General features: G+C 37.9%; 1 protein-coding gene and 2 pseudogenes across 1 annotated transcript; all 3 read left to right on the top strand.

Moving 5' to 3' along the window:
• Positions 1-38,364: 38,364 nt before the first annotated feature.
• Positions 38,365-61,674, top strand: LOC143587288 (uncharacterized). The gene is made up of 6 exons (XM_077068614.1): positions 38,365-38,442; positions 38,612-38,665; positions 40,244-40,735; positions 60,436-60,628; positions 60,729-60,811; positions 61,345-61,674. The coding sequence occupies exons 1-6, from the start codon at positions 38,365-38,367 to the stop codon at positions 61,672-61,674; spliced, it is 1,230 nt and encodes a 409-aa protein (XP_076924729.1).
• A 1,051-nt stretch (positions 61,675-62,725) lies between these two features.
• LOC143587287 (3-beta-hydroxylase pseudogene) lies at positions 62,726-63,283 on the top strand (annotated as a pseudogene).
• A 103-nt stretch (positions 63,284-63,386) lies between these two features.
• Positions 63,387-64,986, top strand: LOC143587286 (3-beta-hydroxylase pseudogene; annotated as a pseudogene).
• The last annotated feature ends 7,103 nt before the right edge of the window (positions 64,987-72,089 follow it).

The raw sequence follows: 72,089 nt of genomic DNA, 5'->3' as shown, positions 1-72,089 counted from the left end.
GACCCTGCTTCAATGTTTCAAATGCATTGATTGCACCTATGGGTAATCTGACTACCAAGAATCAGCAGCAGATTCCTATTATTGAAGAATCTGTTAAACTCAATTCTGATACTCCAAAATCATTTGTTGGTGTTAGCACAAGCAATCAAGGAAACCAGCAGAGATTCAATGTGCAGCTGATTGATGATACTGATTCTGCCTCTATGGCAAGTGGGAATGTTCCTCACACTAGTGGTGGACATGGTCAAAGCAGTGATACACAGGCTTTGCTTTCAATGTTCACTGAATCATATAATGCATTTGTTGCAAAGAACTTAATTCACACAAGTGTAGTGCAAGACGATCTTGAGAAGATAGATGCTGATGATTTGGAGGACATGGATTTGAAGTCGTAAGCTGCCATGTTAGCTTTGAGAAGTAAGAGGTTGTATAATAGAACTGGTAGATCTCTGGTTTCTGGTCCTAATGAAAGGATTGGATTTGATAAGTCAAAGGCAATCTGCTACAATTGCCAACAGCCAGGACATTTTGCAAGAGAATACAACCTGCCAAGGAACTATCAGATGAATTAATTCCAGAATCAACAGCCAAGAGGTCAGCAACAATACCAGCAAAATCAACAAAGAAACAACAACCAAAACTTCAATAACAACCAAAAATTCAACAACATCTTCAATCCCAACAACAACTACAATCCCAACTTCAACAACTTTCAGCCTCAAATGAATAATCTTAATCAAAGTATGCAACAGAATCAAGGTTTTCAAATGAACAACAATCAAAACCTTCAAGCAGTTCAACATGTTCCAAACAACACTGTTCCAGCCAACTAAAACCAAGTCAGAAATCAAGAAAATGTTGCTGTAACAACACAGCATGAAGGTAATTTTGATTGGAGCAATCATGAAGAAGACATTGCAGATGATATCAAGAGGGCAAATGTAGCATTCATGGCCATAATAGAGAAAGAAACTGGATCAACTTCTCAGGTACATTCTGCTCCTACTATTGATTTAACTGAAGTTATCAATGATTTGAAAATGAAGGTAAGCAAGCTAGAAAGTGAGTGTTTTAAGAAACAAAGTCTCATCAATGCATATGAAGCTAGTGAACTGATAAGTGAAGAAATGATCAAAAGTTTGGAAGATGACTGCATGAACAGTTACAGAGCTCAGAAAAGATTTACAACTGAGATTGATGGGTTCAAGAAAATGATTATAGAAGAAAAGGTACTGAACACAAAACTGCAAACTGAAAATGAATTCTTGAAGAACTTGGTATCCACTGGAAACATCTGTGGAATTCTGAATCAAGTCAAGAAAGAAGACAAATACAAAGCAATACCACCACCATTCAACAACAACTTTATGCCAAAAGTTGATAAAGAGAAAAGAAATGCATATCTACAACAATTCAAAGTTGTCTTTCAAGACAAAGAAGAACTTGTGGATTTGTATAAGAATGTTGAGGTGAGTGAAGAAGGAGAATTTGTTGTGAGGAAAGAGTTGAAAGAAGAAAAGTCAATTGGAGTTCAAGTCTCTGAAGATGACCTTGAGTCAAATGATTTGAATCAAGATGACTTGAGTGATTTAAGTGGTCAAATTACTGAGGAGAAATTAAAGCTGCTGAAAGAGGAAGAAGATTCAAGAAACCAGAATCCATTGACAAACTTCCAAAGTATCCACCTGTCACATCAAGAATAAAGAAAGAAAATGAAATAACCAAGAGAGGACATGTGTCGTTTGATATCTGTGAAGGATCAAAACCAAGTTATAATGCAGTGAGACCTCCAAGCAAAGCTCTATTGGAAAGAATTAAACAGAATAAAAAGGTGAAAGAAGTTGAAACAGTTGCATTTGAAAATTTTATTCCTGTTTACCCTATTTTCTCAAATGTTGAAGACTTTGACATTGGAGAAGTAGAAACAATGGAGGAATATGAAAAGAGGAAATCAAGACAAAGGGAAAGCATAGAGGAAGAACCATTGAGCTTAAGAGAAATTGTTTTGTTAAAGGGAAAGTGGAAATAAGTAACATAAGGATGGCTGAATTTGTTCCCTTCTCAATTGATTTTGACAGTTTAAAATCTAAGAAGACCATTGGAGTCAATGAGCCAAGACCAAGTGAAAGGTTCAAGAAACCAAAAGAACATGAAATATTCAAAGGAAAGGTTTGGTGCAAGAAGTGTGATGAGTATGGGCATCATACAGACTCATGTAATGAAAGACTCAAATTCAAGCCTTTTCATGTCCCAGATGAAACAAAGTATAGACATGACTTTGTGGCTTACAAAATGAAGTATGAAAAATACTTGGGTATGGGAAAGGTTTGTGAAGAGGAAGTACTAGATAATAAGAGCCAAGGGCATTCACTGAAAGCAAAGAAACATGTGAACAAACCTGTTAACATGGGTAAATCTACAGTGAAGCATGTAAAAACTGTTAAGAAAGGCTCTCAACCCTTGAGAACAATCCCAAAAGGGGATACTCAATCTGTCAAATTTGATAGTTCTCAAGGATCATCAAGCAGTGAGAAGACAAGAAAAGATGCATATCCTAGAAAGAAACCAACAGAACTCACTGGTGATGAGAAATTTATGTTAAAGCATGGATTTGAACCACAAGTTTTCTTTGGAAACCTAAAACAGAAACAAAGGTTGAGCAAGTTACTGATGTGAGAGATTACTGTGAAAAGAAGGATTATGTGATAAAGGAGTGTGACACTGACTCTACTGAGCATCAGAACTCAACCTCACTAGTTAAAACCCCAAGAGAGTGTGGTTATGAAACAGATAATTCAGATAATCTAGAAATCACTCATGAAGATCCTGAACCAACAACACTCACTTCCCAAGCTGTGTCTGAAACTGAATCTGATGAGCTGCAAGTTGATAAGGCTTGCACTTCATCACTCAACCAACAAATTTTCTTTGTATGTGCAGGAACAGTCCACTCCTCTAAATGACATATGGTACATGGATAGTGTTTGTTCTAGGCACATGACTTGTGACAAGAGATCTTTTGGCAACTATGAAGAAAAGTTTGAAGGTCCAGTAGCTTTTGGTAGTGATGAAAATGGTGGAAAGATTGTAGGGAAAGGAATCTTGACAAATGGAAAGGTTTCATTTGACAATGTGTTTCACGTTGAAGGTCGTCAGTATAATCTACTAAGTATATCACAAATGTGTGATAAGGGATACATAATCAGTTTTGATGATTCACACTGTTTCATTCTAAAACCTAAATTTGTGATTCCACCTGAAATGATTATGATGATGGCACCAAGAAATGGTAACTTGTATGGATTGAATATGAAAGAAGCTATTTCAAGAGGAGGTGCATGTTTTGTTTCCAAAGCCACTGAAAATGAGTCAAAATTGTGGCATAGGAAACTGTGTCATGTGAACTTGAAGAACATGAATAGACTTTTTAAAGGTGAGCATGTCATAGGCTTACCTACAAGAGAGTTCAAATTGGAAAATCATTGTAGTTCATGCCAAAAAGGAAAATAACACAAATCTACTCATAAGCCAAAACTCATCAACTCAATTGATCAACCACTTGAATTACTTCACATGGATCTCTTTGGTCCTGTGAGTGTACCAAGTATAGGGAAGAAAAGATATTGTCTTGTGATCATTGATGACTATTCAAGATATACTTGGGTTTATTTCCTAAGTACCAAGGATGAGACAGCAGAGTTGATTAAAGGTTGTGTAACACTGATTGAGAACAAGTTGAATAAGAAAGTTAAAATGATGAGAAGTGACAATGGTACTGAGTTCAAGAATGGAGTTATGCAAGAATTTTGTGTAGAGAAAGGAATACTACAACAATTCTCAGCTCCTAGAACTCCTGAACAAAATGGTGTTGCAGAAAGAAGAAATAGAACCTTGATTGAAGCTGCAAGAACCATGTTAGCTGATGCAAATTTACCTGTCACTTTTTGGGCTGAAGCCATAAATACAACCTGCTATGTTCAGAACAGGGTACTTGTTAACAAAAGGCATAACAAAACTCCATATGAAATATTTCACAATAGAAAGCCTTACATTAAGTTTTTCAAGCCCTTTGGATGCAAATGTTTTCTTCTGAACACAAGGGACTATTTGAACAAGTTTCAAACAAAATCCCTAGACTGTTTCTTTGTTGGATATTCTACACACTCAAAAGCTTACAGAGTATATGTGAAAGACCATTTGAGTGTTGTAGAATCATCTGACATCATCTTTAATGAGAATCAATTCAATACAGTTGATGGTGTAACATGGCTGTTTGATCATGAAAAGTTAATAAGGTCTTTCAAGATTTATCCTGAAGACTTTAATGAATCTTTCTACAAGACCAGTGAAATTGAAGAGAAAAAGAAGAAATCACTGGACTTGGAAGAATTATGGAAAAAGGTTGCTAGAAAAGAAAAGGAGTATACTTTTGTGAAGAATTCCTCATGTGATATTGGTGAACCTGATCAAGAAAACAATCACAATTTTGAACATGATCATACTGAGAACAATCAAGACAATCAAGATGTACAGAATGATCAAGTTCAGAATGAGGGTGACACAAGAAACCAAGCAAGTGGAGAAGAAGCTGCATCTACAGCAAGATTTCAAGATCTATTTCAAAGATTGAACTTAGAAAACAATGGTGCATCTACTTCAGGCCAACATAATGATGAAGCACCAGAATTTCATGATGCAGAAACTGATTTGATCATTGTAGAACCAGATCTCAATGAAACAAATCTTTACACAAATTTGTCTACAGATGTGATTGTACAAACTCCTTATGTGGAAAAGAATCATCCTTCTGAAAACATCATTGGAGATTTGCATGAAAGAATTACAAGAAGTCATTCTGAAATTGCAAACATCTGTCTTTACTCCTGCTTTCTATCCCAAATAGAGCCAAAGAACATTGCTCAAGCACTGAAAGACAATAGTTGGGTGGAAGCAATGCAAGAGGAACTGACACAGTTTAGAGACCTACATGTGTAGGATCTTGTTGATAGACCAAGAGACATATATGCAATTGGAACAAAATAGGTTTTTAGAAACAAAAGGGATGAGAGGGGTTTGGTGATTAAGAATAAAGCTAGACTTGTAGCACTGGAATGTCTTCAAGAAGAAGGAATAGACTTTGAGGAAGTTTTTGCTCCTGTTGCAAGACTTGAAGCTATCAGGATTTTTCTTGCATATGCTGCCTCAAAGAACATTAAAGTGTTCCAGCTGGATGTTAAGTCTGCATTTCTAAATGGAAAGATTGATGAAGAGGTGTATGTAGATCAACCTCCAGGTTTTGAGGATCCAATGTATCCAAACAGGGTGTATAAGCTAAACAAAGCTCTTTATGGATTGCATCAGGCTCCTAGAGCATGGTATGATGAGCTGTCAAATCATCTTCTTGAAAATGGTTTTACCAGAGGGGCCATTGACAAGACACTCTTCTACAAAAGAAAGGGATCAGACTTACTACTGTTACAAGTATATGTTGATGATATCATCTTTGGTTCAACCAATGAACATATGTGTTTGGAGTTTGAAGAGGTGATGAAATCCAAATACAGCATGAGCTCTATGGGAGAAATGAACTTCTTTCTAGGATTGCAAGTTCAACAGAAAGATGAAGGGATTTTCATTCACCAAAATAAATATGTACAAGACATCTTGAACTAGTTCAACTGTCATGAATACAAAACTGCTTCAACTCCAATGGACACCAAAGAAAAGATGATTGCAGATGAAAAGGGGAGCCTGTAGATGAACATGAATATAGAGCCAAAATTGGATCCCTGATGTATCTGACTGCAACAAGACCAGATATCATGTTTGCTGTATGTGTGTGTGCAAGATTCCAATCAAGTCCAAAAGTCTCCCACATGAATGCTGTTAAAAGAATATTCAGATACTTGAAGGGAAGACCAGACTTAGGAATTTGGTATCTAAAGAACCAAGCTTTTGATCTGATTGCATATACAGACAGTGACTATGATGGCTGTAACATGAGCAGAAAGTCAACCTTAGGAGGATGTCAGTTTTTGGGTGAAAGGCTAGTGTCATGGCAATGCAAGAAGCAGACTACAATATCAATCTCCACTGCAGAAGCTAAATATGTTGCTGCATCTGCCTGCTGTGCACAAGTTCTATGGATTCAAAATCAGATGCTGGACTATGGTTTGAATTTTCTGAACACCCTATTCTTATTGACAATACTGCTGCATACTTTACTGTTAAAAATCCTGTTCAACATTCTAAAACTAAGCACATTGAAATCAGACATCACTTCATTAGAGATTGCAGTGAAAACGGTTTGATTGAAATGCAAAGAGTTGATACAAGTGACAATTTGGCTGACCTATTCACCAAACCACTTGATAGAACCAAGTTCAACTTTCTTTTGAAAGCCCTGGAAATGATCAACTCTGATGAAATCTGATTAAGGATGTGTGCTTGATTGTGTACCTCAATGTGCTAACTGATTACTTTATTTAGAGGTTTCACAAATTGAATGTTGTATGAATATGCTTGAGTATGATTCTGATTATGCTACTGAATGTGTTAACTGTTATGTGCCTTAACTGATCAAGTGTGCAAAGTTTTAATATAACTGTTTGGTTGATATGTTTGCATGTTTATCAGTTGATGTGCATTTTGTGATGTTAGGATAAGTGTTCTTGATACGATCTACTTGTTTGAACAAGCTTTTCTGACATCATTGCTTAATTGCTTGAATATGTGCTTTATCTGATCTTCTGATTATTAAGATAGGTTAGAATTTGATTGTTAGTACTGTCTACTTGTCTTGATGATATCATGTTTGATTAAGATTTGATTATGTGCTGCAACTGTTTATGTCAAAATATGTTTTATGTCAAAATTAAGTGATAAAAATGAAATTTTCTAATGAATTTTGCATAAATACTTTATTTTGATCAAAACATGAGCAAGTTGTTAATAGTGTAGAGATATGATAAGATTATTCAGTTCAAGCTTTAAAGAAGCTTAAAAGGAAGGATTTTTTTTTAAGAAAAGACTCAAGTAGTTATTTTTGCTGAAAATTATGTCATCTGCCCAGTTGGAAGGACATGCACTTGTGTATGTTTGGTCATAGAATCTCTACAGATTCAAAGGATAGCCATTGACTTGCAAACTGAATGCATTTGGGGCAATTATGACTTGTTTCTTATTCATTCACTTAAAACTATGTCAATAGCTCTGACTTTGAAAGGACATACATTCACATGTATGTTTGGTCCTGCTGACCACTACTGGTCAAACAGGATAGCCATTTACATGCCAATAAAGAGATATTGGGGTGATTGAATATTAAACTGTTTTTATATGGGAAATGATAGTACATTGACTACTTAGCCAATCATATGGAATTAATAGGCTAAAAGGACCATAGTATAGTCATTAACATGTATGGTTGCTTTCCCATAATGATGTAAAATCTAAGGTGATATAAACATAATGAATATGCTAATCTTTATGTGGAGATACATAGTTGTCTTTGCATGTCTCAAGATAAATCTCTCCAAATGATAGACAGAAAAGTGATTACCCAGTCATACACAAGCCTGTTGTTATTTGGTCAACCAAAAAAAATGAAACATCTTTAAATATGACAAAGAACATGTGTTAGAAAATTTAAGAAAATATCAAAAACAAGGGGAAGAATGAATAAATCAACCAAAAGTTGATAAGTGTTTTAAATATTTTATCAAACAAGAGGGTTACAACTAAGAACTACAAAGATGTTGACATAATCTGTCTCATCTTGAATGAAAGGCTTGTTAACAAACAGTAAGTCCAATGTTCAACCTCTATATATGTTTGAAAATCAAAAATACAAAAAGATCCAATAAGTTCTGTCATACAAAAACAAGTTTTTGACCAAATACAGGAGGTTGGAGTCAAATTGGGATGATCTGGGGAAAGCCAAATAAGCTTTGAGAAGAGATATGAGGCATCATAGCACAGTGTTGACCATTAATGCATTATGCTTAAATTGAACCTTAATCATATCACCAAAGAGATGAAATTCATGCTAAGTTTATACCTGCTGTTAACCTATCTATGTTGTCATAATAATGCTGAGAGTGAAGTATTGAGAAAGCTACTTAGTCAATATGATCCCTTTCTTGAGATCTTTTCAGTTAAAGAAAGAAACTGTTTTGAAGAGAAACACAACTGAAATTTGATCTCTAAATGCACCATTTGCTCTTAAACTATGATTTTTAATGAAAGATATAAATTTGACAAGTGGTTTAAGTCAAAAAGTGTTGCATTTTGCCTTTAATTGGCTGAATATGTAAGTTCGGGTAAGGTTTGATGTTTTATAACCTTTCCGGGCACAAAACAGTTGAATATGTTTGAATATGTTATTTCGGGTAAGGTTTGATGATTTATGACCTTTCCGGGCAAGCTTAGTCATTTTTGACTAAGTCTATGATTTTCGGGCATGCTTTGAAATGTTTTACACTTTCCAGGTAGAGTACACTGTTGTACTATTTTCCCAAGCAAGCTTGAAGTCTTGAGATGATTATGTGATATAGCTAGCTTTTAACAAGAAATTCTTGTTCTGGGCAAGCTTTGCATTTTTTATACTGATTGTTATTCCAAGCAAACTTTGTGAATTTAAGTTAGTACACCGAGTAAGCTTTGTGATTTGTGTGAATATGTTGTTAGGAAAAATTTGTTAACCTTTCCTTAGATATTGTTATTTAAGTTTGTCATTTTCGGGTATGGTTTGATCTGTTGAAATCCCTTGGGTAAGGGCATACCTGATGATTGAATATGGGTTTCCCAGTAAGCTTATTGCTAACTTTGGTGTTTCGGGCAAGCTATTTTATGTGTTTTTAATCTCATTTATATAGCATGCTCTGTAATATTTGTTTATGATTTCTTTGAAATTACAAGTGTTTTCGGGTAAACTTTGTTTTCCGGGCACACTTTATATTCCGGGTACATTTTTGTTCCCTCAATATACTTGGTAATTTCAAAACTTAACTTTCCGAGTACACTGTCTGCTAGAAGTCCTTTCCGGGCATACTTTATACTATAGGAAGGTTATTCGGGTATACTTTGCATAAGAATGTCATTCAGGCACACTATATTTCCAAATATGATTGAGTGTATATGCTTTGAGTATGATTGTTTGATTATGATTCTTATTTCATTAGGGTTTATGCTAGATCAAATCATTTAAGTTGAATTCAAGAAATGTATATGGGGATCTTAATTGATTCTAGTAAGAATGATTATTTGATATTTCATACTTGATTATTTGCCTTATGATTGATTTCTCAAGAAATCTAGTATTTCGGGTAAGCTTTCTTCATAATGTCTTGACTTTAAATTACTTTGATTGACCAAGCAAGGTTTGATGTTTTATTTTTCGGGTAAGCTTTGTAAGTGGAAGTATACCGAGTAGACTTTGGATATATTAAACTTTCCGAGTAAGGTTTTATTAACTTAAAAGATAAATATTGTTTTTAATATATCAAGTGGATAATGTTACTGTGTGACAGCTAATAATTCACAAAGTGACAAAAAACATTTAAAACCCACTTTCAAAAGGTATATAAGAGGGAGTTAGGCAAAATTTTCAACATTACTTTTCCCTCTCTCTCCTTCCACTTCAACTCCTTACTCCCAAAGAAACCTAACCTACTTATCGCAACCAAACCTTAATCCAAACCCTAATTTGAATCAGCCCTCTAATTCCGACTCGGTAAGCAACATTAATGTGTTTTCCGACCACAATTAGACTATAATGGGCTTTGATTATGTATCTGATTATTAATACTCTGTTTATGTGTTTAGGTTATAAACTTGTCAAAGAACAGGTTCTTGATGATTTTTCTTTCTCTTTCTTCTTCATCTTTATACCTTGAAATTACTTAAAGTACTGAACTTTATGACTAATTTCACTTTGAATATGTTTGATTGTGATGTTCAGATATGGCAGAAGAAGAACAGCCCAAGTACTTCTTTGAAAAGAAACATAATATGTGTGCACTTCTGCAAGTCACACCTGACAATGAGCCGGTGGCACCAATGATTACATGGATGGCTCGATCAAATGTCAGTTTTGCCTTTACTGAAAGTCCTGTCATCTACAGAAATCACTCACTTGATTTCTGGATATCTGTAACACTTGTGGATGACATAAATGGCTGACAAATTGAAGCCTCTGTTGCTGGCCATGAGATACATGTGACTGAACGAATGATTAGAAGATGTTTGCAGTTGCGCGATGATGACCATAACCATATAGACTTCAATACAGCACACCTGATGAGAATATTTGAAGAGACGATGGGTTATCAGGGAACTGTACATGATGGGCAGTTTCAAAAGGGGATGTTTCCTATTATGTATAGATTCCTCATTCATCATGTGATACAGGGGTTTGCACCAAGAAAAGGATCATGGACTTTGATGAGTCATGATTTGGCAAATGCCACTGTTGGGATTATGTTTGATCTACCCTTCAATTTTTCAAAAATGATATTTGAAGGATTAGTATCAAACTTGAAGAAGTCAGAGAAGGACAAATTCTTGAAGAAGGCAGAGAAGGACAGATTCTTACAATATCCAAGGTTCCTGCAGATAATCTTTAACAGAGAATTACAAGATCTACCCACTATGGGAATTACACACCTACTACAGAACCCTGACACTTACAAGAGAATTAAGAATCCAGTGTTGCCAATAGATTCAATGCTGAAGCTCCTTTTGAGATCCTGCCATGGTTGTTAAACCATGACTTGAAGGTGATGCCAGTGCCTGAGTTAAGCTCAGAGGAGGAAGGAGTTGATGATGTTGAGAGTGATGATGGAGACTCTGATGATGAAGATGATGATGTGAATGGAGATGATGGAGGAGCTGGAGTAGCTATGGACATTGTTGCACCTGATCAGGGGAGCAACTTGAGCAAACAGAACAACCTATTCTAACACCACCACAGTCACCACCACACATTGACCAACCCATTATACCTTCACCACCACAAACTCCACCACATCAAACCACTCAATCCCCACCTCAAACCCTAACCATAAGCTACCCAGAAACATCAACACATACATCCCCAACACCACAAACACCACCAACATATAGCTCAACTCACACAGATTCATTCATTCCAAGCCCACCTCATACACAATCACCACCACTATCCATGTTTCAAACCCACACCACAAACCAAGAACAGCCTGAATATGAATAATTCACTGCATCACCACCTACAACACCACCCACTGACACTGACCTATTGACCTTGTTAAAAGAAAATGCTGAACTGAAGAGATGGAATGAGGAGGTGAAAGAGGAGAATGTGATGTTATTAGAGAAGTTGGTATAAGCTGAAATGAGAATCAAATCCCTGGAGCAGGAGGTTGAGAAGACCTCAGTTGCCCCAAAACAGGGGGAGATTGAAAGTATGCCAACTGTCTCTGGTGCAAATATTGAAACTGAAACTGTAACAGTTGTAGAGACTGTAGACAGTTTGAAATTGATTTTGAATATGTATGATAGTGAGGATAAGGATAGTGAGGAGAGGATAATTGAAGAGATTGATTATGAAACAGATATGTCTGATGTTGCAGAACAGGAGTATGATGTGAATGATGAGATTGTGAGAGTAGTATGGAGTGAAGAGAATGTTGAGACAGTGGATAAGACTGAAAAGAAAATGTTGAGGAGAATGTAGAGAATGTAGCTGCAACTGATATGGCTACTGATGTCTTAACTGACATGCAAATTGGAGTTGAGACAACTGAAGTATTGAATGAAGGAGATACTGCTGTTGAGGAGCCCATCACTCAAACTGAACAACTAGAAAGCTCCAAGAGGGCAGGGTATGATCCTGAGTTAGAAGCATTAGAAAAGGAAATTATGACTATGTACAGTCTGAGGATGAAGAGGATGTGAGGAGGAGGATTGAGAAAGGTAAGGAAAAAGTCAGTGTAGAAGAGCCTGTTAAGGCATATCCAGAAAAAGATGTGGCATTTAAAGATGATGATATTGCCAATGAAGAGGCCTTAAGAGAACAAAAGAACATTCTGAGAGTAACAAGAGATAGAGAGATATTGGCTCAATCCATGACTCCTGAAGAAATAGCTGAACAGGAGATCTTGATCAAACAAGCCAAACTTGCAAAGGAAATTATTGATGATGTGGCTGATCAAGAAGCAATTGAAACTTTGATTATGATAAACAGAGCTGAGGAAGCTGACAATTCCCTAGCTATGGTGGTCAGCATGTTTCAACCCCAAAGTCAACCAGAAAAGAAGTCAGCTGAAATTACTGAACCAACCAATATGAATACAGATATGATGACTGAAGAAGAGATTGGTGAGTCCATTGCTTCAATGGCTGCCAAGAAATGGACTGAACAGGTAAGAGAAGATCTGAAGAAGAACCCAACTGATAGCTGGTCAGAAAGGGTGAATGTGACTGAGCCTCATGAAACACTTAACCAGAAAAGAGAAAGACTTTCTAAACTTCATGAAGAATTTGCTGAAAAAGTCAATAGGTTTGCCAAGACCTACATGAGGAAAAAGAGGACATATGAGCAGACTAAGCATGAAAGAGCTGCTTAGAGGGGCAAGTGGGATGATAAAAACAAGTATTTTGTTGAAACACCAGAAGATGAAGCTAGTCCTTAAGGGCTGTCCCACTACAAACATTGCAACCAGGTGAAAGAGTTCAAGGTGTTCCTGATGTGCCAATCAGAAGTGAACCAGATCATCCACCTTCTGATGAACCAAAGATTGATGCAATGAATGATTTAACTGAAGGAGAGGATGAGTCTGAGGATTCAGATGATAATGATGATGACCCTCAAAATGATCAAGGAAAAACTGTCAAAGCTGCTAATGTTGTGTCTCCTCAAGTCACAATGACTGAGGAACATAGGGCAAACATTGAGCTGAGTGTGTTTGAAGCTAAAAAGAAAAATCCATTGGTTATAAAGTTAAGAAGATTTGGTATAAGCTTCGAAACCCTGGCTGCTATGAATGATGATGAATTGAAGCATAGATTAGAAGAAGAAAATAATACTCTCAAGAAGCTTATGCAACAAAGAATAGAGATGCCCAGAAATACAGAGATTATCTCAGAAGGCATAACTATTCTGAAAAAGGTCTGTCTCATTTTAACTTTGACCAACTACAAGATTTGTATAACAGTGAAAGAGAAAAGGTCATTGAAAAGTGTGTAAAAGAAAATGAGAAACTTGAAAAGACAGAAGCTTTAAAGAAAAAGTTTGGAGGTATGTGTGGATACCTGCTGGAAAGAGGTATGAAGCCTGAGATTGTTGAGAACCTATCCGGAGAATCAGTGTTGGACCAGTACAACAAATTGAAAAGAAAAGAAAAACTGAAGAGGGTCCAAACTGAGAGCTCTAAACAGTCTGAGCCAACTGATGAACCTCAAGCAAAGAAGAGAAGAATTCAAACTTTGAGGGAGAAGACAAAAGAAAAAGTCAGATCAGTTGAAACCCCTATTCCTCAAGAAGTGAAGCCTGAACCTGAGGATGAACCATTTATTCCTTGGGAGAATGAAGAGATGATCAACATTCTGAGGAACATAATGATCAATCAAAGGGGAATGAGTGAAGCAAAATTTAATGTCTTGGAAAAAGAGGATCTGAAAAACCTTTTCTATTTTCAAAATAGTGAATGGGAAAAAGCTTTAAGAGAATGTGAGAACCCAAGATACTATGCAGATGGAAGATTTGTACCTTTTGGGTTGGCAAACACCCCTGGAATGGAAAAAATGTTACTAGAACTTAAAGAACATGGAGAAAATGTTGTTGAACTTGCCAATCTTCCAACTGAAATGGTAGAGGCCATCTACATAAAGTTTTTCAACTTAAGGCCTGGGAAACCAAAGAAGTCTATTCCTTTCAGGCCTCCAATTTCAAGAAGATTTCCACAAGGTGGAAGAGGTCAAGGAGGAAGAGGTGAATCAAGCAGTTCTGCATAACAAAGAACAATAAGACCACAGTCTGATGTGGATCTTCCTAGAGAAATGTACTTTGATTCTGTCACTGAGTCCTTGAAGGTGATTATGGAAAGTAGACAATTGAGAGAGATTGTTGTTAGGAGTGACTTCCGTGAATATAATGAAGAACAACTGGAAAGGATGGTCACCCTTAGATTGTATGATTATCGAAACAGAAACAAAATGGCAGGTAGACAGATGAATGATCTGTCAAAATTTTGATGGAAGAAGCTGACAAAGGGTTCAAATTCTTAAAAGAAAAGAGGAATTGGGGAACAATCCAACTTCATAAGTCAAAAAGGACTGGGAAGCTGAGGAGAATGGACATAGCTGAGAGAATTATCAAATGACTGTCATAGATGATAATCCATTGTCTAACATGAATACATGCATAAGTCTGGGAAGAAGAATGAGACACCCCAACTACACAATACAGAAGAATGGCATTATAGCTGAAATTGAATACAAAGAGAATGCTGATCAGTTTGTACTAAGAAACTCTGATGGAAAAATACTGGGGATTATTAAGAAAGATGAAGACTTGACCTGCCTACATAATGAAGATTTGATGGATATAAGGGATTTGGCTATACCAGAAAGTCACACTCACTACCAAGCCCTTAATATCTTCAAAATGAAAGCTGCTTCTGAGATAGTCAATCGAAGACAAGCCGTTCATAATGCAAGAAAGAGACAAGATCAACAGAATAGGCTTTGTTTTGTAATGTCTTCGGAGAAGTCCTGATTATGTAATCTGTTTATGTTATTTGGTCATGTAATTTGACTTTGAATTTGATGTATATTTTTGACTAAGTGTAAGTAACGTTAGAAATGTTTTGGGTCAGCTGAGGTGTTCCAATCTAGGGGGAGATTGACAAGTCAAACAATTGACCTAAGGGGGAGATTGTTGAGTCAAAGATTTGACCAAGATGAAGTACATGGAAGATTGGAATATTCTTAGCTTCCTCAGAATTCGCTAAGTATGGATCCGGGCACACCTTAGGCATCCGAGCAAGCTTTTACTTTGCCGGTACGATATTTTGTCTATCGGGCAAGGTTAACTTCAAGTAGTCTTCTTTAGTGGATATCCGAGCAGGGTTTGCAAATTAGTGTATTACTGGGCGAGGTTCACTAGTTTATGTAAATCCGGGCAAGGTTCACTTTATCAAGCAAGTCTGTTCTTCATAGCCAAGTAAAGTTCACTCCCGAGTAAGCTTTTGGCTAACCAAGTCCATGGAGCCAAGTGATTGGAAGACCGGGCAAGGTATTCATTAATAATAGTGGTCCGAACATGCTTGATGATTGAAATGAAATATCACTAAGTAACATCGGGCAAGGTTCAACTCAAGCAAAGAACAGTACTCCCGAGTACACTTTGCTAATAAGTTATTTTATAGCAAAGAGTTGAAATGGATCATTGAAGAACAAGGTTGCTCGTAAGAGTTTGTCGGGCAAAGTCTGGCAAAGTCAAGAAGATTGAAGTCTACCCGGTGAGTATTTTACTTGGTAAAATACTCTTCAAGTAAAGTCTACCCGGAAACTGATTCCGAGCACACATCTATGTTACCAAGTACTAAAGGAAGGCAGAGCACACAATCTACTCGGAAAATGAATATTGTTGCAAAGCCTACCTGGAAGACTTGTTTTACACTTAGAATAATTCTGAATATGTAATTTGAATATATTTTAGCATTTAGGGTTTCTAGAAGGAATGACAGCTGTAAAGGAGGTGTCAGGCCTATAAAAGGAATAATTTAGGGCACGCCTCCTAAGGCAGACAGACTCATTAATTCAGAGAGAATATTTGAGTGTGACAGCTGTCTTAGAATAGTACGGATATAACTTTCCTATCAAGAAACCCTAAATCGATTACCCTTTGTATGATGAACACCATATGAATGGAAATCTTTTGAGTGAATCTTGTGTGTGTTAGTTACCTTTGATTATTGTTAGCAACTACCCTGTTTGTTATTGATTCCGCCTTTAACAAACAGTAATCTTTCTAAATATAGCAACCCGTCATTAACTCCCTTGTCGACACATCAATCTGTGTGAGTTATGACATGATTAAGTAAGATCCAGCTGAAATCGGGGACCTGGCAAAGTGGGGCATGTATATTGTGGGTAAACTACCTAAGGCACCAGAAGGAAAGGTGTTTATGCTTGCTATGACAGACTACTTCTCTAAATGGATTGAAGCAGAAGCATTCGTGAAAGTCCGAGAATGGGAAGTTATATCCTTTATTAAAAGAAATATTATAACTAGATTTGGTATCCCTTCAGAAATTATTTGTGACAGTGGTTCCCAGTTTATCAGGAAAAGAACCACTAACTTTTGTGACAGTTGGGGCATCAAGATGATTACTTCCACACCGGTACATCCTCAAGCTAATGGTCAAGCGAAGTCTAGCAACAAGATAATCATCAACAACTTAAAAAGGAAGCTAGGATCCAAGAAAGGAAAGTGGTTGAAGAGCTACCTTATGTCCTTTAGGCTGACAGGACAACACCCAAGAATGCAACAGGCCAGACACCCTTCTCATTGGTGTTTGGATCAGAAGCAGTAGTTCCTACAGAAATGGTGGTCCCTACAGCCAGAACAAGCATCCTTGATCCTAAGGCCAATGAAGAAATCCTTCTTGAAGACTTGGATACCATTGAAGAACTCAGAGACCTAGCCAATATCAGAATGGCAGCATATCAACAAAGGGTAGTTGGGGCATACAACAAAAATATAAGGATAAGAAGATTTCAAGAAGGAGATCTAGTCTTGAGGAAAGTCTTCCAAAACACAACCAATCCGGCAGATGGGAAACTAGCAGCCAAGTGGGAAGGTCCTTATCTGATCGAGTCGGAAGTAGGGAAGGTGGCATATCATTTGCTTACCATGGAAGGCAACAGGTTACCAAGAGCATGGAATGTTATCCATCTCAAAAAGTTTTTTTTCTAGTCAGGATCTAGTATCCTTCGAAAATCAAGCATCCATCTAGGATCAAGAATCCTAAAATTGGTAATATCTATCTGATCACTTATTTATTTCATATTCTTGTTAATAACTTAAGGATAATGTATACTTAACATTTATCTTTTCCAAGTTTTTAAGTAACAATGCAGATTTCAATAAGAGATTCAATGTCTAAGAGGTTGGCCACCTCTCCCTCACGCTTAAGGTACATTGCTATTTTCCTTGGCCTAGCCCATGATTGGATATGACCCCCGATGGTCATATCCTCCAATGTTTAAAGGTTTTCACCTTTCTTATAAATTAGAGTTTCTACACTCTCGCCTGGAGCGCACGCTATCCAACGTATAGTCCGGGGCAGCGGGACCAGTACACGCTTAGTGGCTGACAATTTCGTTGCTTTCGGCTATATGGAGGATCCTAAGATTTATGGTAGACGTACCATACCACCGTTTATAACGTTTTCACGTTATCTCAAGACAAAGGTTTCTAACATTTTCATGTTAGCTAAGGTTTATAACGTTTTCACGTTATCTCACGTTTGGGCTAAATCCCGGTTTGGGCGAGTCCCCAGTTAACATCTGTATTTGGGCTTGTCCCCAGTTTTGGGCTTGTCCCCAGTTTTTGGGCTTGTCCCCAGATTACACGGGCTTGTTCCCAGATTACACGGGCTTGTCCCCAGTTGCACGAGCTTGTCCCCAGTTTATTTTATGGGCTTGTCCCCGATTGATTGGGTTTAATCCCAGATAATATCATAAGTTATTTGCATCAGTTTTATAAGGATTGTAAAAGGATCAATAGTTATGGTAACTTAGTTCTAACCAGACCTTACGGTATGATTTCTGTTTATCGGTTTACACTTATTTGATTTCATTTTATATTTTCATAGATATAAGGATTCATTATTCTCAATCTATTTTTTTAAGGATTTAAGATCCTGGTTTATTTTTGCAAGGATATTTTATCCTAAAAACTTTTTACTAAAGAAAATTATTTCTTAAAACTTTCAATGAACCTTAAGCTATATCAGACATACTTTCAAAATAACAGACAATCCACAAATAGTTAAAAGATACTATTTACTTGCAATTACCAAAAATCTTTAACCCGGATTTCACCATTTAAAGATGGACCATCCATCCGGGTTAAACAGGTGTTACTAGTTGTTCATGATTTACAGGGAGAAGGATATACAGCCGGAAGGGAAGTTCCCATGGAAACTCTATTGATATGTGACAGTTATATCCAACTTGTCAAATCTCATATTTTTTTGCAGGAAGTTTGAATTCAAAGGCAAAATGACAGCTGTGATCTTATCACAACTGCCATTTTGGGGGCAATTGTTAGTGCACAGAAATTTGACACTGTGGATATGTTATCCTGGCATATGTTTTGGATCAGTTATCCTTAGCGTGTGTTCCAGATCCCGTCAGGATCAAGGATCCATAGTACTTATTATTTACTAACGGTTGTTCTCATTTGTAATCTAATATTTAGCAGGTATAACGATTAGATGACTCAGTCTATCTACTAACTTGTAGTCAAGAAGATATTTTCGTATCTGGATCAATTATCCTTCTGAAGAGTTCCAGAGCTATGTCAGGATCATGGATCCTTGGTATTTTGTGCTATTAACGGTTATTTCTTATATGAAGGCTGATATTTTTCAAGTGTAACGGCTCCAAGACCTGGTCTACCCCCTATTTCGCAGCCTGAGTGACGGAGCATGTGGTCAAAGTGGCTGTTACGTTTACATTAAAGATAAAGGCGGATTTTTAGGAAAATTAGTTAATAGCATTTATTATTAATAACTCCATTGAGTTAATATCTATTATATATAATTGAGATTATGATCAGTTATAGGACACATTGTATACACACACACCTGAGTATTCTCTCTATCACAGCTCACACACTTAGAATTATTGTACCACTGATCATAATCTCCACAATTGTAACACCCTTTTTTGATTAATAAAGTGGTGATAGACGATTTGTCATCACCCGGGGTTTTTGTGCCGGCGATCCGAACCAGATCAAGGGCTTTTCCCCGTAACAAATCCGTGTGTTTGTGTTTGCAATCGATACATACTTGTTTTCATCACCATATCACTAATCCTCACTAAACGAATTTGGATACATTATCCTTGAGTGATTTTTATTCAAAACACTTAACCTTTCTGATCATACCGGCCTTAAGAAGTTTTTCAACTTCTTCTTGTATGATCTTGTTCCTTTCAGGAATGAATTTTCTTCGCTTCTGATGGACGGGTTTAACAGATAAATCAAGGCCGAGTTTATGAGTGATTACCTCTATTGAAATACTTGTCATGTCAGAATGCTTGAAGGCAAAGGTATATCTTCTTTGTCCTAAGAAGGACATGAGATCCTCCTCGATCTTGCTAGGGATACTGGATCCTAGGAACACCTTTATCTCTGGATCCTCGGGGTCCAAAGATACTTCTTTAAGGTCTTTCTCCCGAGCTTCCAGCACGTCCGTAGGATGTTGCTGTAATTGCTATGCTATAGTTTGCTTGGTCGATGAAGAATAATAGTTCTTGGCCTCTGCCTGATCACCAACTATCTTCACAACTCCCCACGGAGTAGGTAATTTGATGCATTGGTGGTAAGTTGAGGCCACTGCTTTCATTCCATGCAGCCAGGGCCTGCCTAAAATAACATTGCAACAAGAAAGGTTATCAATAACACAAAATTTTTTATATGAATTTAACCCTTCAATATAGATTGAGAGGTTGATGTCCCCCAATGTCTTCTTGGTTTCACCACTGAAACCGACTAGCACTGATGTTCTAGGAATGATCTCCGAATCTGGTATATTCATCTTTTTGAGGACATCATGCTGGATAATGTTGACCGAGCTGCCAACGTCCACTAGGATCCTGCGTACATAATGGTTAGAAATAAATAAAGTAATAATCAAACCATCGTGATGAGGATCCTGAATGTTTAGCTTGTCTTTCTCATCGAAGAAGATTCTTTTGTTTGTTGTCAAGGTGGTCGATACTATTGGTCGATCTCCGTTATCCATCTTGATTTCTTTGGCAAGTCTTTTTGCTGCAGAGAAAGAAGTTCCACATATCTCCGATCCTCCGAAGATGAAATTGACCGTTTGCATATCCAGCTTATCCTGATGAGGATCATGGATCCTTGAATTGAAAACGATTCTCTGATCAGTCACTCGAGTAGTGGGGATGAGCGGTCTTCTTTCATCGTCCAACTTAAATTCTTCTGCAATCTCTACTTTTGAAGGACAAGAGGTTCGAATCATGTCGTAATCTCTGGCGACGAAGTTGATTACATGAGCATCTGGTGGTGGTGGCGTTGCTTTTTGTGGAAGGTCTTCAGGATCCTGGATCTTGGATTTTTTTTCCCATGAGTTCTTTAAAGTGACCCTTGCTCAGGAGGTATCCAATTTCCCTCCTTAAGCCGATACACTCATCTGTCATGTGGCCAAAATCTTCGTGGAAGGCGCACCACTTAGACTTGTCTTTGAAGCCGGTCGTCTTCTCATTCTTTCGGGGCCACCTTGCTTTTTCTCCCAGATCCTTCATGGCACAGATCAAACCATGAGTGTCCACAGAGAAGCAATAGTCAGAGATGCAGGGATAGTCTTCATCGTCGTCTCCTTCTTCAACTACTCGTACGTTCTGATTGTTAAACTTGGTGTACGGCTTCGAATTGTTGTTCCTGTTCCAGGATCCTTTATTCTTTTCGGGAGTTTCTTGTTTCGTTTTCCCCCCAAGACGATCCTGGATCCTCTTGTCGTCTTATAATCGGATGAATCTTAACGCCCTGTTCCTGACTTCATCTAAGGTCCTGCACGGAGTCATCACAAGATCGTCATTAAATAGGGAGCCCCTTTGAAGTCCCATCTTGAATGCTTCAACAGCCGTAGCCATATCAAGATTAGGTATTTCTAGGGCTTCCCTGCCAAACCTTGTAACAAAATCCCTTAAGGATTCATCATAAGGTTGGACAACTCTATATAAATCACTAGTTAACTTCTCAAATTTCCTACTACAAAAAAACTGGCTGTTGAACAAGTTAACTAAATGTGAAAAAGATGTAACATAATAAGGAGGAAGACTTAGCAACCATTTAAGTGCAGATCCTGTTAGTGTGGATCCAAAGCCCTTGCATAGACAAGCTTCCTTGAGTCTTTCAGGAATTGGATTAATCTCCATCCTTTCCCTATACTGAGCCACGTGTTCTTCCGGATCAATGGTCCCATCATACACTTTCATGATGGGGGTTTGAAAGCGTTTCGGGATCTCCGCATCGCATATCGGTGGAGCAAATCTGGACAGCTTGTGGCTCCCTTAAGGTATTTCAGGAATTGGACGGACCACTCCTGGCACGCTGGATATCATATCCTTAAGCTTCTGAAGTTCCCTAGCCATAGCCTGATTGATAGCTGTATCCTGCATATAGCCAAGGTTAGTATATGAGGATATGTGATTATAGGCGTTACCTCTTGGTTGGTTGAACGTTGGCATCCCAGAAGTGTAGTTAAGATAAGAGGCATCTGCTACAGTAGCAGGTCCACCAGAGGCAATGGTCTGCATGGGGATGATGTCCCCTTCATGGACCTCAGAAGACCTTTGATGGTGAATTCCTGAGGATCCTTGATTCTGCCAGAAGGATCCTTGAGGTTGGGAGCTGAAGGATCCTTGAGGATACAACCCAAAGGATCATGGCTGAAAGATGGATGATCCTTGTTTAAGGAACGAGGATCCTTGAGTATGTTGACCCACGGACCCCTGTTGAAGGATAGATGCACCTGGCTGAAAGAACGAGGATCCTTGAGTTTGTTGACCCATGGACCCCTGTTGAAGGATAGATGATCCTGGCTGAAAGAACGAGGATCTTTGAGTTTGTTGACCCATGGACCCCTGTTGAAGGATAGATGATTCTGGCTTAAGGAACGAGGATCCTTGAGTTTTTTGACCCATGGACCCCTGTTGAAGGATAGATGATCCTGGCTGAAAGAACGAGGATCCTTGAGTTTGTTGACCCACGGACCTTGGTTGAAGGATGGATGATCCTTGTTGAAGGAACGAGGATCCTTGAGTTTGTTGACCCACGGACCCCTGTTGAAGGATAGATGATCCTTCCTGAATGATCGAGGATCCTTGAGTATGTTGAGCCACAGATCTTGGAGTAGTGAAATCCAGCACCCTAGGAATTAAGGGACTCTGATCCTCCGCTGGCCTCTTTCTTTTCTTGAGATCTTCAATTTCATGTAGGATCCTCTGGTTGGTTTTGTTATGCTGCTCCATGTATTCCTTAACTTGTGAAAACATAGCAGAAACATCATTGTTAGATTTGACCACCGTAGTGGCAGAAGTTGTTTTTGAGCTCTGGAAGACTGGAATTTGTGTCTTGTTTCCAGCCGTGGTGGTCCTTGGTGCTCCCGTAATTGGAGGAGGCATCGGCGGCAAAGTTCTTGATGAGAGATAAACCGAGGATGGCATGGTTGATGAAGCAGAGGTTGATTGAGAGGCCATTGATAGTGATATGGGTATGAAAAGTTGAAAATTGATAGTAAATAATCTGGATTATAGCACCAATTTCCCCATGGTGGGCGCCAAATTGTTTTGGATAAAAATCAGCTAAGGATCAAGTATCCAAATCTGTAAAGTGAGGTATAGTGCTATGTTGATAATAACGAATATGTAATTGAAATCTTGATGTACACAATGATTTGATCACGAGGGAAAAAGCCCTTGAATACGATAGTCTTACTTCGGTCAAAACTTATCAAGGTAATATTTGGTAAAATAACTTCGGTCAAGGATTAATAAGATAATCTTTGGTTTAATTACTTTAGTCAATGATCAACAAGGTAACCTTTGGTCTATAAGTATATGATTATCGTGGTCTCCGGCACAAAAAACCCCCGGACGGTGAAAACTATCACCGTCGATTATATTGATAATAAAAGGTGGTTACAAGTGTTGTGGAGTATATGATCGAGTTTACAAAGTAAGCTAGTGTGTAGAGAGAATGTTTGCTTCTGCTCTAGTGTGTGTGTTCGTACATGTGTTTTACCTAGCTGATCATATCTTCATTATATACAAGAAAAGAATAACAAATATCCCTAATTTAAGCCGCCAATCAAGCCATTCCTTAATTGTGATTGTTTCCTTCATTATCCACGCGGTATATTAATTAGATTGCGAGATTATAGCTTTGACTTGGTCATTAGCCGTTATACTTGCCAAAAATATCAACATAACAAAGGAAAATCGTTAATAAGCAATAAGTACTGAGGATCACTGATCCTGACGTAGCTCTGGAACTCTTTAGAAGGATAATTGATCCAGACACGTCAATATCTTCTTGACTGCAAGTTAGTGGATAGACTGAGTCTTCTAACCGTTATACCTGCTAAATATAAGACTACACATGAGAACAACCGTTAATAAATAATAAGTACTGTGGATCCTTGATCCTGACGGGATCTGGAACATACGCTAAAGATAACTGATCCAAAACATATGACAGGATAACATATCTACAGTGTCAAATTTCTGTGCACTAACAGTAAGGCGCTTTCACGACGGGTTGGGCTCCTGATACTAAATCTATCTGAAATTTTATCTCTCGCTCTGGTGGCAACCCCAGAAGATCCTCAAGGAATACTTCTGAGTAGTCGCGCACGACAGGAACATTGTTCATCTCTTCCGTCTCGGCCGTAGCGTTGACAACCTTCGCCAGGTAGGCACCGCACCCTCGTCTCAACAAACCCTCGTCTTTTATCATCGAAATGACATTAAGCCCCGAACTTTCCTTGTCACCATAAACGATCACCACACTACCATCCAAGGACTTTAACCTTATTATCCTACTCTTACACATTATCTAAGCCTCAAACTCAGACAACCAATCCATTCCCAAAACGAACCCTCGTAAGTCATAACATACAAAGTAACAGGGAACTCATGCCCCTCTAACTCTATCTTGCCGTCCTTAACCATTTTCGTTTTTTTAACCGAAGTGTCACTAGCGGTTTCTACTATAAAAGTTTCAGACACGCGGCAACATTTCATTTTAGCTAATTCACTAAATGGCGTGGCTACGAAACTTTTATTCGCACCCGAATCTAATAATACTAAAGTAGAAACACCGTTTACTAGAAACGTACCTGTGACGACATCCGGGATCTGCTTGGCTTGTTCTTGGGTCAGCATGTAGGCCCTGGTCTTTGGTCTTGATGGTTCAACATCCTTCTTCCCACTTCCTCCAACTTCACCCTTAGTGCATTCCCTAGCAAAGTGGTCCGTCTTACCGCACTTATAACATGTAGACTTTGCGGTACAATCTGGAGCGTAATGCCCCACCTTTCCGCACTTGTAACAAGCGTTCGTACCGAACTTGCACTCTCCAGCATGGCTCTTCCCACACTTATAACAAACGTTTGAACCCGTACTCCATCTGCACTCACCACCGTGCGCCTTGCCACAAGTCTTGCACGACTTCTTCTCCCATACCCTCTGCTTCTTGTGTCTAGAGTTCCACAACTGAGTACCGGGCCGTTTAACAGGAGCGACCCGCTTCTTATATTTCTTATCTTCCCCCACCACAACATCATTCACAACCAGGCCCTCATAAACCATCTATGCGAGTTCGGCAACAGAGTAAAAAGTAGCAGGTTTATTCGCCCTGACTTGTAAGCGGACCTTATGTGGCAATCCCCTCACATAGCACTTGATTCTTTTAGCCTCAGTGTTGACCATATGGGGTACCAACCTAGACATTCGATTGAACTCTGTGGTATACTCACGATGTGTCATCGTTCCAGCTTTCAAGTTCAGGACTTCATCCCCGCCCTCTCAACCTCGGCATCAGCACATAATCTCTTCATAACCAATTCCTTCAGATCTTCCCACTTCATTGCCTTAATATCCTCTCGACTCCTCCTCTGCTCAATCGATTCCCACCAATACATTGCCTTATCACCAAACGACTGGGTAGCATAACCGAAAGCTTGGTCGGGACGGCACTCGCTAATGCGGATAACCTTGTCCATAGTGGTTATCCATTGGAGAGTAGCGATTGCGTCTCCCAAACCAGTCAGTTTCGGCGGGCCACAACCCTTGAATGACTTGTAGTTGCACCCACCTTGGCCCCTCCTCCTATCATCAACTTTTACTGACTTAACCACGCTTGAGGCCTCTCTCTCCCTTTCATCATCTTTCTTACCATCTCATCCCGCCCTTTCAACAGCTCTTTCACGGCTTCTAACAGACCCTTCAGGAGTCAAGTTCTTCACAGCAGTGGCTATAGCTTGAACAATAGCTGCATGAATTACGGGATCCTGTTGAACCCCTTCGTTGTTGCTTGGGTTTCGTCCAGCTGCGCTTCCTTCATCTCCCGTGTTGGAAGCTGCCTCTACAGAAGGTTGTTGGACACGACGAGGCCTGCCGCGACGTCTAGTGCGACCTCCTGCTCTCACAACTTCTCTAGCTCCAGCCATCGTATTCTAAAAGGGAAAACACAAACGTCATCACTCAAGGAACTATTTAGTACAAGGATAGTAAGGCTAACATTTAATAATAGTAGCCAGCTGTGATTAGCTGATCACGTTACTTTCCGTGTCCTATACACTTCCCTTTATGAGTCCATTTGTGCTGATTCTATTTTCAAACAGTCAATCAAATCAAGCAATCAATTAATCCTATCCCTAACATTCAGATATCCCTTATTTAACAATTAAGCTAACATTAACATTCATTATTCAACCATACACTTTACCTTTACTGAGCTTACTTGAGTGACACATGACATTCTTGAACTGACATCTTCTTTCTTTTCTTACTTAAATCTCATTCTCTGTTCGAGTCTAAGCATGTAGGATGCTTAAATCTCTCGAACTTTGCTCTGATACCAACTTGTAAGGCCCCGTTACCGGTACCCTACATTGGATGTTGGATTTACTCATAAACACAGTTCTAATCATCAGAGTTAATAAAAACATTCGCGGAATTTTAAAACATTCGTAAAACATTGCACATTAATCCATAACTTTGTCTTATCAAACTTATTGTCTTTCAAATCAAAAACATAAGTTATAAAACGTCTTGAGTCTTCAGATACCAGTCTCTTATTCTTCTACCACGTGTCCCCCGCTCAATCCAACTGTCTCATTTTACTCACTTGTGTGCATACTAAAAGTCAGCTATGCTGAGTGAGTTCTAGTTAATAATACAACATACAATACATTCATAACTATGTACTTTCATGCATACCTCATATTCTCATACTTCATTCATAATATACATACTTACCTTCACACTTTATTTTAATTTCTATTCTACATTATTCTATTCTGCCTCAAATATTATTAGGGTACGGTCCCTTTTTCTGCCTCAGATATTATTAGGGTCCGGTCCCTTTTCTGCCTTGAGTATTATTAGGGCTCAGTCCCTTTCTGCCTCGAGATTTATAAGGGCTCGGTCCCTTTTTTGCCTCGGATATTATTAGGGTCCGGTCCCTTTCTACATTGAGTATTATTAGGGCTCAGTCCCTTTCTTCTGTACCTGACCATCTCTTACATTCATTCATAACATACGTACACATCATCCATACATTATACATAGCCTTCATATCCATAATTACAATTTGACAGTACGTGCAATATTCGAAAATCGTTCACGTACCGACAAGCAATCATTCATACCTTTCACATAAATCACATATGACATACACTTATCACTTAGGATAAGTGTATTAACAAATCACATCGAGTATACACACACCCCCGAAAACATAACAAGGAATGGGGCTAGAAACTCGCCTGGATCCTGTTTCTTTCTCCGTTAATAGTTAATCCCTTCTTTAACTGAGCTCTGCTAAATGTATATAAGTTACACGTATTAAAACTCGTCCTATTTGTATTCAGGCAAAATGGCTAAGTCTGGTCTAATCTGATGGCCTTGTATTAGGTTACTTTGTACTTAGAATATTTTGTTCCAAACCCTAATGTATAAGACTTTTAAATATTTTAACATTCTTTTCTTTCTTTTTCAGTTTTAACCTTATTCTAGATTATTCTTTTAATGCGTAATGACGTGGTTACGTGCATATGTATACATGTGTATATAACACACGGGTTACACCATGCATCTCCACGTGTATTCCATCGTGTGTATGTAATTATATATATATATATACATACATACATGTAAGGCCCCGAACCCGGTAGCCCTACTTTAGCGTCGGATTTACTCATAAACACAGTTCTTCAATCAGAGTTTATTAAAACTTTTCGCGGGATATAAAACATCAATCATTTGTTACAAAACGTTAAACTTTTTCTTTGATACCATAACACAAAACTTTATATTTAAAACATCTTTACTTCTTTCTTCAGATGCCAGCCGTTCAATCCATGCCGTGTGTCGTCCTCATGCTAACTCTGTAATCAGCTCACCTGCGTGCATACTAAAAGTCAGCTACGCTGAGTGAGTTCTAGTTAATCGAACGCCATACAATACATACACATACATACATATCCGTAGATACATATCCATACTTCACTAGTTACCCTTCTGTTCTACATACACACTTACTACCATACATACACACATATTTATAACCACTAACCTCAGTCTACCGTGAGTACGTTCATAGTCCGCCGTCTATACCTGTACTCAAGGTCGTGAACACGTAAAAGGTCCGCGGTCCTTACCTATGTTCACCCTTTATGGTACGTGCAAGGTCCGCAGTCCTTCCCTATACCATCCTACATCCACAACACGTACAAGGTCCACAGTCCTCCCCTATGTTGCAACCTAAACCATAGCACGTACGAGGTCCGCAGTCCTCCCCTATGCTACCACAATACAACTACAGCACGTATAAGGTCCACAGTCCTTTCCTATGCTGATGCCTATCTATAATACGTATAAGGTCCGCAGTCCTTAACTACGTTGTCGTCTATTATCTGTAACGCGTATAAGGCCCACCGTCCCTATCTACGTTTACGTCTATCATCTACTTTACGTATAAGGCCCGCAGTCCTTAACTACGTTTACATCTATCATCTACTTTACGTATAAGGCCCGCAGTCCTTAACTACGTTTACATCTATCATCTACTTTACGTATAAGGCCCGCAGTCCTTAACTACGCCATCACCAGCCGAGTCTATGTCCGACAAAAGCTAGAGGGATTTGCCATCCTAACTTACTATGTCGAACGTAGAACTCACATACCATTCGTGTAACTGCATACACCTACTTCACATATACAATAATTACATCATAGCATAAGTTCACCCTAGGCGTTCTTTACATCATTCATTTAACAACTATACCTCTTGTCGATACGTGCAATATCCGAAGATCGTTCACGCCCCGACAAGTATTCATTTGTAATGTTCATACATCTTCGATGTATAATATTCGTACCTTTATTTTTGACCTGACAGTACGCGCAATATCCGAAGATCGTTCGCGTACCGACAAGCAACCATTCATAACCATCACATATATCACATATGGCATACACTTATCACTTAGGATAAATGTATTAACAACACATCGAGTATGCACACAGCCCCGAAAACATAACACATAAATGGGGCTAGAAACTCACCTGAATACTGTTACGCTCTCCGTTAATAGTTATTCCCCTCTTGAGCTGCGCACGGCTAACTGTATAATATTTACACGTATCAATTAGCTACTACTACTTATGTTGCGTTTCTATCTTTATATGACCCACAACGAACGGGGGTCCGGGGGCAGCGCCCCTGGTAGCGGGGTTCTAGGGGCGGCAGCCCCTAGCGGGGTCCAAGGGGCAGAGCCCCTGGCTGGGGTTAAGCTGCCAGGTCAGCTTGGAAAAATTTTATTTTCGATAACTGCCTTAACACATTTTCCATTAGGTTTTTAATTTATTTTATAGACGAACTTCGCTTCAGGCGAAGTTAAACCTTAGGCGAACTTGGAAACAGCTTGGTTCTGGCTTGATTCGATCGAATAGGAACACGTTCGATCGAATACATCACGTTCGATCGAATAGGAACACGTTCGATCAAACAGGAACACGTTCGATCGAATACATCACGTTCGATCGAATAGGAACACGTTCGATCAAACAGGAACACGTTCGATCGAATAGTAACACGTTCGATCGAATACAACACTCATTCGATCGAATACAAAACTCATTCGATCGAATGAGTTGGAGACCATACGGTTGCTTCCCTATTCGGTCGACTGGACTTGTTCGATCTACGCATTCGATCTATGTATCAAGGTACACACATGTTATCGATTTGTATTATTGTAATCTAGGATCTAAAGCATGCAAGTATGCCATGTAATCGATTTACTTTATGTATGCGAGTCTTGTGCATTCGAATTTAACTTGTAAGCGAGTCATACAACTGTGAACAAGTCCTTTGTAAGCGATATTAAGTGTAATAGAGTGTATGTATGCGAGTCTAATGTGATCGGCTAAATTTATGCGAATATGGATTTTGTATGCGACTACAATTGTAAGCAAACCTCTTTGTAATCGAGTTGGCTAGATTGTAATCGAGTTTGCAAGCAAGCGAGTATCCATAATGTAATCGACTCTCATTGTATTCAACTTAGGGTCTTGTAAGCGACCCTAATGTGATCGAGTTGGGCTTGTATGCGGGTTATAAACTTGTAATCGAGTTCATGTATGAGCAGCTCAATTGTAATCGACTAAGGCACAAGTAATCAGGTCTTATTGTAAGCGATATTACCATGTAATCGATCGAAATTGTATTTGGCTGGAATGTAAATCGGGTTTATATGAGTTGCACCTATACTCACGTAAATCAGTAACCCTTTTTGGTCTTTTTACGCCATTAACGCACCTGTTTTGCCCCGTATGCCCTTGTTATGGTTTGGTATTAATCCATAGAGGTTTAGTTAATCGCTTCCGGCCAAAGCTTGACCCGCGAGTCCATAAAGTTAGAACCTTTATGGCTAGAAACGTTTAAGCTAGATCTAGGGTTCCTTAAACAAGCCGTTCGTGTCTATAAGTTCGTTAAGTTAGTTTTTAACATCAAGTTTGCTACTTTAAGGTTCGTTTATACCCGATCTACTTTATGTTTAAGTTTTCAAGGCCAACCGTTCATTTTAACATAAACTTTAAGATCAAGAACATACCTTTACGTGTTCGTTTGGTCTCGGTTTGCTTGGTTACGATCTCTAGATCTTGTGTATATCTTATATAATAAGGATCTATCAAAACCAACGTTCGTTCGATCTCGAATCTCCCTCTTCTCTCTCTCGGCCGTATTTATAGTAATATGTGTGTGTTTTTGAGTATGTGTAGAGAATAAGATGGAAAGAATGAGGATTTAGGGTTTTAGGATGGTTTAAGGGAGTATTTATACTTCTTTATGCTCATGGACCTAAGGTCCATCCCATCCCTTAATCCATCTTAATTATTCCAAGTTCCTATTCTTTTCTTTTATTTATTCTAATTAAATATTTACACACAATAACTAAACAGAATTCTCTTTATTTAATATTATAATATTTATGATGTTACATTCATTAAAAAAAATATAAGTTTATCTAAAACAATTTTTTCATAGTACGCAAAAAATTATAAATTGTTCAAACATATAAATTTATATTCATATGTGCATTTTTATATAATTTCTATATACATGAGTCACTAACCTAGTTACATGTACACAGATAAAGAACATACTATAAATGATTATAGAATACAATTTGTAACATACAACTAATGTAAATAGAATGTAAACCTAGAAACCCCATAACTCTTCTAAAACTATGAAACCCATAAAGTTATATCTCCATGACTAGCAAAAAAAATTTAATAAATAAAAAAAAGAAAGAAAGAAAGGTGAAGATGTAGAAATCAAGCTCACCTTGTAAAAAGATACAACTAAATAAATTATCATGTCATATATATTGTAATAAAATATTTAGTAGTATTTACATCATTATCTATTGTGTGAATGGTGGAAATATTAAGGTGTTAACGCAAGTAAACCACATCTTGAGCCAAACCAACTTCATTTTGTTTTTCAAATATTACTTGTAAAAAGATATATTATAAATATTATATGCAAAAAATTAAAGGATGTTGTCGTTTGAAATTGTAACTTGGTTTGACTGCAAATATAACAATAGGTGTAATGTAAATGCGTGCGTTGACTATTGTGGGGTTTGGTAAGACTAGCCACTTGTTAGGCCTAGGTTGTATTAATGTTATTTTTAACAATCAACAAAGAAACTTTATTAAATTAAACACTAGCAAGTAGCTAGCCCAATTAGTATAAGAATAACGCCAATAACTGTAATACCATACAAAACATAAACAATTAAAATCGGAAAAGCACGCTAATTTTGATATAATTAAAAAAATTATTATAATCTTGCATTTAAATTCTAACAATATTATGTAACGATTAATTGGTATTTAAATAAAAAAATGGAAAATATTTTGAGAATGGAAAACTTTTAGTGCGAGTTTATTTTAAGCATTTGTTTTGACATAATTAAAAGGTTTTCATCTTACAACTATTATACCCATAATTATGCATACATTAAGGAACAAGTAGTTTTATTTTAAGTAATAATTTTGACATAATTAACATATTATTATAATATAATATTGAATTCAAATTCAATTAGAATCGTGTAACCATTAATTGGTATTTTAATGAAATTTTAAAAAATTTTTGATGGTATTTTTATATTGGAATATTTTTAATGATAGATTTTTAACTTCAAATAACATTATGCAACCATTAATTTGTTATATAATGGATGTTTAACCTTAAACTGGAAAGTATTTTAAGATTGTAAAAATTTTAATGCATTGTTTTTATTTTAAGCATTCATTTTGACATAATTAAAAGGTTTTAATATTAGAACTATTATATAAATATATAATTATGAATAATTTAAGGATCAAAGGGTTTTATTTTAACCAATAATTTTGACATAATTAGCATTGATAATATAATCTTGAATTCGAATTCAAATTCAAATAGAATCGTGTAACAAATAATTAGTACTTGAATGGAATTCTGAAAAAAGGTTGGAAAGAATTTTGAAATTGGAAAACTTTTAATGCGAGATTTTTAACTTCAAAATGTATAGAAAATAAAAAAATTAACATATCAATTCAAATTTAACTAATTTAACATTGTATTATGGCGATAGTGTAAATAATAACAAACAAATACAAGAAAATATCAATACTTTACAAATTAAAAACCAAGAGAATTTTAAAAACTAGTTAACTACAATACCTTTCTTTAATACAACCTATTAAAAGAAAAAGAAAATATGATTAATTATAATGAATAATTATATATAAAAAAATGAAACAAATAATTACTGAAATATACCAGTTTACAGTTCATTTTATGATGATTGTATAACACAAGGGCATCGAAAAACCAGTTGAAGTTGTCTTCTTGGATGGAGTTCTAACTGACCATTTGTTATCATGTACACTTAAAAATTAATGTAATCAATTGTTTTCGACAAACACACAAATAAGCAAGTATTTCAACCAATCCATTTGCAAGACATACGCTTTTATCATAACTGGTAACAAAACATTACAAGACGACACCTTATAATGTTGAATTTGTAGTTTTTGTGGCATATCTTTAAACTTATCGTTATTAATTTCCACGTATTCATTTGGAAGTTACTGCAAAATTTAATTATAAAATAAAATATAGAATTGGTAGCTAAAATATTATAATTAACTAAAATATTACAATACTTACCAGAATTGGGAGTTTAGGATTCTAGATTATTATGTAGAAAGAATCCATCAAATTCAAACAATTTCAAACAACCTCTGTGACAAAAACACAAAAAATGAATTAATAATGTATAAACAAAATATAGATGAAAATGATAACAACAAATAATCAATCGGAGAAACGAGACTTAATGAACAAAAAATTACTGTATAATCATTAAATATTGTATAAACAAACATAAAATGACAATAACAATCATAAAATTAGAATCGAACAATAGGGGGAAGGATTATGATACCGGATAAACGGAAGACAATCTTCGGGATTTGATAACTGTTACTAATTGTGATTGATGTTTGAGAGAATTGGTTAAATGGAAACAGGGAGAGGAAAAGAAGAATGTGAATTATGGTTTCTAATATTATGGTTTAATAATAGGAAGGAGGTGAGTTGGTAATTGGTAAGATAAGAAAGTTGTGACATGACATCCATGTGTCATCTAGGTGGATACCCTAAAATGATGTCACGTGAACAAATTGTATTGCTTTAATAATATATTAGTAAAATTCGTGTGAAGATTGCAATTGAAATTTGTGGTTACCATGTCTTATGGGAAATTGTGAGAATAACTTCCCAGTTTGTAAAACCCACCGTTTACCCCCATAACATAAAAGACAAAATCACAAAGTGATTTGTTTCTTGGTGTCACCCTCCAGAAAGCAATTGATTTCTTTTGGGAAGTATTAAGATAAATTGTTTGCGGAGTTGGAGGGAAGAAATAATTTATGTTTATAGATCAAGACAAAGCCTCATTGCTTCTGTTTTTTATTGTGTCAACCAGAAAGAAAAGACATGAGTCGGTAGTTTTCTAAATAAGTAAAGAGAATCCAATTGCGGCGAGGAAACGATGGCAAAATTTCAAGTTGTAGGAGGAATAAAAAAATTGAATCAAAGCAACTACGAAAAAGGTCGACATGCATCAAAACGTATCTTTAAGGTCAAGATCTTTGACAGGTACGTACGGGTACCGACACGAGACAACCTGCAAACGATATTAATGGTAGTATTGGGAAGTGGCAAGTTAAAGCGGGCCGTGAGATGTTTATCATCAAGACAACAGTGGATGATGATGTTGTTGATCACATTCAAGATCTTGAATACCTAAAGCAAGCGTGGGATACGCTAGAGACCTTATTCACGAAGAAGAACGATGCTCGATTGCAACCAGTCGAAGGTGAGTTGATAACGGTTTCCCAAGGTGATCTTCCAATTTCACAATATATTCATAAAGTTAAGAATCTGTGTCACGAGATTGGAGAACTCGATCCACAGTCTCGGGTTAACGATGCTCGTATGAAGCGGATACTCATCCATGGTTTAAGGCCAGAGTATCGTAGTTTCGTTACCACTATTCAAGGGTGGGCGACCCAACTGAGTATAACTGAGTTCGAGAATATTCTTGCCGGACAAGAAGCCTTAGAAAAGCAGTTAGCCGGGGGTGTCAATTAAAACCGAGAGCGAAGCCTTGTATGTCAGAAGAGAGGAGAAACATCGGTTCTACAAAAATAAGAATCGTGATGGTGAGAAAGGCAAGGGTAAATATTGGGAGAACGAGAAATGTGATCCGACCTATGAAGAAAGAATTGAATCGAAAGGGTCGGGTTGAAAACTCTTAATAAGATTCATCAAACGAAGAGAACCGAGACAAGGAATCAAGGTACCACCCAAAGCAGTTTTCATTTAGGCATAACTGACTAACTGTGGACAAAAAGGGTATATGGCAAGGTACTGTCGTGAGCCTAGGAAGGAAGGTAATGCAACTGTGGTTAAAGAAGAAGAACCGTGGGATGTGGAGGCTAATGTGGCTGAGGTTAAAGAAAAATTCGCAGTTGACACCGAATACAAACCAAATCTGGCAAATGAATGGTTTGAAGTAGGCTCCCGTTGGTGGGCAAGTCAGGAAGTAGTGCCAGAGTCGAATCCGTTGAAGGTAACCTTGGAATCATCTATTGTTATTTTGAATCTAGATGGGGAGGAAATTGTGGTTGAAAAAGAAAGTACAGTTGATCAAATGTAACCGTGACAGTAACCGAACAAGACGAGGAGAGAAACCGTGTTGAAAGAAGTGCACGAGGAGGTAGCTCCGTCTCATGTTACATGTTGTCATGGTGGAACAGAAAAGATTGATGATCAACAAACCAACAAAGTTGACATTGGAGTTTGCGTGAGGTTCATGCAAAGTTCGGGTGATCCGAATGAACAAACGAATTAATAAAGGAGTTGAGTTTGAGAGGGAGCATGCACCGAGTAGATATGGAAGAATTGATTTGAGTACCATGATAGTTGGTTATGAAGTTGAGAAGGCAAAAGTTGTTTCATATCCGAAACTTGGTAATGCGTTTTTAAACATTGCGAATCTCGAAACTAGCTCAATAGTCAACAAGAAAAAGAATCCTGAAGGTAGAGTGATAAAGTAGAATCCAAGAATTAAGCTCAAAGAGGTGCGAGCTTAACAAGGTGTAAAAGATCTTGGAGGAACAATGGAAGTTGGCATTGAGAGGGAGTGTAAAACTTAGAGCATTGCCAACTTGAAGGCCCGAATGGTTAATGTGGAAAGTACAAGAGTGGTACGGAAGATCTCAAGGGGTGGTTTGGTTGAGATCCAAAGTTCAGGGACCAAGTTGAATAACTTGGTGTCATAGTTATCTTTTATTTATTATTAAATAAAGTAGAAGTCTAGTTTGATTATATTTCCTAGTTTGAATAGGATTAAAATTGTGGGTGTTATATAAAGCCATCAAGAGTTTTATTTTAGTGAGTAGAAAGTATTTTTTTCTTGTTTCTTATTAATGAAAAGAGTCGCATAAACGTTTTATTAAATATCATCTTTGGTGTTCTTGATTCACTTGTCTAAGGTTTAACAGAAGACCTGTTTAAAACTGCAACCCGTTTACTCTTATTTGATTCACTATATTTAGTATAAAAACTATAGATTCATTTATCCTTTTTGTTTTAGAGTAATACGTGAATATAAACACACTAGAAAGCCGTTTACATGCTTTAATCATAAGCCCCCCTTGAATAAGAATCTTTTATAGAACTAATGTTGTTTAAGAAATTCTTTCCCCCCTTGAATAAGAACCTTTTACAGAACTAATATTGTTTAAGAAATTCTTTTCACAACTAAGCATGGGTTTGAAATATTTCAAAATTAATGCAATCTCCATTAGTAATGGCAACTTGAAGAAACCTTATAGGGTTAGTCAGGGAATGTAATACTTAAATTATTGAGAATGTATAAGTTGTCGTTACTAACATCAACTTCTGTCATGTTTTTGTCAAGTTGCCATTACTCTGAAAAGTTGTCATTAGCAGTGGAAACTTATGACATGTTGCCGTTAACAATGGAAACTTCTGACAATGTGTCATTAGTAATGGCAACTTCTGCCAAATTACCGTTACTAATGGCAATTTCTGAAAAAGCATGGTCATATCACTTCTTTGCTTTATTTCACGGGTGTTTGTTTGGAACAATAAATAAGATAAATGTCATAATAATACCAATAAAGATGCATGCATGCATGCATTTATTTTACCAATAAAGTTAAAACCATCAAACACTCAATATAAGTAGGTAAGGTGGGGGGACCAATTTATCATAAACTCGAGTTTTTTACTAAGATGGTGTAGTTAGGAAAAATATTTACCAATTTGGTGTAGTTTTAAAACTATTTGCTAAAATGGGTACTTTCTTGAAACTTGTTTTTCTCTCTTATATTAATTGAGTAAACCAAAATCTAAAACTAACATCTTTTAAAAATTATAATTTTTACTAATAAAATTTTATTTTAACACGATTCCTCTTTTCATAATTTACAACTTTATTCAAAAATTTCAATTATTGCTCGAGGTTACTGTGGAATACGTAAAAGAAATTTCAACATATGTGTAACTATCTTTTTAAATAAAATAATATTAAGTTAACTATCTATTTGTTTCATATAAAGCCATAAATTTTCATTAGCATTGGTTCAAGAAAATTAATATTATTTAGAAGTAATTTTTATAACTTGTATTCGTTAACTTAAATACAAAAACGAAATACATAATTTTGTGCATCTTTTTGTTGATGTTACAGTATAAATTTAGTTGAAAACGCAGTTATATTCACAATATTATATTTTTGATATCGTAAGCTATAGTGAATGTTGGTACTCGTTATTGTACTAGTATCTTGAGTTCTTGACGAATCAAACCAATACCGTATGAACAACATTGCAACCCCAGAAACCAAAGATTTTTTTTAGTGGTTACTCAGATGACTTTTAACATTCCAACGTTTATGGATTATACAAAAATAACCTCAAAATAAATATCCTTTATTTATATTAGTATTTCATAAAAATAACCTTGGTAAAAAACTCCAGGTTGCCTTCTCACTTTCCAACACATATTTGTTCATCGTTTTTTCATTTTTTTAATTAATATATATCACAAATCATTTAAATATATATATTGAGATAGAAGGAGAGTACGTTATACGAGCTAATATGTTAGATTTTATTATTTTTTTTAACCAACAACGAATAAAACCCGACTATCTAAAACAATCTAATGGAGAAAGACGGCTTTATATGCCTATGATTGCATTACATTGCTGGGTAAGTCATGCCCATTAGCAATGTGTTGGATTTTATATTAATCAACTTTGAATTTTAGTTATTTAGTTTTCTTCAGATTGATTAAAAATTTATATGCACATAAATCTTCATAATTTTGAGAATTAATTTAACAATTGGGTTTTTTTTCATTTTTAAGTGTATGTGTATATTCACTATATCTACATGTATATGCGCATGTTTTTATACAAATTTTTTTAAGAGATAAAATAGAATAAAAGAAAAATGAAAATAGATCATCTCAATTTCACCACTTGTAACCAAGTTGGGTATAAGCGCCCCCTCTCATAGGCGTATATATTTAGACAAATAAACGTTTAAAAATTTTGATATTCATTTTAATTAATTTTAAAGTTATACAATATATTTATGTTTTAGGGTGCTTTTTAGAAGTGTACAAACAATTTTTGATCATTCATCACATTAACTTACTAGTCAATATTGATTTTAGTAATAAGATTATAACTGATAGAAAGTTAATAATGTCTCCAGTATCAAAAGAGTTCCTTGTATACACTATTTATTTAAATTAAAATAAAGTATAGCTTCAATTAATTTTATAATCAAATATCTTTAATATATGTTTAGTATTCTTTCTTTATAATAAGAACCACAAATCAATAAAAGTGTATTCTTAATTTGTGTATTCTTATCTTGAGTTCTTGACGAATCAAACCAATACCGTATGAACAACATTGCAACCCCAAAAATCAAAGACTTTTTTTAGTGGTAAAAATTATAATTTTTAAAAGATGTTAGTTTTAGATTTTGGTTTATTCAATTAATATAAGAGAGAAAAACAAGTTTCAAGAAAGTACCCATTTTAGCAAATAGTTTTAAAACTATACCAAATTGGTAAATATTTTTCCTAACTACACCATCTTGGTAAAAAACTCTCATAAACTCTCCATTGTACCATTGGACCCCTCCCGTTCTGGAAAGATGATTGAGTCTACTCCTCTTATTGAGGAGACCATCCTTCATGGCAGTCTTATTATTGCTGGTTGGAGGATTTTGAAGGTGAGAAAAGACAAGCTTCGCTAAGGGAGATAAACTGAATTTGAAGAGGTTATAGGCGATATTAAGTCTTTAAGCTTGTTGTGGATCAATAGTAGGTCTAGTAGGTTTTCCGGTAATTGGTCAAATTGGTATATATTTAATTGCTTTAATGTAGTTTTGGTTCTTGCAGTGGCTCGTCCATGCTCAATGGTGGAGCTCTGCTTTTTGTTGTTTGTCGCCGATGGTTAATGAATGGGTTCTGTTAAATATACCAAAAATATACCAAAGTCAAAGACTTTTAAGAAAATTTACTTTCTTTCAGACTGAAAACCAACAGTTGTCAGCATTAAGCCAACAGTTGTCAGCATTTATTTGTAAACCTAGAAAACAATGAAAATTTAAATCTTTACATAACCCAAAATACAGTTGAAAATTTATACCATAACAAAACAAAAAATACAGTTGAAAATTTATGAACAGATTCAATATTATTTAACAATAACAATAACAAAATTCTTAGGATTAAACTAAACTAATATTCCGATTTCTTACCATGGCAGATAACGAATTTATCATGACTACACCACAATTTTTCACTCATCAGGTATAATCAGTGTTGGGTTAGGTTTTCTTTCAAAATCGTGGTGGTAGACGGTGGTTAGGGTTTCGATATCGCCGGCGGTGGTAGCGAAGAACGGAGACGGCGACGAAGATAGGGCTAGGTGTGGTGGTGTGACCAAAACCCACGGTGGTGGAGAAAAGGAGACGACAGAGAAGAGGTTTTGGAGAAGAAAGGCTAGGTGTGGAGACGGCGGCGACGGTGGAGACGGCGGCGACGGCGGCGGCCATGACGGGGAAGGGTTAGGCGTCCGATAGCAAAGAACGACGACGAAGATAGGGCTAGGTGTGGGGGCGGCGAAGACGGAGACGACGGAGACGCTCGCAAACAGAAACGACGCCGTGACCAAAACCCACGGTGGTGGAGAAGAGGAGACGACGGAGAGCTCGGTGGTGGTAGCGAAATACAGAGACGGCGAAGAAAGGAGACGATGGCGCGGGTATCCTGCGGCGCGGAGATGGTGGCGACGGTGGAGACGGCGGCGAAGGGGTTAGGCGGCGGATGAGTTTAGGAGAGAAATTAGGTTTTAGGTTTTTTGGTTTTGGATAGCCGTAGGTTTTTTTTTATATTAGGGTTAGTGATATTGATATTTACCATTATAACCCTTTGACTATTTCTAGTTTAACAAATTAGGTTTTTAATATTAATATTTAACATTACAATCCTTTAACTATTTCTAGTTTAATAAATAAAGAATCCAACTTTCATAACTTATACTTATTTTTACTAGTTTTTTTACCTCTTTTATTAACTTATATATAAAAATGTTTTTTATTAACTTTCATTTGTTACATCTTTTATTAACTTTTACACACACACACATATATATATATATAATTAAATTTTTATTATTAAGTGTATTATTTATTTTTATTATTAATTTATATATACATTATTAACTTTTAATTATTAAGTGTATTATTTATTTTTTTATTAACTAATATATTATTAACTTTTATTATTAAGTTTTTTATTAACTTTTTATATTAGGTGCATAATTTATTCTTCTTATTATTAACTTATGTACACATGTTTTTATTAACTTTTTATTATTAACTTATCTATACATGTTTTTATTAACTTTTTTATTATTAGGTGTATCATTTATTCTTTTTTATTAACTTATATATACACATTTTTTATTAACTTTTTATTATTAAGTGTATTATCTATTCTTTTTATTAACTTTTTATTAATTTTTAGGTGTTCGGGTCCCATGAAGAATTGATGAATTGGGTACAAAACTTGGCACGCTCTCTTGGTGTTGTCGTCGTCACTAAAAGATCGAACAAATATCCTAATGGGTTCGTGTATAAAGTTGTAATCATGTGTGATCGTGGCGGAAAATATAAAGTTAAGGATTCAAGTAAAGTTTCTGGCACAAAAAAAACTGACTGCCCATTCGAATTAGAAGGGAAATATTCAATAGAATATAATTCCTGGACGTTAACGATGATATGTGATGAACATAACCATCCGCCTGTACAGCATATGGAAGGCCATCCATATGCTAAGCGGTTAACTGATGATGAATTTAGTTTGGTTGCAGAATTGACAAGGATGAATGTGGCACCACGTGATATTCTATCGATACTGAAGGAGAGGAACCTAAGTAATGCATCTATAATCAGTACGATTTACAATGCACGCACTAAAATTCGCATGAGTGAGCAAGCAGGCAATTCTCCGATGCAGGTTCTCATGTCTATTTTACATTCTAATGGTTATGTTTATGAATTTACTACAACTGGTTCAAACGAGTTAGAAAATTTATTTTTCGTTCATCCAATATCATTCGATATTTGGCGTGCATTCCCACATGTCACACCCGGCCCTGAGCGGCGGAAACAGCCGGGCGCGCGCGAGTGGGGATTGATAATTAAGCACGGGCCATTGCAAACATTCAAAGATTTTCATTGCGCATGAAAAGTTTAATACAAATACATTACATTGTTTAAAAATTACATAAAAACATCCAAGTATAAAAACTGTTGAAGATTTCCACGCCATATCCCCTTGCGCGGCGGGAACAACCACGCGCATCGAAGGGATAGAACTAAGATCTTCCAAAAAGCTAGTTTTAGATGTTCAGCGTGAGGTGCTCTAAGTGTGACTCCATGCGCTACCTAGTTATCTCCTGAAAGACACGTAAAAACATTTGAATCAGTATAAACTGAGTGAGTTCACAAGTTTTAGTAACTTGATAAATCGTATCGCGTCATAAACATAATTCTGATAGCATCATTGAAACACATGCTTAGTAAAACATAGTTCTGAACATAATCTGATAAAAATCGTTCCGCGGTTTACGCGCGAACATTTCTGGGAACTGTGCTCGTCTGTGTAAGTGGTGCTGCCACTACGAGCGAAATAAGTAATACTGTCCCGCGGTTTGCGCGTGGACATATCTGAAAAACCGTGCTCGTCTGTGTAAGTGGCGCTGCCACTACGAGCGAATAATACTGTAATACCGTCCCGCGGGTTACGCGCGGACGTTGTGCCGGAAAACAAGGCGCTCGTCTGCGTAAGAGGAGCGACCTCTACGAGCGGGCTCAAACCCATAGTACTGCCCCATGACCATACTAGGCACTCGTCTGTGTAAGAGGTGCGACCCCTACGAGTGGGCGGATCAAACCAGCAGTCCCTACCCTTAGAGTTCCAATGGTAAAGTGATCACTTACTCGAATCTGGTGCACTAACATCGAAAAATCATAGATAACCGTTTGCATTGCTCATCATGAAACATAACTTAAACACATAATCGCTTGCATAGCTTGTAAGTATACCATGATAAAACATTATTTAAGTACGTGTCCCTCGCCCCGAAAACAGTTTAAAATAGTGAAAACGGTGAAAATAGGGGCTTTGAGACTCACCTGTGGTTCTTGTTAAGGGATTAAATCGAGATTCGGGTTTTCTTGGTGTTGGCCTCGGAATTGAAGGTCTAGAATACGATTAAATAACAAGAAGTATATATATTAAGATCAAGAAATAGGAGAATATAAGGGTTGGAAAGTAGATTTCAAGGTTATATTCTCGGCTTACCTAGTAACAGGATCGGAAATGAAAACAACGGATGCTTGGGAGAGGATTAGTGCAAGTTTGCAGTTCTTTGAAGTGTGTTTTGGGTGATAATTTAGGTTACATATTTATAGGCAAACTCAAGGGAACACAATCCCTTGCTTTAGGGGATTGTAATCTTTTCATATCTAGGGGTAATGATGATAAAGTATGGAAATTATTATTATTTATTTAAGAGTGGAGTAGTGGATAAAAGATTTTGATTTGATTTGGTCAGGACATGCAGGTCTGGGGTTGGTGAGAATAGGGTGGCTGACAGTTGACTTTTCGTGTTACAGTGTGCTTTTTCAGGTACTTTTGTTAGTGTACAGTAAAAAGTGGAAAATCTCTGAAACACGCTACTGTTTCCTTTTGGGCGGGAGTAATCTCCTTACGTCTGGAGAATAGACTAAGTGTTCTGCGTGTATCACTTGGTGCGCATAGCTTTCTGCGTGAAGGACATTTCTTTGCTGCGGGTAGGCACGTAACCTTCTCGCAGTTAGGGACATTGAGTTTCATTTGTAGATTCTCCAGGTGGTCTTGGTATTTCAACATAGTGATCAGTTATGTTGAAGTCAATTCCATCTTGGAGCTTCAGACAAACTAGCTCTCAATGTTCCCGCCATGCGGGGAGGTTAGTTCCCTTCCGCACGCGCATAAACGATTTAGGATGCACCCGCCTTAGCATCATGCGGGATGGTCAGCCCATTAGACAACATAACGTTAAGGTACATAAAACCAATACACTCGCGCATGGCGCATATAACATATGCCCACGCAGGTTCTTAACATGGCGCGCTCGCGCAGGGCGCACATAACATAATTACCTAATATTTAGGTTGATTACTTGGTTTAAGGGATTGGGAATTTACCGGGTGTCACATTCTCCCCCTGTTAAGCGAATTTCGTCCTGAAATTTAGGAGACGTTGCTGGCAGAAGCCATGTTCTGAAAGAGGTGTGGGTATTTCTGGCGCATCTGGTCTTCTCTTTCCCAAGTGAATTCAGGCCCACGCCTCGAGTTCAATTGAACCTTTACTAACTTGATTCTGCTTCTGCGTAACTTTTGTTCTTTCCAATCGGTTACTGCTATCGGTTCTTCTACGAAGTGCAGCTGTTTGACGATGTGAATCTCTTCCAACGGCAAAATCAACGTTTCGTCAGATAAACACTTTTTGAGGTTGGACACTTGAAACGTATCATGAACTCCACTGAGTTCGGCGGGTAAACGGAGTTTATAAGCAACCGGACCGATCCTTTCCAGGATCTCAAATGGCCCAATGTAGCGTGGATTCAACTTTCCTCGCTTGCCGAAACGGGGGACTCCTTTCCATGGAGAGACTTTCACCAGTACTCTATCCCCTACTTGAAACTCCAATGGTTTTCTTCGCACATCTGCGTAGCTCTTCTGTCTGTCGCGCGCTGTCTTAAGGCGATCCCTTATCTGAAAAATCTTGTCTGTTGTTTCTTGGATCAATTCTGGACCAGTCATTTGCTTGTCGCCCACTTCAGCCCAGCACAGTGGGGATCTACACTTGCGCCCATACAAAGCTTCGAATGGCGCAGCCTTGATGCTTGTGTGATAGCTGTTGTTGTAAGAAAATTCAACCAATGGGAGATGAGTATCCCAGCTACCACCGAAATCGATTGCGCACGCGCGTAGCATGTCTTCCAATGTCTGGATTGTTCGCTCGCTTTGCCCATCCGTTTGGGGATGATATGCCGTACTCATGTCAAGACGAGTACCTAAAGCCCCTTGTAACGATCTCCAAAACCTTGATGTGAACCGACTATCTCTATCAGAAATGATGGACACTGGGACTCCATGTTTTGAAACTACTTCTCGAATATACACTCGGGCTAACTTTTCCATCTTATCGGTTTCCTTGATCGGCAGGAAGTGTGCTGACTTAGTTAGCCGATCCACAATAACCCAGATCGTGTCGTAACCCCCAGGTGTCCTTGGCAGTTTGGTGATGAAGTCCATAGAGATTTGTTCCCACTTCCACATGGGAATTTCTGGCTGTTGAAGCAACCCTGATGGTTTCTGGTATTCAGCCTTTACCTTCGAACACGTCAGGCATTTACTGACATACGTCGCGATGGCGCCTTTAAGATTGGGCCACCAATACAGCGTTTTAACATCTTGGTACATCTTGTCTACGCCAGGATGTACGGAGTACCTTGTCTTGTGAGCTTCGTTTAATACTTGCTCGCGCAGTCCTCCCTTGAGAGGGACCCATATGCGGTTAGCAAAATATAGATTGCCGTTCTCTTTAAGTTCCAAACTCTTAATCATACCCCCAAGGCATTCGTTTTTAACAAACTCTGGTTTCAAGGCTTCTTGCTGAGCGTCTCGGATGCGGGTAGAGAGATCTGCGTGAATGGTCAACCTTAGAGCCTTGACTCGTAGCGTTTTTATTCGCTCCTTCCTACTTAGCGCGTCTGCTACCACATTCGCCTTTCCAGGGTGGTACTTAATTTCACAATCATAATCATTCAACAACTCCACCCATCTTCGTTGCCTCATGTTTAAATCCTTTTGATCAAATATATGTTGAAGGCTCTTGTGATCCGTAAAGATTATACACTTTGTACCATAGAGGTAATGGCGCCAAATCTTTAGCGCGAAGACAACCGCTCCAAGTTCCAGATCATGCATTGTGTAGTTCTTTTCATTGGTCTTGAGTTGGCGTGAGGCATACGCTATGACTTTGTCTCGCTGCATAAGGACACATCCAAGTCCCTGATGTGAAGCGTCGCAGTAAACGACGATGTCATCCGTGCCCTCGGGCAGAGACAAAATTGGCGCACTACATAACTTCTGTTTCAACATGTGAAACGCTGTTTCCTGATTTTCGCCCCAAACAAACTTCTTGTCTTTCCGAGTTAGCGCGGTCAGAGGTAGAGCTATCTTGGAGAAATTCTCAATGAAGCGTCGATAGTAGCCAGCTAGTCCTAGGAATTGCCTCACCTCAGTTGGGGTTTTTGGCGCTTCCCAGTTTTCGATGGCCTTGACTTTGGAAGGATCAACGTGTATTCCTTTCTCGTTTACAACGTGACCGAGAAAGTGAACTTCTCTAAGCCAAAACTCGCACTTGGAAAACTTCGCATACAACTTTTCTTTCCTCAACAATTCCAAAATCAATCTCAGGTGTTGCTCATGCTCGGCCTTGGTCCGAGAGTAAATCAGAATATCATCTATAAACACAATCACAAACTTGTCCAAGTATGGTTTGCACACGCGGTTCATCAGATCCATGAACACAGCCGGCGCATTAGTTAGCCCGAAAGGCATCACTAAGAACTCATAATGGCCGTATCTAGTTCGGAAGGCTGTTTTCGGCACATCTTCCTCATGGACCCTAAGTTGGTGGTATCCTGACCGTAGATCTATCTTCGAATAATAACTGGATCCCTGCAACTGGTCAAATAAGTCGTCAATCCTCGGTAAGGGGTACCGATTTTTGACTGTCAGCTTATTCAGCTCCCTGTAGTCAATACACATTCTGAACGAACCATCCTTCTTCTTAACAAACAGTACTGGAGCTCCCCAAGGTGAAAAGCTTGGGCGTATGAAACCCTTATCCAATAGTTCCTGTAACTGATTGGATAGCTCTTGCATCTCAGATGGAGCTAGTCGATAAGGTGCTCGAGCTACTGGCGCAGCTCCTGGGACCAAATCAATACGAAACTCGACTTGTCGCGGCGGCGGTAATCCGGGCAAATCTTCAGGAAAAACTTCTGGAAATTCGCGCACTACTGGTAAGTCTTTAATTCTTCGCTCATCTCCTTTCTTCTCTACTACATGCGCCAGGAAGGCGTAGCACCCTTTCCTTAGGCACTTGCGCGCTTTTAGGCACGAAATTAGTTTCGTCGCAACTCCCCTTCTTTCTCCTTGAATCACCAAGGTTTCTCCGTTCAACAGTGGGACCCGAACCTGCTTCTCATGGCAAATAACTTCCGCGTGGTTCTCGACTAACCAATCCATACCTATCACAATGTCAAAACTTCCCAAGTCTATTGGCAACAAGTTAATATTGAACCCGTGACCTCCCATGACTATTACACATTGTTCAGTTCTTTCGCTTGCGCATAACTGCCTACCATTGGCTAGTTCTATAGTATAAGGCGTGTCTAGCCTACTAGTTGCTAGGCCTAGGGAGTCTTTAAACTCAGCGGATATAAAACTTAGGTCAGCGCCAGTATCAAATAAGACAGATGCAAAATGTCCGTTAAGCAAAAACGTACCGGTTACCACATTCGGCTCTTCTTTAGCTTCACCCGCGCCGATCACAAAAGCTCTCCCGCGAGCTTGGTTTCCCCTTTGCGGGCAATCCCGACTGAAATGCCCTGGCTTTCCGCATGCGTAGCAGTTGTCATTGGCTCCAGCCTCTTTAGCACGGCAATTCACCGTCTTGTGCCCTGGCCTGTTACATTTGGCGCACGTGACGCTCGCGCATTCACCCTCGTGGTGAAACTTGCATTTGTTGCACCATGGGCGAGGCCCGCTGTATCCTTTTCGTGGTGGCTCCGCGGCCTGAATCGCGTAAGTCCTTGCGCTCTCCTGCTTCTTGAACGGTGGCTGCTTGGAGTCGGACCCTCGGTGGTGAGAGTTCCATTTCCTCTTGGGATCAGAGGTTCGCTGCTCGATTCCGCGCGTAGTTAACATACCCGCACGGACCGTATCCCTTGTAAGGGTGATGGCCCGCGCTACCGCCTCATCAAAGGTTGGAGGCGCTGCGGCGTTGAGCGGAACCCTAACAACAGGAGGTAACCCAAAGATATACCTCTCGATCTTCTTTTCCTCCGTGTTTGCCATGTCTGGCACCAACTGGCAAAGCTCGTTGAACCGGTTGTTGTAGGCGTCGATATCCGTTCCTACCATTGTGTGGTTCCAGAATTCCTGTTGTAGACTCTGGATTTCTGCGCGAGAGCAGAACTTTCTCATCATCATTTCCTTCAGTTCTTCCCAGGTCTTGTGAAGAGCAACTTCTCGCCCCAATGTTTTCGTTTGAAGCTTCCACCAAGACGAAGCTGCTTCTTGGAACATGCAGGTCGCGTAAAGGACCTTCTGGTTCTCACTACATCTGCTAATGGAGAGAACTGTCTCCATCTTGTCAATCCAGTTGTAGAGCCCAATGGCCCCTTCGGTACCCTTGAATGGCCAAGGCTTACAGGCCATGAATGTCTTGTAGGAGCATCCTTTGTCCAAGGCTCCTGATTCGGGTTCTGGGGTCTCATTCTGACGACCCTGACTTGATTCGGCCTTGCTGGCCTCATGTGTTGCGATTGCTTGCGCGATTATTTCCGCGAGTTCCTCGGGTGTCATGGTAATTCCTTTGGCTTTAGTTGGAGGCATTCTCGCTTTAAAAGAGTGAAAATATATCAAACTTAGCGCATGTACTCTGAGCACATAATGTTATCATTATTTACTAGACACTGTGTGACCCGTGTTCCTAAGTGTGTGTATAGTTTCTTTTGAAAATATTTTCTTTGAAAAATATTTCATGTGATTCCCCAACGGTTATAGTCTAGGTTAAAACTTCTTTTCCTAGTTCGCTATAACCAGTGCTTTGATACCAATCTGTCACACCCGGCCCTGAGCGGCGGAAACAGCCGGGCGCGCGCGAGTGGGGATTGATAATTAAGCACGGGCCATTGCAAACATTCAAAGATTTTCATTGCGCATGAAAAGTTTAATACAAATACATTACATTGTTTAAAAATTACATAAAAACATCCAAGTATAAAAACTGTTGAAGATTTCCACGCCATATCCCCTTGCGCGGCGGGAACAACCACGCGCATCGAAGGGATAGAACTAAGATCTTCCAAAAAGCTAGTTTTAGATGTTCAGCGTGAGGTGCTCTAAGTGTGACTCCATGCGCTACCTAGTTATCTCCTGAAAGACACGTAAAAACATTTGAATCAGTATAAACTGAGTGAGTTCACAAGTTTTAGTAACTTGATAAATCGTATCGCGTCATAAACATAATTCTGATAGCATCATTGAAACACATGCTTAGTAACACATAGTTCTGAACATAATCTGATAAAAATCATTCCGCGGTTTACGCGCGAACATTTCTGGGAACTGTGCTCGTCTGTGTAAGTGGTGCTGCCACTACGAGCGAAATAAGTAATACTGTCCCGCGGTTTGCGCGTGGACATATCTGAAAAACCGTGCTCGTCTGTGTAAGTGGCGCTGCCACTACGAGCGAATAATACTGTAATACCGTCCCGCGGGTTACGCGCGGACGTTGTGCCGGAAAACAAGGCGCTCGTCTGCGTAAGAGGAGCGACCTCTACGAGCGGGCTCAAACCCATAGTACTGCCCCATGACCATACTAGGCACTCGTCTGTGTAAGAGGTGCGACCCCTACGAGTGGGCGGATCAAACCAGCAGTCCCTACCCTTAGAGTTCCAATGGTAAAGTGATCACTTACTCGAATCTGGTGCACTAACATCGAAAAATCATAGATAACCGTTTGCATTGCTCATCATGAAACATAACTTAAACACATAATCGCTTGCATAGCTTGTAAGTATACCATGATAAAACATTATTTAAGTACGTGTCCCTCGCCCCGAAAACAGTTTAAAATAGTGAAAACGGTGAAAATAGGGGCTTTGAGACTCACCTGTGGTTCTTGTTAAGGGATTAAATCGAGATTCGGGTTTTCTTGGTGTTGGCCTCGGAATTGAAGGTCTAGAATACGATTAAATAACAAGAAGTATATATATTAAGATCAAGAAATAGGAGAATATAAGGGTTGGAAAGTAGATTTCAAGGTTATATTCTCGGCTTACCTAGTAACAGGATCGGAAATGAAAACAACGGATGCTTGGGAGAGGATTAGTGCAAGTTTGCAGTTCTTTGAAGTGTGTTTTGGGTGATAATTTAGGTTACATATTTATAGGCAAACTCAAGGGAACACAATCCCTTGCTTTAGGGGATTGTAATCTTTTCATATCTAGGGGTAATGATGATAAAGTATGGAAATTATTATTATTTATTTAAGAGTGGAGTAGTGGATAAAAGATTTTGATTTGATTTGGTCAGGACATGCAGGTCTGGGGTTGGTGAGAATAGGGTGGCTGACAGTTGACTTTTCGTGTTACAGTGTGCTTTTTCAGGTACTTTTGTTAGTGTACAGTAAAAAGTGGAAAATCTCTGAAACACGCTACTGTTTCCTTTTGGGCGGGAGTAATCTCCTTACGTCTGGAGAATAGACTAAGTGTTCTGCGTGTATCACTTGGTGCGCATAGCTTTCTGCGTGAAGGACATTTCTTTGCTGCGGGTAGGCACGTAACCTTCTCGCAGTTAGGGACATTGAGTTTCATTTGTAGATTCTCCAGGTGGTCTTGGTATTTCAACATAGTGATCAGTTATGTTGAAGTCAATTCCATCTTGGAGCTTCAGACAAACTAGCTCTCAATGTTCCCGCCATGCGGGGAGGTTAGTTCCCTTCCGCACGCGCATAAACGATTTAGGATGCACCCGCCTTAGCATCATGCGGGATGGTCAGCCCATTAGACAACATAACGTTAAGGTACATAAAACCAATACACTCGCGCATGGCGCATATAACATATGCCCACGCAGGTTCTTAACATGGCGCGCTCGCGCAGGGCGCACATAACATAATTACCTAATATTTAGGTTGATTACTTGGTTTAAGGGATTGGGAATTTACCGGGTGTCACACCACACGTGTTGATTATAGATGCCACGTACAAAACAAACAGCTATAATATGCCTTTTGTTCAGATTGTTGGTGTAACTTCGACCAACAAGACATTTTCCATAGCTTTTGCCTTCATGCAAAATGAAAAGATAGAAAGCTATACATGGGTCTTACACTGTCTAAAGTTAACATTAGACAAGTGTATGCACCCACGTGTTATACTTACAGACAGGGAGTTGGCTTTAGTGAATGCATGCAAAGAAGTTTTCCCGAATGCTACTCAATTACTTTGTAGATGGCACATTAGTCGCAACATATTCAAGAACTGTAGGCAATCTATCAGGTCAGCACGTGATTGGGACAACTTTCTAAAATTATGTAAGGCCCCGTTACCGGTAACCCTACTTTCGTGTTGGATTTACTCATAAACACAGTTCTAAATATCAGAGTTAATTAAAACATTTATTCGGAATATAAAACTTTCATAAAACATTACAATATTTCATAACTTGTCTCAAAACATCCTTTGTCTTTCAACATTAAAGCATTAAATTAAAACATCATAAGTCTTCAGATGCCAGATTCTTGTTCAGTGCCATGTGTCTCCTCAAGCGAGCTGCCTCATCCTACTCACCTGCGTGCATACTAAAAGTCAGCTACGCTGAGTGAGTTCTAGTTAATCACATAATCATACAATACATTCTTACGCTTCATACTTAATCTCTTAACTTTCTTTCATATACACCTAAGTGCTTTTACTTTCATTTTTACTTTCATACTTTCTTTACATTCATAATCATACGTTCATTTTTACCTTCATGCTTTCCTTACATACATAATCATACTTTTTAAAGAGCCTTTCGCCCTATAACCTCACAGATATTATAAGGGTCTGGTCCCTAGTTTTCGAATATTAGAAGGGTTCGATTCCCTAACATCACAGATATTATAAGGGTCTGGTCCCTATCATCACAGATATTTTAAGGGTCTGGTCCCTAGTTTTCGAATATTAGAAGGGTTCGATTCCCTAACATCACAGATATTATAAGGGTCTGGTCCCTATCATCACAGATATTATAAGGGTCTGGTTCCTAGTTTTCGAATATTAGAAGGGTTCGATTCCCTAACATCACAGATATTATAAGGGTCTGGTCCCTTGTTTTCGAATATTAGAAGGGTTCGATTCCCTCTTCATTACCATACAACCATACATCATACCTCGAGTATTAGTAGGGCTCGGTACCCTTTTCGTAACCATACAACCATACATCATACCTCGAGTATTATTAGGGCTCGGTACCCTTTTCGTAATCATACATTATACATCATACCTCGAGTATTATCATTTCTTTCTTCTATTATCTCTATCATGTTCATACACATAAACATACATAACATACTTACCTTATACATAGCGTTACAACCTGACAGTACGTGCAATATCCGAAGATCGTTCACATACTATCAAGCAATCATTCATACATTTCACATTATCCACATAAGGCATACACTTATCTCTTAGGATAAGTGTATTAACAAACATATTGAGTATGCACACAGCCCCGAAAACGTAACACATAAATGGGGCTAGAAACTCACCTGAACACGGTTACGTTCTCCGTTGATCGTAATCCCTTTCTTCAGTTGTGCACGGCTGACTGTATAACAAGTATACATATCAATTTAACTATCACTACTTATAACATCTTTCTAGTCTTAATTACTACCCACAACGAACGGGGGTCCGGGGGCAGCGCCCCTGGCAGCGGGGTCTAGGGGCGGCAGCCCCTAGCAGGATCCAAGGGGTAGAGCCCCTGGCTGGGGTCGAGCTGCCAGGTCAGCTTGGAAAAATTTTATTTCCATTAACTGTCTTAACACATTTTTCATTAGATTTTTAATTTATTTTCTAATCGAACTTGACTTTAGGCGAAGTTAACCTTAGGCGAACTTAGCTTTAGGCGAAGTTATCAGCTAGGCGAACTTAGCTTTACAGCGAAGTTGCCATCAGGCGAACTTGGCTTCAGGCGAAGTTGTCATCAGGCGAACTTGGCCTCAGGCGAAGTTACCAGTTAGGCGAACTTAACTTTACAGCGAAGTTGCCATCAGGCGAACTTGGCTTCAGGCGAAGTTGTCATCAGGCGAACTTGGCCTCAGGCGAAGTTACCAGTTAGGCGAACTTAACTTTACAGCGAAGTTGCCATCAGGCGAACTTAGCTTGCAGGCGAAGTTCATCAGGCGAACTTAGCTTGCAGGCGAAGTTCGTCACTTTGAAGGCGAAGTTGCCCAGATGAAGGCGAAGTTGCCCAGGCAGCCGCTGTTTTAGTTTCTGATCGGCATTTCGAGCGATTTTAACACCCTTGCTATGGTTCAATATCACCCACTACGCTACCCGACCATTTTTGGTCGTTTATACACTAAAAAGCTTGGATCTTTAAACTTCAAAGATCAAGAATCATACCTTTTTGGGCTTGTTTGGATCTCGTTTACTTGCTTATCACCACTAATCGCTCTCTCTCCCACTCGGGTCTGCCGGATCTGCCCGGATCTGCCTTCGGTCCGGCGGCGAAGTTAGTGTGGTATGTGTGTGTTTTTGGAGTGTTAGGGAGTTTGGTGAAAATGAAGATATTTTGGGATTTTGGGGGTATTTATATCCCTGAAATCCCATTCTCATTTAACCCCTCTCAATTAATCCAAGTCCAAGACCCGCTCCCTACCCGATATTAATTAATTACGCGAAATCACTAAACATAACTTCCTTTATTCATCATTAAAATTTTTAGGATGTTACAAGTCTTCCCCCCTTAAAGAGGTTTCGTCCCCGAAACCTAACTATTACATAAACAAACTAGGGTAAAACTTGCGCATCTCATCCTCGGCTTTCCAAGTAGCAGTCGATCCTTTGCGGTGTTTCCGTATCACTTTTACCAAAGGTATAGTCTTGTGACGAAGCTGCTTCTCCTTACGATCAACGATCTCTATCGGTTGCTCGATGTAGTTCAATTGTTCATCAACCTCGATGTCCATTAATGGCACGTGAGACGTGTCATCAGCTAGACACTTCCTCAGATGAGAAACATGGAAGGTTGAATGAATTCCTTCTAACTCATCGGGTAAATCCAGTTTATAAGCTACTTCACCCACACGATTTACAATTCTGAACGGTCCAATGTACCTCGGACTCAACTTTCCTCTTTTCCTAAAACGGATAATCCCCTTCCAAGGCGAGACCTTGAGCATCACATTGTCACCAACGTTAAACTCAATTGGTCGTCGCCGCTTATCTGCATAAGACTTTTGTCTGTCTTGCGCGGCTTTCATTCTTGCTTTGATCTGATCGAACTTTGAAGACGTTTCTTGAACCACTTCTAGACTTCCCATTTCTTTCTGACCAATCTCACCCCAACACACCGGGGTTCTACATCGTCTACCATAAAGCATCTCAAACGGTGGCATACCAATACTTGAATGGTAACTGTTGTTATAGGAGAACTCTGCCAGATGCAGATGATCATCCCAACTTCCACCAAATTCTAAGACACAAGCACGTAGCATATCCTCAAGGGTTTGGATCGTCCTTTCAGACTGTCCATCGGTTTGAGGATGATACGCCGTACCGATGTTCAACCTCGTCCCCATAGCTTAATGTAATTTCTTCCAGAATCTCGAAGTAAACCGTGTATCCCTATCAGACACGATTGATTACGGTACTCCATGCTTGGTTACAACTTCCTTGATGAACAAGCTTGCTAACGTTTCTGACGAGATGGCCTCTCGTATGGGCAGAAAGTGAGCACTCTTGGTCAAACGGTCCACAATCACCCAGATGGTATCATGTTGCTTAGCTGTACGAGGTAGCTTAGTTATGAAGTCCATGGTGATGTGTTCCCATTTCCACTCAGGTATCTCTAGCGGTTGCATTTTCCCATAAGGCTTTTGGTGTTTGGCTTTGACTTGTAAGCAAGTTAAGCCCTTACCAACATAATCCACTACATCGTTCTTCATTCCTGGCCACCAGTAATCTCTTTTCAAGTCTTGGTACATCTTTGTAGCTCCAGGATGGATTGAGTACCTTGACTTATGAGCTTCATTTAAGATTCGACTTCTAAGATCACCATGGCGTGGGATCCACATACGGTCGAACCTAGTTTTAACTCCATGAGTGTTTTCCATCAACCCATCTTGCTGGCCATAAATCCTTTCTTTCTTTACTAACCCTTCGTCTACTAACACTTCTAACTGCACTTTGATGATTTCTTCAAAAAGATTTGAGTTCATGATCAACTTGTATGACTTCACTGCTGCAAGGACTTCCTCATTCTTACGACTTAGCGCATCAGCGACCACGTTAGCTTTACCGGGGTAATACTTAATCTCACAGTCGTAATCCTTTATCAATTCTAACCATCTTCTCTGCCTCATGTTCAATTCTTTCTGCTCGAAGAAGTACTTTAAACTCTTATGATCTGTATAGATAGTGCACTTAGTGCCGTACAGATAATGCCTCCATATCTTAAGAGCATGCACTACAGCTGCTAACTCCAAATCATGCGTCGGATAAGTACTCTCATGGACCTTCAACTGTCTAGACGCGTAGGCTATCACCTTCCCTCGTTGCATCAACACGCAACCTAACCCTTGATGCGAGGCATCAGCACAAACAACAAAATCCTCATCACCATCGGGTAAAGTAAGGATTGGAGCTTGCGTGAGTCTCTTCTTCAATTCTTCAAAGGCTTCCTCCTGAAACTTTCCCCAACTGAATACTATCGACTTTCGGGTCATACTGGTCAGCGGTGCGGCTATCTTGGAGAAACCTTCGATGAATCTCCTATAGTAGCCAGCTAACCCTAGGAAGCTTTGTATATCAGTCGGATTCTGCGGAGTCTTCCAATTCGTTATCGCTTCAATCTTAGCTGGGTCCATGGTAATCCCCTCCGGATTAACCACATGACCTAAAAATTGCACTTCTCTTAACCAGAACGCGCACTTCGAAAACTTGGCGTACAACTTCTCTTTCTTCAGAACTTCCAATACCTCTCTCAGATGCTCGGCATGGTCAGACTCACTCTTTGAATAAATCAATATATCGTCAATGAAGACGATAACCGACTTATCCAACATCGGCCGACACACCCTATTCATCATGTCCATAAATGCTGCAGGAGCATTTGTTAGACCGAATGACATTACGAGGAACTCGTAGTGTCCATACCGCGTTCGGAACGCTGTCTTAGGGATGTCTGCCTCTTTCACCTTCAGCTGATGGTAGCCTGATCTGAGATCTATTCGTGAGAACCAACTTGAACCTTGCAGTTGGTCAAACAGATCATCAATCCTTGGCAACGGATATCTATTCTTTACCGTAAGCTTATTCAACTCACAATAGTCTATGCACATCCTCATACTTCCATCCTTCTTTTTCACGAACAATACTGGTGCGCCCCACGGGGAAACACTCGGTCTTATGAAACCTTTGTCGAGGAGTTCTTGCAGTTGTGACATCAATTCTTTCATCTCGGACGGTGCTAGACGGTAAGGCGCTTTCGCGACAGGTTGGGCTCTTGGTATTAAATCTATCTGAAATTCTATCTCTCGCTTCGGCGGCAACCCCGGAAGATCCTCAGGGAATACTTCTGGGTAGTCGCGTACAATAGGAACATCTTTCATTTCTTTCGTCTCGGCCGCAGCGTTGACGACATACGCCAGGTAGGCACGACACCCTCGCCTTAGCAAACCCTCGGCTTTTATCATCGAAATGACATTAAGCCCAGAACTTTCCTTATCACCATAAACCGTTACCGCACTACCATCCAATGACTTTAACCTTATCATCCTACTCTTACATACTATCTGATCCTCAAACTCAGACAACCAATCCATACCCAAAACCACATCAAACCCTCCCAAGGTCATAACGTACAAGGTAACCGGGAACTCATGTCCTTCCAATTCTATCTTACAGTTCTTAACCATTTTTGTTATTTTAACCGAAGTGTCACTGGCGGTTTCTACTACAAAAGTTTCAGACACTCGGCAACATTTCATTTTAGCTAGTTTACTAAATGGTGTGGCTACGAAACTTTTGTTTGCGCCCGAATCAAATAATACAGAAGCGGAAACACCGTTCACTAGAAACGTACCTGTGACGACATCCGGAATCTGCTTGGCTTGTTCTTAGGTCAACATGTAGGCCCTAGTCCTCGGCCTTGCTTGTTCAGCACCTTTCATCCCACTACCTCCAGCCTCACCTTCAGTGCACTCCCTTGCCATATGGCCTCGCTTGCCACATTTGTAACATGCTGGCTTTGCTCCGCACTCATTAGCATAGTGCCCTACCTTTCCGCACTTATAACAGACATTCAACCCCATTATGCATTCGCCACCATGAGCCTTTCCACATTTGAGACAAACACCAGAACTTTTACCCCACTTGCACTCACCCCCATGCATCTTTCCGCAGGTCTTACACGATCTCTTCTCCCACACTCTCTGCTTCTTATCCTTGGGGTTCCACGACTGAGTACCGGGTCGTTTAGCAGAAGCGACCCATTTCTTCTCTTTCTTCTCATCTCCCACCACTACATCATCCGCAGCCAGGTCTGCATAGACCATTTCTGCGAGTTCAACAGCAGAATCGAAAGTAGCAGGTTTACTTGTCCTGACTAACATGCGGACTCTCTGTGGTAATCCCCTCACATAACACTTGATTCTCTTAGCCTCAGTGCTGACCATATCGGGTACCAACCTAGACATTCGATTGAACTCTGTAGTGTACTCACGATGTGTCATCGTCCCAGCTTTCAAGTTTAGGAACTTCATCTCCGCCCTTTCAACCTCGGCGTCAGCACAGAACTTCTTCATTACTAACTCCTTCAGATCGTCCCACCTCATCTCTTTGATCTCTTCTCGGGTCTTCCTCTGCTCCACACTCTCCCACCAATACATAGCCTCATCCTAGAATGATTGAGTAGCATAACCTACCGCTTGATCGGGACGGCACTCGCTAATGCGGATAACCTTATCCATGGCGGTTATCCACTGAAGAGTAGCGATTGCGTCTCCTAGACCAGTCAGCTTAGGCGGGTCACAACCTTTGAAGGACTTATAGTTGCAACCGCCTCGGCCCCTCTTCCTATCATCATCTTTCACAGACCTTACCTCACTTGAGTCACCTCTTTCCCTCTCGTCATCCTTCCTACCATTACCACCTGCCCCTTCAACAGTTCTTTCACGGCTTCCAGCAGACCTTCCCGGGGTAATATTTTTCACAGCAGTGGCTACAGCTTGAACAATAGCTGCTTGAATTGCAGGATCCAGTTGAACTCCTTCATTGTTTTCCGGGTTCCTTCCCGCTGCGCTTCCTTCAGCTTCAGTGTTGGAAGCGGTCTCAACCGAAGGTTGCTGGACACGACGAGGCCTGCCGCGTCGTCCAGTGCGACCTCCGGCTCCAACAATGTCTCCGGCTCCAGCCATTGTATTCTAAAAGGGAAAACACAAACATCATCACTCAAGGAACTATCTAGTACAAGGATAGCAAGGCTAACAGGTAATAACAGTGGCCAGCTGTGACTAGCTGATCACATTGCTTTCCGTGTCCTATACACTTCCCTTTATGAGTCTATTTGTGCTGATTCTACTTAAGCAATTAGTCAAATCAACAATCAATTATTCCTATCCCTTTTGTTCGCATATATTTTCTTTCTCATTAACATATATCATTTAATCATACAATTTACCTTTACTGATCTTGCTTGAGCGACACATGGCATTCTTGGACTGGCATCTTCTTTCATTTCTTACTTATATCCCATACTCTGTTCGAGTCTAAGCATGTAGGATGCTTAAATCTCTCGAACTTTGCTCTGATACCAACTTGTAAGGCCCCGTTACCGGTAACCCTACTTTCGTGTTGGATTTACTCATAAACACAGTTCTAAATATCAAAGTTAATTAAAACATTTATGCGGAATATAAAACTTTCATAAAACATTACAATATTTCATAACTTGTCTCAAAACATCCTTTGTCTTTCAACATTAAAGCATTAAATTAAAACATCATAAGTCTTCAGATGCCAGATTCTTGTTCAGTGCCATGTGTCTCCTCAAGTGAGCTGCCTCATCCTACTCACCTGCGTGCATACTAAAAGTCAGCTACGCTGAGTGAGTTCTAGTTAATCACATAATCATACAATACATTCTTACGCTTCATACTTAATCTCTTAACTTTCTTTCATATACACCTAAGTGCTTTTACTTTCATTTTTACTTTCATACTTTCTTTACATTCATAATCATACGTTCATTTTTACCTTCATGCTTTCCTTACATACATAATCATACTTTTTAAAGAGCCTTTCGCCCTATAACCTCACAGATATTATAAGGGTCTGGTCCCTAGTTTTCGAATATTAGAAGGGTTCGATTCCCTAACATCACAGATATTATAAGGGTCTGGTCCCTATCATCACAGATATTATAAGGGTCTGGTCCCTAGTTTTCGAATATTAGAAGGGTTCGATTCCCTAACATCACAGATATTATAAGGGTCTGGTCCCTATCATCACAGATATTATAAGGGTCTGGTCCTAGTTTTCGAATATTAGAAGGGTTCGATTCCTTAACATCACAGATATTATAAGGGTCTGGTCTCTTGTTTTCGAATATTAGAAGGGTTCGATTCCCTCTTCGTTACCATACAACCATACATCATACCTCGAGTATTAGTAGGGCTCGGTACCCTTTTCGTAACCATACAACCATACATCATACCTCGAGTATTATTAGGGCTCGGTACCCTTTTCGTAACCATACATTATACATCATACCTCGAGTATTATCATTTCTTTCTTCTATTATCTCTATCATGTTCATACACATAAACATACATAACATACTTACCTTATACATAGCGTTACAACCTGACAGTACGTGCAATATCCGAAGATCGTTCACGTACTATCAAGCAATCATTCATACATTTCACATTATCCACATAAGGCATACACTTATCTCTTAGGATAAGTGTATTAACAAACATATTGAGTATGCACACAGCCCCGAAAACGTAACACATAAATGGGGCTAGAAACTCACCTGAACACGGTTACGTTCTCCGTTGATCGTAATCCCTTTCTTCAGTTGTGCACGGCTGACTGTATAACAAGTATACATATCAATTTAACTATCACTACTTATAACATCTTTCTAGTCTTAATTACTACCCACAACGAACGAGGGTCCGGGGGCAGCGCCCCTGGCAGCGGGGTCTAGGGGCGGCAGCCCCTAGCAGGATCCAAGGGGCAGAGCCCCTGGCTGGGGTCGAGCTGCCAGGTCAGCTTGGAAAAATTTTATTTCCATTAACTGTCTTAACACATTTTTCATTAGATTTTTAATTTATTTTCTAATCGAACTTGACTTTAGGCGAAGTTAACCTTAGGCGAACTTAGCTTTAGGCGAAGTTACCAGCTAGGCGAACTTAGCTTTACAGCGAAGTTGCCATCAGGCGAACTTGGCTTCAGGCGAAGTTGTTATCAGGCGAACTTGGCCTCAGGCGAAGTTACCAGTTAGGCGAACTTAACTTTACAGCGAAGTTGCCATCAGGCGAACTTGGCTTCAGGCGAAGTTGTCATCAGGCGAACTTGGCCTCAGGCGAAGTTACCAGTTAGGCGAACTTAACTTTACAGCGAATTTGCCATCAGGCGAACTTAGCTTGCAGGCGAAGTTCATCAGGCGAACTTAGCTTGCAGGCGAAGTTCGTCACTTTGAAGGCGAAGTTGCCCAGATGAAGGCGAAGTTGCCCAGGCAGCCGCTGTTTTAGTTTCTGATCGGCATTTCGAGCGATTTTAACACCCTTGCTATGGTTCAATATCACCCACTACGCTACCCGACCATTTTTGGTCGTTTATACACTAAAAAGCTTGGATCTTTAAACTTCAAAGATCAAGAATCATACCTTTTTGGGCTTGTTTGGATCTCGTTTACTTGCTTATCACCACTAATCGCTCTCTCTCTCACTCGGGTCTGCCGGATCTGCCCGGATCTGCCTTCGGTCCGGCGGCGAAGTTAGTGTGGTATGTGTGTGTTTTTGGAGTGTTAGGGAGTTTGGTGAAAAATGAAGATATTTTGGGATTTTTGGGGTATTTATATCCCTGAAATCCCATTCTCATTTATCCCCTCTCAATTAATCCAAGTCCAAGACCCGCTCCCTACCCGATATTAATTAATTACGCGAAATCACTAAACATAACTTCCTTTATTCATCATTAAAATTTTTAGGATGTTACAAATTATGGGAGTTACTAGAAGATTCTACAACTTTGGTTTCTTACACAGACAATTACAAGCAACTTCAGTCATTCTTGATAAAATATCCACGTATGTTTTCTACGCCCCGATATATTTTTTTCTTTTTATATATCTCTTATAAGTTTAATTACTTTTTCAGGTGTTTTAAAATATGTAAATGAAAATTGGTTGAACAAATACAAGGAGATGTTTGTGTCTGTCTGGATTGATCAACATCTCAATTTTGGAAATAACACAACCAATAGAGTAGAAAGCCAGCATGCGGTATTGAAAAAATATTTGAAATCTTCAAAATGTTGTTTGGATAAATTTGTGGGTTGTGTTAATCGTCTCGTGCAGTCGCAACATCGTTTGGATAAACGATGTTTTAAACTATTGCGCGGTTTTGTTTCAAATGAAGCTCTCGATATAATTCTTGCGGACCATGAAAGCTGGAAGAATCTTCAAGTAGACTCTTCAAATTGTGGTTGTCGACTTCACAACAGCTGTGGGTTACTATGTGCTTGCGAACTTTCAATGTATATTAGTTCAGGTAAGTATAATCTGATTGATTATTTTAATATTAGTTCAGATTTTTTTAATAATGATTCTATAAAATTGTTAATATATTACTTATTTATATTTTAACATAGGTCAATGTATTTCCTTGGATTCGATTGATATCTTTTGGAGGAAGCTAGATTTTGTACCTTCAACAACTGTCCAAGATGACGATGTTAGTTGCGAGAATGAACTAAAACATTTTAAAGAAAACTTCAACAAGCAGTCCAAAGCTGGGAAAAAAATTGGTTAAGAAAGCTGAAGGACATAATAGGTCTCGGTACAACAGATATTCAAGAACCTCAAATTCAGAAAAATACTCGTGGAAGACCAAATTTGAAGAAATCACAACAAAAAAGTCGTGTCGGTCAAGGTACAACTGATATTCAGGAACCTCGAGTTCAGAAAAATACTCGTGGACGGCCAAGCTTGAAAAAATCACAACAGAAAAGGCGTGCTGAATTTTGTTCAGCCAGATATAGTTGCTCAAATGTGCCCAATTTTGTTGATCCGATTAAGGAGCCAGCCAGACATAGTTCATTCGAATTTGACCTGAACAGTGAACTGTTGATAGACTTGAATGAAGTCCCAGGTGAATGTTTTGAGCGTTCATACATGATAGACTTAAATGTAATGCCACAGTTGAATGATTCCAATATAATGAGCGATATTCCAAAAGTATTTCATCCATATATAACAAATATACAGAATGTTAAAGGCGATGGAAACTGTGGATTTCGAGCAATAGCTGTTTGCCTCGGACTTGATGAAGAAAAATCTTATGAGTACATTCGACAGCAAATGAGAGAAGAGTTACAAAATCGATACGATATTTATAAAGATATGTTTGTCAGGGATGTAAATTCATTGTATCATGACTTGTGTTTTTTTGGGTCACCTTGTCCAGAAGAACACTGGATGAAAATGCCTGAGGCAGGTGTTCTGATTGCCAATAGGTTTGGTGTTATCATCCATTCTTTAAGCATGTCAGGCAGTACCACTATTTTCCCATTTTGGAGTGGTCCAGAAGAAAGTTAACATCACAGAGCTCTTACAATTGCTTTAGTATTTGGTGAGACCCATTATGTCATGGTAGAGTTACAAGGAGAATCCCCAATGCCTGTTATCACGCCTTATTGGAATCTTAACAATATTAGCCAGTCTGCAGTTAGGTGAGAAACAATGTATAAGTCGCGTCTAGAACTGTACAGCCAACTTTATCGTCCTGAAAGTGGGTTTGTGGATTTAAGTGATTAATTATTTTAGTGTTTTTACATTCATAATGAACTTGTATTTTCGTATTTATATATTTGAGTACTTTTTAGAAAACTAGTAATATTCATAATTGTATAATAAAATATTTAATATACTATTATTAATACTAGTATTGCAAAAAACTAATTACAATAGTCTTTAAAAAAACCTAATTAAAAAATAGATATTAGTAGTTTAAATAATTATTATGTAATGATTAGTAGTTATATTTAAATAAAATAGAATAAAAATGATGATTGATATGATTAGTAGTTGATTGAATGATTAGTAGTAGATTAATAGGGTTGACTTGGTATACCAAATAAAAACTTTTGGTATATTTAAAGCCCCCTAATGAATTTCACAGTTAAAAAAAGTAGTCCCCATTCAAAATGTTACACCCATAACTACCTATTGCAACTTTGGTGAAACCTTATCATAAATGGTTTTCTAGCCTCACGACTTACCTACGTTTGCAATCAGTTACTTTTGTCTAAATGATTTATCAAAACCACCTGTAAATACAAAAAATTCCAACTTTTTGTGCCAGAAAAGTTAGAAATATTGAATCTATATAGACCCACAGTGATTGGTGAGCATGATGATCATATTGAAATGTTATTCTCTCTCTTGTCTCTTCACCTATTTTTTTCTTTCATCATTTGTCCCTGGATTGTTCATAATACTTTATCTTAAATGGTTTTCATCTTCTTCCAAAACACACAAAAACCTACCACCATCTCCATGGAAGCTTCCAATAATCGGAAACCTTCATCAAGTTGGCAAGAACTACCATCGGTCCTTTTGGAAATTGGCCCGAAAACACGGCCCCCGCATGCTTATGCACCTTGGAAGCGTACCAATCGTGGTTGTCTCTACCGCTCAAGCAGCCCAAGAAATCTTGAAAACCCATGAGCTAGTGTTCTTAGACAGAGGGGAATCAGGCATCTTATGGAAGGTTACCTACGGCGGAAAGGATATCGTAGTTTCTAATTATGGAGAGTATTGGAGGAAGCTTAAAAGTATCGTTGTCCTGCACCTGCTTAGTAATAAAAGTGTCCAGTCATTTCAACAAGTGAGAGAAGAAGAGATGACTCTTATGATAGAAAAAATCCAAGAAACATGCGGTTCGGTCGTTAATTTCACAAGGTTGATGTTTTCGGTTAATAATGATGCGATATGCAGGCTAGCTTTGGGCAAGAAATACAATGAAAAAGAGTTTCATACCATGGTTGAGCAGCTTAAACAATTGGTGGTTGTTTTTAGTGTTGGACAATACATACCGTCGTCTCTATCATGGGTGGATACATTAAGAGGCTTAAATTCCAGAACTAAGAAAGTTGCTAAAGAATTTGATGAGTTTCTTGAAGGTTTTATTGAAGAACACTCGTGACTTAGAAACACAAAGGAATCTGTTGTCGGTAAGAGCGGTGCCGGCATGGTTGATCATCAAGACCGCTCTTTCATTCATATACTGCTCGAAAAGCAAAACGAAGATGAAAGCGGCTTTCAGTTTACTAGAAACATATTTGGTAATCTAATTATACCTCCTCGATCTCTTTTAGTCTTTCTAGCATTTATAGAAACATTAGCAGACTTGTTAAAGTGACTTTCAGTTTTTTTTAGGTTTATGTGGTTTAAGGCCTACTACTGCTACTCTGACGTCCAACATAACTTTGGATGACATGACACTTTAAATATGTATTAAACAACTCCTCACTTGCGTTAAATTTGTTAAAAAAATACCATGGATTATGCTTTTCACGAGTTAAAAGGCTTTGGAGTGAGATGAAGTAAAATGGATTAAACTATTTTCTTTAAGTGAGATGAAGTGAAAAAGAAAAAAATAAGTGATGTTGTATTTATGTGAAGTTAATAAAATGTTAAAGTATACCTCATAATCTAAAAAGATAGAAGTGTTTCGTTTGAAGGGGAGCAAACTTTTAATGTTTTAGTTAGTAAATCAAGTTAATTCATTTTTTTATTTTTTAAGTTTGTAGGTCTCTTGTTGGGGCGTGGGAGTACTAGTAGAGGACTTTTAAGTTAAATTAATTGATTGTATTTTTAATTTTTTATTAAATATTCATTTAACAAATAATTTAATTTTATCTATTTACTGTAATATTTAAATTATAAAAAAATTAAATACATTGTTTTGTTTAACTTTTTTTTTGTCAATATTCCGATATAAAATTTATTTTAGGTTAGTTTTTTGTTTTCTTCTTTTTTTTTATTGTATTTATGATAGGAAAAAAATACTTTATTTTGAAAGAGCTTGGAGTAGCTAGATCACTTAGAATCCACTAACCCGCCTACAAATATTTATCTCTGTCTTAAACCACCTAAACGGTTAAACATCCGACAAAAATCATTTTCATCGGCGTCTTCCTAGCTAGCATTTATAAAAACACTTTTAAGTTTTTTAAGGTAATCATAGCCAAATTGCATTATAAATCTTCATGTTGTTTCTTACAGGACGTTTTTGCTGCTGCAACTGATACAACATTCACAGCTCTAGAGTGGGCATTATGTGAGCTGGTTAGAAATCCTATGGTGATGAAAACCCTACGAAAAGAGGTGGACTCAGTAGCTCAGGGAAAACAAAAAATCACCGAGAATGATATAGGAAAACTTGAGTATCTGAGTGCAGTGCTCAAAGAGACTATGCGACTACATGCCCCGGCTCCAATAATTCCAAGAGCATCATCTCAAGATGTTAAAATAATGGGATATGATATTGAAGCAGGAACAAGGGTATTCATTAATGCATGGGCAATAGGACGAGATCCTGCAATATGGGACGAACCTGAGGAGTTTAGGCCAGTGAGATTCTTAAATAGTTCTTATGATTACAAAGGGTCTCGCTTTGAGTTCATCCCATTTGGTGCTGGAAGGAGAGGGTGCCTGGGTATTGAATTTGCCAACACGCTAATGAAGCTTTCCCTTGCGAATGTGGTTTACAAGTTCGATCTTGCGCTTCCTGGAGGAATGATAGGGAGGAATATGGACATGAGTGAGAACACTGCTCTCACAGTTCACAGGTTGAACCATTTACTTCTGGTTGCTACTTCTCGTTTTGAAAACAAACAAATTTAATTATTGCAACTGTTGTATTATGCTGGTTTACGGAAGTGAATGTATATAAATAAACTATGTATGATGTGTATTATTTGTACTACTTTGCGCTTGCATGCAACATCCAAAATGTCACTGTTGTATGTAAAAATAATTAATGGGAAATGAAGATAGAGGCCTTGAAGTTGTTTTAACAAAATAAATGTTGAAGTAAATTATATTTAGATACACATAACATAAGACCAATCTAAAGCTAAATACAAGGGTCACAACCCTACCCGGATTTGCAGTATCCATTCCACATGTCTTGTAAAACCACATAATGTAAGCATGTACAAGGACCTCCGATATATGCTTACATTAGCATTTCCTGAATATCATACTACAATGTAAGCACGGACAATAAGTGTCGCAAGCATTACCTATGTTTACATATACTTCGCACATACTCATTCCATAACACCGTTAATATATTCACATAATTAATTACTTTAGTACCTTTCTTTATCTTTTCGTTATAAAAAGATTACCATGCATTAGGAATATACTTTCTTAATTAGTCTTTACCTCGAGGCTAGAAGCGAAAACTTTTACGGTTTTACCACATTTCATTTAATCATAAAGTGAGAATGCACACCGGCCACCTCAAAACGTAACATAAAAGAGGTGTCTAGAAACTCACTTAATCTAAGCAAACTTCTTAACTATAGAGTGATGCTTTCCTGACTCAACACTCAAACGACTCTACAAGAATCATACCTAAAATTATCACGATCCATACTTAGCGAATACTTCAAGTAGTCGCTTATCCAAAGTACTCGCCTAACAATAGCTAGCATCCTACAGTAGTCGCTTTACAACTAATCACATCCTATAATACTGTAACGCTCTGTAACCACATAGCCAAAGTAATCACGTTAGACAAAGTAGTCACATAGCCAAGGTACATGCTTATCATGTGATAACTATACTAAGCGAAGACTACATTATGTGATAACTACTTTTATGCGATAACTATTTATGAGGTAACTATATTTATTATGTGACAACTATATTAAAGTGATGTCTATATTATATGCAAAAACTTGCACATGCGAGAACTTAACCTGAGTTCTTTGTTGAAACCCTTAATCGATCCAACTATGTCGACTTGAGCTTGCAACATGAAAATGAATCAAGTTCGTGACTTTATGTATAACACTCTACCCTGGCTAGGGCTGCAGTGTTACTTGTACAGTGTGTAAGAATTCTATGCGTTAATTTCCATTAATAATAAGACATAGCATTGTTTTCATTGAATTAAAAAGAAAGTACAAGATCATCAATTTCTTTTAAGAAAACACTTTATCTTTAATTTTCCCCGAACCCTCGATCGATGAACATGTAAGACGTACATAAAAAAAAACAATATGCACACTTGAGTAAAGTTAGCTTTTGCTTAGTGGGATAAAAGTATAAAGTAATGAAATGTCCTATTAATCAGTTTATATATACACGTTCAATAATTCACATTAACTTAGTCACATTCACTAAACACCTTTTGGTGCATTAAATAATCACGTTCACTTGGTCAATTCGTCACATATACTTTTTCAGTATGTCACCTTTCGATGTGTCGCAAACTCACAGGTTGTTGTTCAATTTGTCAATATCAAGACTTGCTAATATATCTATGTATACATATAATTACAAATTGTTTTACATAAACAATTCAATTGACGAATTTTAAAAGCAAACTTAAAGATTCTCATGTTAAGAATAAAAAAAAGGTGAGATTTACTTATAGATTCATTTATCGTTGTCAATCCAACACTGGACTTGCAATCCGGCATCACTAAACAAGCAACCCGGGCGGTATGCGGGTAACATGGTGCTGGTGCCGGTATGTGCGTAACATATGTTTTAGACAAGTTTATGGATAACCAAGACTTTTGTTAAAACAATACTCATGATGTTTACTCCCAATGGTAAATATATGTTTTGGGAAAGTCCCATTATGGAAACCCGATGTTATGGTTGGATAATTTTACTTAAATATGTAAGGACTTGAATGTAGAACCTTTGATATGAAACCATTGTTGATGTAAGTAGCATGTAAACCTTTGAAGCTCCATTCTTGAAACCTAACTCTTCTGAAACTATGAAACCCATAAAATTATATCTCGGTGACTAGCCGTAAAAAGAAATGTGAAGATGCAGAGATCAAGCTCATTGAAATCGGGAAGAAATAAGTTCCATTGGGAGAAGCTTTTATAATTTGAAGTTTCTCTCATGATGTTAGAGCAAATTTAGCATCGTCACAACTTACAACTAAATAAATTGTCATATCATCTATACTATAATATAATATTTGGCATTATTTACATCATTACCTATTGTGAATTAATGGTGCAAATTCCTAAGGTGTTGATCACTATTCTGGAGCAACACAAGTAAACCACACTTTGAACCAAACCAACTTGAAATTTAGATTCAGCTTTTCGTTAAATTTGAAAGATAAGAAACTCATTTCTATAACTTTAATTATACTAAAATAACATAAAAGTTAATGTATTATGGAGGATTAAAAAAACGTGTTTATTTTTTGTAATTTTTTTTATGAAAAGAAAAAAAAGTATTATAAATGTTTAGTTAAAAATCAATAAATACGCATAAAATAAATATTTTTAAATATAAATTTTATTTTATATTCAAACAAAATATCCGAGGCAGAGAACCAAACTGTTATTCTACCCAAACCCGGGCATCTAATTCACCTTATCGGGTTATAACTATACCAGACAATGTCACCTTTATTCTCTTTTGTGCATGGTTTTTTTATGCGTTCCCAGTTGCTCATCCACCTCAAGTTCTATAAATAATTAAAGGTATGTTACTGCGTTCTATCCTCATCCTCTCGCTCTTTCTATCTTGATTTTAATCTGTTTCGTGTCTAACATTCCATTTGCAGAGCAGTTGGTTTAATTAGGATTTCATGATATTGAAATTAGTTTTCTATGTAGAGGTAACTTACTAACTACTGTCGTCATCATCGTCGTACTCAGTATATCCCACCAATAGCAATGTTATGGTAGGGTCTGAGGAGGGTAAGATGTAGACAGCCTTACCTCTATCCCATAGATAGAGAGGCTGCTTCCGGTGAGACCCCCGGCTCGATAGTAGCTTTGCATCAAGCCTTGGACATAAGGCACATAGCACTCAATCATCGGGACACCGGCTGATTGGTGCATGTGCCCTTGTCTTTCGGCTATCAACGCCACCACATGATGCCTGATTAACCTTCCGCCACTTTTAACGTTATTTTCATGAGATTAGTAAAATAATGTCAAAATTAGTGCAATTTTACTTTTGCCCACCCGAGGATTCACACATATATACATTATATGTGCGCACCGCAAGCAGGGCGTCACTTACTAACTACTGTAGATCACTTATATCAGTTTTGAATAATTGAAGTGACAACTTTTAGTAATAAGCATGATATATACAGCTTTAAATAGATTTTTGCTTTATGATCACTAGAAAAAGTTACAAACAGTTGTTTAAAGATCGAGTTAGATGGTTTTATTACTTATGAATTATGATGATAAAATATACCTAGGATTTAAGGAGTACAAACATGAGTTATATTACTGACTCATTAGGCATGCTCGCTCGGCTTCATGTAGTTTTAATTTGCTCCCCGTGTGCTTTCTTTCATAAGGTACAAAAACTTGTGAATGTTTCACATGCTTTTGAAGGTACCTATTATACATACACTCAAAATTAGTGAACAAATTGAACGGCATAACTCATCCTTTTATCTTACCTAATTTATGAGTTTTCCGGTCTACTCATATGTCCAGACAGTTTTCTGGGAAGGTAACGAATCAATCTGTGACTTAATTGTCTGCCCTACACATCAACAGAACATAATGCAAAGCTCTGAAGGTCAGTGCAACGCGGAGCCTGAGTTTGTGAGTGCTCGGCGTTATATACAAGAGAAAATGTAAGTTGGTCTTTGATTTAGTGGAACTTTTTATATGTAATATAAATACACACATACACATACTTTAATATGTATCAGCGGCGGGATTTCGGTTGGTACTAGTTCGGTTAGCTGCAATACAGATACAATATCAAGCGCAAAATCAGTTTTAAACTAATGTTATATTGATACGTAGATAATAATAAGAGCGTCAGAATTGTACATTTGAATTTTACAAAGAGAAAATGTCATTTTCGTCCATAAGGTTTAGTCAGTTACGCAACTTTAGTGCAAGGGTATTTATGTCAGTTTATCTATTTGAATGAAAGTGACAATTATTATCAAAACTCCGAAACAATTTTATAAGATGAATATTTCAAGTTTAGAGAAAAGATCAAATAAGAAGTTTGATTATTCTAAGAAGGCTAGGAATGAGGGTATTTTTGTCTAATACTTTAATATTGAAAAACCACTTAATTTAATTTCAAAAACCTACTTAATTAAAACCCACTTAAATTTTTAATTATCTCCTACAACCACCACCGCTCACCGCCACCCACCGCCACCACCTTGCCGGAAAAGTCTTCGGAAAAACACAATGAAAAAGACAATGAAAAAGACACAATGTAAAAAACACAATGGAATAAACACTATGAAAATAAAAACACAATGACAAAAACACAATGAAAAACACAATTAAATAACACAATGTAAAAAAACACACTGCAAAAAACACTATGAAAAAATAAAACACACTTGTATAACACAATTTTGTAAAACACAATTTTGGTAAAACACACTTTGTAAAAAACACACGAATTTTTTTTTATTTTTATATAGCAATATGGTACTCATATAAAAGATAAAAAACACTCGTTATTATGGTGAAATTGTTTTGAAAAAAAATGCCGTATAAAAAAGTTATGGACGTTTTAAAATAATGGGGGTATTTGACATGTGACTTGCATGTGAGGAGAGAAAGTCATAAAATGTGTTATCCCTATTATGCCCTTACCCTTGTTTTACACTTTATGATCTCTCTAATCTAATCTCAACCATTCAATTTTAAAATGAATGAACAAGATTATTTCCTATCCTTGTTAGGAAAACTAATCTTCTTATTATAACTCAACCCTTCAAGTTTAACCATCTTATAAAATATATTGGTGTGGACCTAATGAGGGCAAAGAAAAGGTAAGGGCATTCCGGTGGTGATGTGAGTATGGGGTTAATACTTAATAGTGATGTTTGTACTACAAATGTAATTATTATAGTACTTAGGATGGCCAGAGATGAAAATGTAGGGAAACATGATAATGTTTTCGGATCCAAACTAAACATCAAACTGACCGTCTTATCAGGTCACAGAAAGGACCGGATTAAAGACCCAAAGACGTTATAATTATTTTGAAAAATTCAAATATGGAAATCAATTTATATTGTATATATATTACTTTAAAATTAATAATAGGAAAAAAAACCCACAAACTAAGTATGACGAACACACAACTAAATAATAGAATTGAAATAAAAAAGAGAATGATCATAAACTTAAGCTGGTTCCTGATGGACTGGTATTACCGGCCGTCCGGTTTTAAGAACATCGAGGCATGGTGATGTTTTGGTTGGGGGCATTTGTTTAATATGGGATGGGTATCACACTCGGCTGAATAAGCATATCTATTGGTTGATAATAATAATCCATAATTACACTTTGACCGGTAATAGTTATAACTTTTACTTTTATTATCAAGAGCAACATCCGTATCATAATAATCATAGATTTATACTTTATTTTCACTCGATTTCTCTCACAATAACGAAATAGGAAAACGTATTAGCGAAATCGAGTATAAATTTATGTGAATTTAATGAAAAATCTATGATGATAAAGCTATTGGGATTGTTCTTGGCAATAAAAGTAAGAGTTATGATTATCATTGGTTAAAGTGTAAGTATAGTTTATTATCGGCCAATAAGTGATAATTTAAATTATTAAAATCCAAATTTCTTAACTTGTTTACATAATAAATAAACTATTTTGCTTTTAATCGACGTATTTTCAAAAATAAGTAAAATAACACATTGTATCTTTAATTATAGACTTGTCTTGTAACTCTTTCTTTAATGCATGTCAAAGAATGTTTGAGGGGAAAGTTAGAATACAAATGGTGATAAATTGAAAAATGTGAGACGGATTTGTGTCATAGAAAAAACTTTAAAAAAATTCAAGAAAAATAAATAATAAATCATAACTCAAAATAGAATTAAAATATGAAAAAAGCACAAAAACTAAAATATTTCCCCCGTCTTTCTCATTCAAAAAAAAAGACACGATATCGAGGAAAAGAGACACAACGACGATAACAGGCATAAAACACAATGATAAATAAAAAAACACAATATATCGCATAATATATTGTTTCTTTTTTTCTTTAATATATCGCATAATATAACATAATGCCGAGCAGAATATAGCATTATATTAAAGAAAAAAAGAAACAATGTCAAGTAAGGATGAGATCGGTAACATACTGGTATCGGTACCAAAAATCCTGATCCCGAAAATCACAATTTCTTGGTACTGCAACTGGTACCGAAATTTTCGGTTCGGTAGCGGTATTTAAGGTAAAATTCGGGAAATACCGGTCCCGTATCGATAGCAAATTTATACTACTGAGCAAACTCGGTACCGATACTGCGATTCAACAATTACTCAATTATATGTTGTCAATTCGACAACGAAATGAGCTAACGAGTTGTAAACCCATATATATTTTCTTCTGTCCAAATCTTCTTTCCTATCAATCAGGTAACTAACCGATATGAAGAACTCTAATTTGAAGAGTCATGTTAAATCTATACTATATATAATAAGTCATGGACAAACTAAGACGATAGATTTTAAAGGATTTAAAATTCTTTAAGCATATGGTACAACTCTAAAGATGGGTAAAGTGATCATTGAACACTTAAATATCACGTGATTTACGTCTCCATGATAATTACAATCTTAAGATCTCTATTTTAATCAAGTTTTTTTTTTGTAAATTTAGAGAATAGTTACAAATGCAACATCTATCTTTTGTTTATTTATTCTTTTTAATTTCACTTTTAACTCAACTTTCCCCACGATTTTCAAACGGTTATAATTTTT

This window comes from Bidens hawaiensis, unplaced genomic scaffold, assembly GCF_021521415.1.
Source record: "Bidens hawaiensis isolate Kalapana, Puna unplaced genomic scaffold, B.hawaiensis_p1.1 tig00035439_1, whole genome shotgun sequence".
Classification (NCBI taxonomy): Eukaryota; Viridiplantae; Streptophyta; class Magnoliopsida; order Asterales; family Asteraceae; genus Bidens; species Bidens hawaiensis.
The sequence above is the reverse complement of the archived record's forward strand: the minus strand, read 5'-3'. Positions and strand labels throughout refer to the sequence as shown.

Bases quoted from the DNA above. Each gene is read 5' to 3' on its own strand.
- LOC143587288 (XM_077068614.1), top strand. From the start codon at position 38,365: ATGATTGAGTCTACTCCTCTTATTGAGGAGACCATCCTTCATGGCAGT. The intron at 38,443-38,611 runs GTGAGAAAAGAC...TGGTTCTTGCAG, and splicing joins CTGGTTGGAGGATTTTGAAG to TGGCTCGTCCATGCTCAATG. The intron at 60,629-60,728 runs GTAAGTATAATC...ATTTTAACATAG, and splicing joins TTCAATGTATATTAGTTCAG to GTCAATGTATTTCCTTGGAT.